We start from the raw sequence: 70486 nt of genomic DNA on the forward strand, positions 1-70486 counted from the left end.
AGGGCCAAGAGTGAGCTCGTTATGCCAACCAGACCTCCACAGATACGTCTACTGAAGGAAAAAGGACACAGCTGAGCCAAGCCCAGTCTTTCCAAAGGTGACCGATTCAAAAGCCACGCCGCCACGCCGCCTCTGGCCAAGGTGGGGGCCCGTGTGCCCACCCCCAGTCCCCTGCTCGAGGCGCGAGGGGCGCAGGGATGAGGGCTAGGCGTGGGAGTCAGAGTCGGCTGCTTCTGACCTTGGTCTTCACCACCCGTGGCCGACTTGCAATTCTCCTGAAGCGATCAAAACAACCAAAGAACTTCATTTCTCTCTGCAGCACGCTAAAGTGCTGGTGACGGTGGTCAAGGAAAGCCGAAATGAAGAGATCTACAACAGCAATCATTCTGGGGCGAAAAACAGAGGTTTGGTATAACGAACTCATGGGGGGGGATGTTTTATTCAGCAGTGACTCAGACCTTTGTGGGGGTGGCCCTACTGTGTGCTCCATGTGGAAGCAAGGCATCATGGGAGCACTGGAACTGGGTGCTCCGGTCAGGGCAACGATTTCTCACCAATCGAGAGATCAGGCTTCAGAAGACGTTAAAAGGGGGGTTAATGTATACGAGGAGAAACACAGGGTCACGTGCTTCTTGGTAGAAATGTGCCGAGGAGTCTGTGCAGACTCCGGGGGGGTGTGGGGCGGCTCTGGCAGACCCGGCTCAGGCTCCCCACACGTGGCCTGAGTCTTCCTCCTCAGCTGTTTTTGGTGTCGGAGGCCCGTGTGTCTTTCAGGTTGGGCCCCCCTTTCTCTCTCCACTGGATTCATTAAACTAATGGGTCCACCCAGTGTACCCGAGGTCTCAGGATCCGGGCGTCAGCATGGAAGCTGGCAAGGAATTCCACGCCAGCATCCTCCACGGAAGGACTGTTGCGTGTCACCCAGTGTGCCGTTTCTGGAGTCAGACGTGCTGCCGTTGAGCCACAAGGCTGAGTCTGCTGTCTCTAACCAGGGGCGTCTCAGGGGACCTCCCAGCTTCCTACGTCACGATTCCCTCCCACACGGTGCGGGAAACACTGGTGGAGACCCAGAGGACACTCGGTCTCTGAGCAACCCTGCAGCAGAGAACCGACTTATACTTCGCCAACCCAGAACTTTCCAAACCTATGCTTAAGGTTGAGAAAAGTTCTTTTTCAAATGACACCTGCTGACGTTCGTCAGGACTAGGAATCCTCAGGAGGACTCAGAAATGCCGGCCTGACGCTGGGCCAGCATGACAGAGCTGCCAAGGCTTCCTGGCCCACTCTCTCCTGCTGGCGGGGGCTCCACAGCGGCCCTGTGAGGTGGGCGAGGTGCTCTTGTCACCCCATGTTGGAGAGGAAATGGGATTCAGCAAAGGCTTCATGAGAGCCACGGAGAGAGGGATGGCCAGAGCCGGCCCCGCCCCAGGGCTGGGCGGGTCCACGGGGCACTCTCTCTTTCCCGCACCACGCTGCCATCACACGCACAGGTGCCTGCGGTCCTAACGCTGAAGGTGAGGATAGCATCGTGACCAACGTGAAGGCAGGGCCCAAAGTGGTTCACCCGAGGCCTACAGTGGCTCATTCTGTCCCGGCCCTTCCCAGGGTGGGCCAGAGATTGTCGGTGCTCCTTTGAGGCTATTCAAGGTACTCGGGCCCCAGGTACACAAGGTGGGTGCGTGGTACGGGACGACCGGGCTGAGAATGCTAGCACTCTCCCATCCTCCAGATTCTCAGCGTCAGATAACTAAAGCAGAAATGTTTCAGGGGGAAACAACCGAACAACAGAGTATAAACAGCAAAACAAACAGGAGACAGGTTGGGTGCACAGGAGTACGTGACCGAAAACCCGACCAACCGAACAAGGACCTGAGAAGTGATGAAAGAGCCCGACGCTTCTCACAGGGGAGCTCGAATCAACAACAGCCCTGAGGGTGCGAAGGGAAGTAGCCGCCAGGGCGGCAGGCAGAAGTGCACAGCTTCCCTTAATCAGACCTGGCCTGTCCCCAGCTGCTGGGGCTGGGGGCGGGGGCGGGGGTGGGGGGGTGTTGGTCTTAGGACCCACCTGGGGCAGGAAGGCTGGGCGCAAAGCCAACACCTCCTTGCTTAACCTTTCCCAGGAAGTGAATGGGGAGATTTATGTCGCCAGCAGGGTCCTGGAGGAGGCGTCTGTCATCACTCCATCTTCTGCTACACAGTGTCCCGAGTGGTTGTACCGATTCACACCCCCGCCAGCAGCGGATGAGCGCCCTACTGGATCCACACGCTCATCGACACTTGACATTCTCCGCTGTTGGTTCAGTTTTGCGGTTTCTTTCCTCTTCCCTTCAGCCATCCTGGTGGTACGTGCTGCTACCTCACCGTGGTCTTAGTGTGCATCTCCCAGAGGATGAACCTGCGGAGGCTCCTGAATGAGCGTCTTTGCAAAGGCCTTGGCAGGGGCTCCGGGCCCCCTGGGCAGGGACAGCATGAAGCACACACGTAGAAAAGCTTCATAAACAGGAAAGGATGCCCGAAACGGGAATTGAAGATAAGAATAAGCACCGGGCTGTCAGAGGGGAGGGGCCTGGGGGGCTGGATGAAGGGAGGTGAAGGGATTAAGCAAAACAATGCATATATATATATATATATAATGCAAATGTAGATATGCACACCTATATATATATTATATATATAATAATGCATATAGATATATATAATCTCACACCGACACAGGCAACAGCAGTGTGGGGACAGCCAGAGGGAAGGGGGGTGGGGTGGGTGGAGCTGGGAAAAGGGGGGGGATAAATGGGGACGAAAAGAGACTTCCCTTGGGGCGATGGGCGCACAGCGCAGTGCGCAGATGGTGCTTAGTTGAGCTGTGCCCTCGAAATGTGTGTGCTTTTGTGGGTCAGTGTCGCCCCAATAAATACAATTAAAAAAAAGAAAAGAAGAAAGCACTGTCTGGGGAGCAGTGAGAGGGGACAAGTGGGGGAGGCCTGGAGTGTGAAGAGGGTGTGCTGGGGGGGAGGAGGAGGAGGACCAGAGCAGGGAAGGAGTGGGCTGTGGGGCGGAGGGGGGCATGGGGGAGGCTTGGAGCAGGGAGGGGGGCACACTGTGGGGGGCAGTGCTGGCAGAGGTCACTGAAGGACAGAGGAAGCCAGTTGCCCGCCAGAAGGCACGCTCCTTCGTGGACCCTCCCCTGCTGTGCCTCCAGGGACCTTGGGTAGGTCTGCTGTGCCAGGGCTGACAGGACAGCAGATTATCACCGGAAAAAATGTGAACACTCGGTCCAGTAACAAGAAAACTGCCAAGCGGGACTCGGGGGAGAGTCAACACCAAACATGAAGTCCCGAAAAAAGAACAAAATATCACTACCCCCTTCTCACTCCCTCCCCCAAACCCACAGGCAGCAGTGAGACCGAAAAGGGAAGTAGAAACTGCATACACCATGCCTCTCTCGAAGGTTCGAACTCTTGGGCGAACTTCTGTTTGTGTGACGTGAACCAGAGCCCGCCCGAGGGGGCGGTGGGGTAAAGCTGGCCTTGCTGCGTGGAGAACACTGGGCTGTGGCGGTCCTGTGGGGAGAGGGGGCTGGGGGGTGTCTCGAAGGTAAGGGGTGCCCCTGCTCTTAGGGAATCGGGCCCCAGCTAGCTGTGCCAAAGGCAGGCAGGCAGGCATTCAAGTAAAAGTGAGTTTCTGCCCAAACCAGAGATTTGTGCAAACTCAGGTGCAAAATTTGTTCTGTGATCAGATCTCTTTTCTCTTGAAAATTTCAGAGTAAAGAGATGTAGACGTTTCCTCTGTGCCTTCCTGGCCTGCAGGCGCCCTGCCGGCGCCCTGCCCTGGGTGCTGCTAGGTGTTGCCAGCTCTGCAGGAGGAGAGAGAAATCGGTACTGACCTGTAGCATTTACTGATTTCCAATTTCCCTGGTGTGAAGGCTCGGTGACCTAGTTCGAGCTGCCAAACTTCGGGTCCCTGGGAGCTGGGAAGCCTGAGTGTACTGCAGGGATTGGACAACCACAGTAACAGTCTTCACTGGGTACTTGCTATGTGCCGAATGCTTTATGTGCGTCATTTTATTAAGATTAAAGTGAGGGCCCTGGCCGGTGTGGCTCAGCTGGTTGGAGTGTCAGCCCGTAACTGAAGCGCTGCAGGTCGGAGTACCGGTCAGGGCGCATGCCTGGGTTGCAGGCTCCATCCCTGGTCGGGGCACATACGATTCATGGTCTTGCCATCACATGGTAAATGGCCAAGGTCTAGCGCTGAGTTTCAAACTCCAGCATAAATAGGAGGCATCTGGAGGACTTACTCAAACAAAGCCTCCTGGGTCTGATGCCCACTCCGGGGGTTCTAATTTGGCAGGTTTGGACCAGGGCCTGAGAATCTCGATTTCCAGCAAGCTCCCCAGTGATGCTGGAGATGCTGCTGGCCCACAGACCTCACCTGGAGTTAACACCAAGTTTCAGGCCTTGCCTGACTCATGTCTGAGGCTCCTACCTGCCCCAGCGCTCCACAGAGAGAGGGCACCCCACAGACGTGTGATGAGTCAGGTGGGAGGGCCCAAATACCAGCGTGGGCCAACCAGGCCATTTAGAGCCTTCCGACTAGGTAGAAGAGGTGACAGGGACTTACACGCCACTGTCTGCAGGTACAGGGGATCACTATCCACCTCTTCATTCCTGCCCGCCTCCCACCAGGCTCAGCCCGCAGTGAGTTCGCAGACCCCCCGTGGTCGGGTTAGCAACGCCTGGCTCCGGCTTTCTCGGGCTCCGTGGCTGTGCTCTGGGCTCTCTGCCGGCAGGAGTCGCCCCGTGGCATTTGGGCCAGGGTGGGGGTGAGGGGGTGGGGGGGTGCTGGGAGGGGATAGTGCTCTCCTCCACTCGTGGACCCTCAAATCCCACCCCCACCCCCGTCACGTCTGCTCCCTGTTAAGCATTTCCCTGTGGCAGAAGAATAGCAAAGAGGAGCTTTCCCCCACGTCACCGTCACTGTCACCCAGGCTGTGCCCAGGAGGGCCAGGTGGGGGTGGTGGGGGGCCAGGCGGAGGGCCTGTCTCTTGGTCTCTGCCCAGAAGCCGCCTCTCAAGTGGCTGTTTTCTCACAAGGCTCTTCAGAGCTTCCTGTTCTCACCAACGGGCAAAAAGACGAGGCAGCCCTTTTTTCTGCTAGATGTCATTGTGCCTGGATGTGACACCAGGTGGCCATCCGCAGAGCTGGTCTGAGCATGTCAGAGGGATGGGAGGGATGCAGGGTCCTGGGTGCAGCTGCAGAGCCTCTCGATGATCCGACTCTGCAGCCACCTCCACCCTCACCGCCCCCCCCACCCCGAACTTCTTGTGATTTATCGATCCAACGCTGCTTGTTCAGCTCCTACCATGTGGGAGCTCAGCAGTGAACAGGAGAGGAAGCACTTCAGCCCTCCGGAAGCTGGCATGGCTTTGGAGGAAAACAGGGCACAGCTAAGTAAATACATATTGTATGTCAGGTGGTGACATACAATAATCAGGGAATGGAGTCCTAGGTGTCTTTGGGGGGAGGGGGGAGGAGATTCAATTTTAAATAAGAAGAGCAGAGAACACCTCCCTGAGAAAGTAACATATGCAGGAGGTGAGGGAGCGGGTCACGCGGGTCAGGATTCTGAGGGAAGGGCATCCATGCAAAGGTCCTGAGGTAGAAATGCACCCACCTGGTGTGTGCAAGGACATCCTAGGTTCAGCTTGGCCGGAGCAAAGCGAGCAAAGCGGGGAGTGTTGGGAGGTAAGATCAGGGAGGGAACGAGGGCCAGGGGGTGTGCCAGCTGGCAGGCCAGCGTAAGGACTTGGAAGAGAAGGGCCCGATCTGAGATAACTCTCGAAGCACCGCTCTGGCCACTGTGTCCGAAAGCGACGGCGGTCTTCGGGTAGCTTGAACCACAGCAGGGGCAGTGGATGCGAGCAGGGGTTGGATTTGTGTATGTTTGGAAGACAGAGCCGACAGGCACTGGACACATTGCATGTCAGGCTCACGAGAGCCGGGTCCAGAACACCCACAGGAGTTGGCAGGGTCAACGGGAGGGCGGGGCTGCCATTTACCGCCGGAGGAGGACGACCGTGGCGGCAAAGGGTTTGGAAGGAAGATCAGGAGTTCGCCTTGCACTGTCTTTTAGGAGCCTGAGGGGAGACCTTGGGCAGAGCCTTGGCCGTGAGCCTGGATCTGCGGGAGGGGGCGGGGCTGGAGCTGTACGTTGGGCGTCTTCGGCATGAACATGACACTGGGAGCCATGAGAGAGAAGGGTGCCACTAAGTGTGAGTGCAGGTGGGAGAGAAAGGGGGCACAAGGACTTTGCCCGGGGCACGCCAAGTTCAAGAGGTGGGACTGCTGAGCAGGAAGCAGTGGCGGGGACTGAGCCGGAGCTGCTGGTGAGAGAAGAGGGAACGCAGGAGAGTGTGGGGTCCTACACACAGGAAGAGAGACTATCAAGGAGGGGGAGTGATGCTGGCGTCCGGTGTGCTGAGCGGTCAAGGCCAATGAGGCCTGAGAACCCACCATTGCATTTAGTCCCGTGGGGGTCCCTGGGGGCCTGGACAAGGGCAGTGGACAGATGGTTCCAGAAAGCCTGGGGAGAGTGGAGCCGGGCCCCAGTGAACACAACTCTGAGGAATGTTATTGTCAAAATCGAAGAATGGAGTCGGTCATTAGAGGTAGAAGCGGAATCAAGGAGGACTGTCTACTTATTTGTTTGCTGGCTTGCTCATTTGTTCGTTTTTTTTGTTTTTTAAAATAGGTTTTACTGATTGTGCTATTTCAGTTGTCCTGCTTTTTTCTCCCCTTCATTCCCCTTTGTCCTAACCTCCCCTGCCACCAGCACCCTCCCCCCTTTGTTCATGTCCACGGGTCATACACCTAATTTCTTTCACTTCTCCATTTCCTATGCTCGTCTTAACCTCCCCCCATCTATTTTGTAACTACTATTTATGCTTTTCATTCCCTGAACCTTTCCCCCCATTCTCTCCCCTCCCTGCTGATAACCCTCCATGTGATCTTCATTTCTGTGATTCTGTTCCTGTTCTAGTGGTTTGCTTAGTTTTTTTTGTTTGTTTGTTTGTTTTAGGTTCAGTTGTTGATCGTTGTGATTTTGTTGTCATTTTACTGTTCATATTTTTGATCATCTTCTTTTCCTTAGATAAGTCCCTTTAACATTTCATATAATAAGGGCTTGGTGATGATGAACTGCTTTAATTTGACCCTGTCTGGGAAGTACTTTATCTGCCCTTCCATTCTAAATGAGATCTTTGCTGGATAGAGTGTTCTTGGATGTAGGTCCTTGGCTTTCATGACTTAGAATACTTCTTTCTAGTCCCTTCTTGCCTGTAATTTTTTTTGTGTGAAATCAGCTGACAGCCTAATGGGAACTCCTTTGTAGGTAACTTTTCTCTTGCTGCTTTTAAGAGTCTCTCCTTCTCTTCAATTTTGGGTAATGTAATTATGATGTGCCTTGGTGTGTGCTTCCTTGGGTCCAACTTCTTTGGGACTCTCTGAGCTTCCTGGACATCCTAGAAGTCTATTTCCTTTGCCAGATTGGGGAAGTTCTTCATTATGTTTTCAAATAAATTTTCAATTTCTTCCTCTTCCTCTTTTCCTTCTAGCATGCTTATGATTCAGATGTTGGAATGTTTGAAGTTGTCCCAAAGGTTCCTAAGCCTGTCCTCATTTTTTTTTTTGAATTCTTGTTTCTTCATTCTGTTCTGGTTAAATGTTTATTTCTTCCTTCTGCTCCAAACTGCTGATTTGAATCCCAGTTTCCTTCCCTTTACTGTGGGTATTTTTCTTTATTTCACTTTGTATCACCTTTACTACTTCCTCTATTTTGTGACCATACTCAACCATTTCTGTGAGCATCCTGGTTACCAATATTTTGAAATCTGCCTCTGATAGGTTGGCTATCTCTTCATTTCTTCATTGTACTTTTGGAGCTTTGATCTGTTCTTTCATTTGGACAATAGTTTTTTGTCTCTGTGGGCCTGTTACCTAGTCAGGGCCGGAGCCTTAGGTATTTGCCAGGGCGGGGCAACCCACATCACTGCCTTGTGGCCCTGTATGTGGGGGAGGGGTCCAAGAAGGAACAATGCCCCTTGTTCAGCTCTCAGGTGGCTTTCAGTCACTTCCCCTCTACCCACAAGCAAATTGGGCCCTTCTGGTGCTGATTTCAAGGTGGGCGGATTTGTGTACATTTTAGGGCCCTGTGGATCTCTCCAGAGGACTCTCCTGTGAGGCTGGGAGTTTCTCCTGCCACCTCAACCCCCACAGGATTTTTCAGTCAGAGGTTTTGAGGCTTTACTTCCCCATACTGGAACCTCGGGTTGCACGGTCTGTCTTGCTCCTCAGTTGTCCCTCCCAGTTTATCCTCATGCAAATGTGGGACCACCTGGTCCACCAGTTGCCACCTTGCCCTCCCAGTCCTCAGCCACTGCCTTGCTACCCATTCTCTCTGCCCTGGCTTCCTGTCTCCACCCCTCCTACTGGTCTGAATGAATGTTTCTTCTTTAACAATGTGGTTGTTGGACTTCCATACAGTTTGATTTTCTGGCAGTTCTGGTTATTTTTTGTTTTTAAACTTGTTGTCCTTCTTTTGATTGTGGGAGGAGGCAAAGCGTATCTACCTATGCCTCCATGTTGGCCGGAAGTCTCTGCTTGCTTGTTTGTTTAGGACAGGAGAAGTAGGGGGGTGTGTGGGAGCTGGTGGGAGTAATCCAGCAGAGCAGAGAAAACCAATGATACCAGAGGACAGGACTAGACCCATGTCCTGGAGCAGGTGAGAGGGTGGGATCCCATGCGACGTGGAAAGGATGGACTTCGGTGGAAGCGTGGAGAATCTGCCCGCATACCAGGAGGGAAGGCAGAGTAGAAGGGCCCGGAAAGGGTGGATGGGATGAGAGGAAGTAGGATATGCGCAAGGTCTCTTCTTATGGCCTCTGTTTTCTCTGTGATGTGGGAACAAGGTCACCAGCTAAGAATGAGCATGACAGAGTGGTGTTGGAGGTTCAGGGAAAAGGCGGAAGGAGGGAAATAATGTCTAAGAGAGGGAAAGGCGGTTGGCTCTCCATCATCTGGAGTGGTCCCAGTGAGTACGGTGGCACAGCCTCATCCGATGTCATGGGTGCGGGTGGACAGTCAGACTGAACCAGGACTGGGCATTTAGCAGGTGAACATGACAAGATCAGGACAGAGGAAGGGAGTCAAGGCTGGGTTTACGTACAGGAGGGACAGCCACAAGGGCCCACGGACTTCAGCATGACGCCACGCAAGGGCATGAGGAGGCCAAGGGCCAGTGGAACAGTGGAAATACCAGTGATCCCTCTGGGGTAAAAAGAAATGTTGGAGCTGAAGTTCTAGAGGGGGTGGGGTCAGTGGCTGGGCTGCCGGGAACTGAGATGCGCAGGGCCACAGACATGGGTGATGGAAAAATCCAGAGGTCAGGATCGCGGGTGTGAGTGGCTGAGGGAGGGAGAAGACAAGACCGTTAGAGGAGAGGAATTCAAGGGGGAGAGCCACAGGAAACCTGTGCTTTCAGTAGAAGGTAAATGCGGCTTCCAAGTCCTTCCATCTGGGTACACACAGCCTTTTACCATGTGACTTTACTGCTCCTCTTAAAAAAGTAGGTATCACTGTCCGACTCTTTGACTGTGACTTGGCTCCGTGGCTTGCTTTGACTGACAGAATACGGCAGAAGCACCATTATGTGACTTCCGAGGCTATGTCTTAATATGCTTCGCAGTTCCTGTTTCTATCTGAGACAGCCAGGCGGCGGAGCCAGGCGGGCCACCCGCCCGGAGGGTGAGAGGCCGCAGGAGCACGGAGACACCCAGTGGCCACTGCCGGAGGCGGAAGTGAAGCCACTGTGGGCCACCCACCCGGTCCACAGAGTCACAAAATGTCATTGTGATTTTAAGCCCCTGAGGATGGAGGTTGTCTGTTAGGCAGCAAAGACAGACATAGGTGGATAGTGAAGTCATCAAGAATTATTATAAGAGAATGGTAGGGGGTAATACCACACCAGAGCTGACTTCCAGGTTTGTGAGAAAATGTTTCTGCTCTTTTTAATTTTTGGAGCTATTTGGAGTGAACTGCTTTGTTGTTTATTGTGAAAAGTGCCCAGTGTATGTAATTCGGTGCAGAAAAGGGATCTCCACTCTCCCCCACGAGAAGGAAAGACTGAACCCCTCAGAGAGCATGTGTCCCTCGTGGATGTCTTCCTACTGCAGAGGGCGGGCAGGCTTCCGGGAGGAGGTGGCCCCTTGGGTAATTCAGGGGGCAGGATCTGACGTGCATGTGCCCAATGCCCCCTTGCATTTGGGGATATGACCCAGCACGACAGCGCAGCTGAGCAGAACCAAGAATGCAACCAAGGACCATTGGTTGCGTTTCCTTTGGTGTGTTAGGTTGGGGTGTGTAGCATGCTGGGGTGGGGTGGGGTGGGGTGGGGTGGGGGGACGGTGAGACATGCCCGGGAGAGGCCAGGCAGGCAAGGGGAAGCAGAGAGTGAGGAGGAAAAATGACCACCTGGCTAGATGGAGCACAGGTCGGGAGTGGTGGCGGAGGGAGAGATGGGGGAAGGAAGTGAAACAGGGTGGGAGGTCAGGGGGGAGACAGTGAGGTGGTATGGAGGGGGCAGGGCTGGGTTGGCAACTAGGGGTCACTTGTGTCACCCAAGCCCCTCTGGTCTGTCTGTGGGACACCTGGCAGTCAGGCTTCCGTGTCCAGCAAGTGGCCTGGGCTCAGAAACACCGCCTTCTGCCACGCAGCCCGGCAGCGTGTCCCAGGATGAGGCGGCAGAGAGGTCTCCGTGGTCACGGTGCCTCTGTCTGCTCTCTCGGAAATGAACTTCCTGCTGTCGAAGTTGAAACTGAAAGGTGACAATGACATCCAGGCCGCCTGCCCTGTCCTGGTTACACAAAACCTAAGGTTTCTGGGATGTTGTGTTTGAGATCGTAAAGGAGAAGCTGAAACGTGGCTGAGTCAGGATCGGATGCCATGGATGAGACGCAAAAAGGAAGTCGGAAAGATGGGAGAGGAGGGGCCCTCGGGCCGGGCCGGGGTTGACACTGGACAGGGTGTCGGATTCAGGAATCAGAGTCCTAGACAGAGTCAGGGACAGAATCTTGGGTGCGCCTTCCTGACACTTCGCTCTGTTCCCACCACGCGGGGAGTGGCTGCAGCCCCTGCCTAAAGCCGGTCCCGTGTGCTGGTAAGACGTCTCCTGGGCTCATGAGACAAAAGCCAGATGGAAAACCATGTGTATCATATGTTCCACCTGTGTTAAAAAAATTAAACAGCCGTGTGTGTGTGTGCATGCCTCCCACCTTTGAAAGGCCCCAGGGACCCTGGGTGTGGGCATCGGACGGGGGAGACGGCCCATGCAGCTGCCTCCTGTTTAGGCCTTAAGCTATAACAGCCAGAGAAGGCTTCCCAGCTCCCCTCTGGCCCAGCCCAGTGCTCCTGGAGAGAGGTTCCCCAGGACTTCCACGGGAGCAGGGCAGACGGGAAGCCAGAATCCCCCCAGGAGCAGCCCTCAACCTGGGGTGGGCAGGTGGAGATGTCGTGGACACTGCCCGGTTTGCTCACCCCTCCCGCCTGAAGTTGGGGTGACCCTAGGGGCCTCTGAGTTCCACAGCAGGACCGAGTTCAGCTTGCCCAGGGGGGCGGTGGCTCTCGGACCCCCTTCATCGGCTCCGTTTGTTTCTGGGCCCACTTTCCCCTCCCCTGCGGTGTTTCCCGGGGTCCCCGCAGGCACACTTCCTGTGCTTGCATCGAGGGAGGGAGGCCGCAGATTAACACAGGCAACTCAAAGCTCTCGAGAACTGCACTCAGTCATTCCTTTATAGGTACGTGTCCATGTATCTTCACTCAGTCCTCCCCATAAAGTTGGCGTTCTTAACCTTGTACAGTAGAGGAAAGGGACGCTTGGAAGCTTAAATAACATGCCCAATGTCAGGGAAAGGCGGGCCTAGGGTTCGAGCTCGGGACTGCCTGATTGCAGAGGCTTGGCCCTGGGTGAACCCCGTCCCCCACCCCCACCCCCTTCCCCGCTCTCTGCACAAAGGCCACACGGTCCCAGGCCCAAGGCTGTCGTGAATCTGGTTGCCCTTTGGCCTCTCTCTCCCACCATCTCTCTGTGGCTGGGCGGCCTCACAGGGGAGACCCAAACCAGGAGACTCACGGGATGTTCCAAGGAAGGGGATACTGAGGCACCTCGTCTAAAGTCTTCGTTTTTACAGACGAGGAAACTGAGCCTTGAAGGGACAAGTGACAATTTCAGAGCACGTCCATGTTTATGATTTCTGAGTGGCACTTGGCAGCAGGGCCTGCGGGAAAGATTGGCAGAATCCCCATTTCACAGAGAAGTGCGTGGAATAATCTGAGAGGCACGGGCAGCCAGCAGGCGCCGGTATTCGTGGGGAGGACGGTCGTGAGCATCACTCGTCGGACATGTTTCCTCGTGCCAGATGCCCATGACACTTTTCGCCTACAAGCCGACCTCTCGCATCCACCTACGGGCCTAAGCGTTCAGCATACTCATCGGATGGAGGGGGAACCAAGACTGGGAAAGGCTAGTGATCTGCCTGTGACTCAAGTGAAGAGCTGGGATTGGAACGTGGCCCCGTGGCGGCCCATTGCCAGGCTCCGTGCACCAGCCCTGGATTCCCTGCAGGCTGGAGGTCCCTCTCAATAAAACCTCTCTGTGGGTTTTGGGAGGGAGCCTGGGGGGCACGGACAGGGGAGGAGAGGGGGGGTTCGGAGCAGTCAGAGCCCAGGGCATAGAGGGCGCCAGAGAGAAGCTGCCGCTGCTCTCTGGCTTTTATCAGCTGGATCATTTTGAGGAACACAGGACCCAGGGTACTTGCAATCTTTAAAGGAAAGAAAAAAAAAGCCTGCTTACTGACCACAAGAGCTCCACGCCCTGCATTCGTCCCTCCCACCTCAAGTCCCAGCCTGCAATTGCTCCACAAGTTCTGAGAATTGTGCTGGCACCCACCTTGCTCCACTGAGCTCCACCCTACGCCACCTTCCCCATCCCTTAAGACAGAACTCCCCAGGGTGAAGTGCAGTCCAGTGACCAGAAAAAGTCCTTAGAGTGACCTCAGCCTCCAGCCACTGGCCGCTGGTGGGTGTTGTGGCCGTGCATGGACACCAAACCACACTAAAGGAAGACTTCTGTCCCCTCCTTGTCATTCTGAACGACCGAGAACCCCAGAGTCCTGTCTCCATCACTACACAGGAAGCTGAGGACTTCCTCCTATTCTATTGAGACCTTGAACCTTGAAAACAAAGCCTCTAGACGCTCTAGAAACAAAGACTCTGTGGACAAAGCTCCTTGACACCAGAGTAAGTGGCCCTTGTCTTGTCTGTCTTGTCATCCTCCCTGGAGGGGATCGGGTGAGAGTACGTGCATGCAGTGTGTCAGAGCAGCCCGCAGATGCTTCTGGAAGGCAATGAGCTGTGTAGCAATACTGAGAATGGGTGCATTTATGAGACTGGGCACTCGCATGTAAACCAGGTTTTTATTTTTGCTTAAAAAGGGAAGCTTTCTTGAATGATGGGTTGTTAGTCACTGACTTAGAAAGTCAGCCCAGCCCTGGCCAGTGTAGCTCGCTCGGTTGGTTGGAGTTTCGTCCCATTACAGGAAGGTTGTGGGTTCGATTCCTGGTCAGGGTACATTCCTGGGTTGCAGGTTTCATTCTTGATTTCCGGTCGGGGCACGTATAGGCCCTGGTCCAGGCTCATGTGGGAGGCAACCAATTGATGATTCTCTCTCGCAATGATGTTTTTTTCTCTCTCTAAAAGCCATGAATAAAATGGCCTTGCATGAGGATAATTATTTTTTAAAGTAAGTTGGCCCAGTATTAAGGGACAAGAGGCACTTTCTGTAGAAGGCTATTCGAGAGGAAATTACTTGCCCAGTTTTCTCCGTGTAAGTGAAAACCGCAGCTGGAATATGAAGTCAGTGCAGCAAGAGGGAGACATGAACGAGGAAGGCCTTGGCGGATGTAAGGATGATCGGATACTGAACCCACTTCTGAAGAAGACTAGAACCGAGGATCCTCAAATCAGACTGCGGGCTGGGTTTGGAGGAGGTAGAATTCCACCCAGACACAGGCAGGGGGCTAGCCGGAGGACCTCTTGGGATGCATGTATTCTGTTCGAGCAGAGACTCAGCAGAACTGTGTTCCGAAGACAGAGGGGCACGGGGGCCCCTTCAACTCGGGAGGGCGTCAGGTTTCCAGAGTTAGCAACTCCCAGGAGTTTGCACAGCCTGCCACCGGGCTGCGTGCCACTCACCAGCCCTGCAGTCCCGACTCTGACCGGCCGGACAGCTCTTGGGCTACTCAGACTGGGAGCGGGGGTGGGGGGAAGCATTGATGTGCTGCTAAGAGCCCTAAAAAGAGTCCTGATTTCTAGTCTTGCCGATTTCCATGTGTAGATACTCCCACGATGGTGGCTTTCAGCTCCATGCCGAATGTGGAGCCGAGAAAACATGCACACGGCTGGGTTCTCATGAGCCCGGCTAGGCCAGCTCCCAAACACCAGCGGGACTGGTGTCGTTACCCTCACAGACCCTCTGCTCAGAGACTCCCAGGCTGGAGGATGTTGGCACAGGGAGGTTCCGGGCTCCAGGGCCAGAGCTGGCCCCTGGGCAATGAATGGATGGCCTCGGGGCAGACTTTTGCAGCAGACTACAGCATGGTTGGCAGGTTGGATAGCAGCATGGACCTCAGATTCTCCTCCTGGGCCCCAGCCCGGCCCCCCTGCCTCTGGCGCAGCGTGTCCTGAGGTTACTGCATGGTGCCCAACAAGCTGGAAACACAGTGGATGTAGTTGAAGGTCAGGGGTATGGAGGTGACTCTCGGTTCAGAATGGCTTCTTATAACGCTGACACATCGTGCCTTTACTGTTGTCCAAATTCCCCCCCAAAACTGGGCTTAGGGGGTCAGTCTTGCACTAGCAGCTCTTTGTGCTTCCAAGCTCCTTGTTGCATGCACTGTGAACCCCCTGGGCCCCGAATTGCTGGCTGCCCGGCCGATCTGCCAGCACCGGCAGTGACAGTGGAGATCAGACATTGTCAACATGGCTCCTTAGCCACTGCCAGTCCGGGTTTCTCCAGAAAGGGGGCTGATTACTCAACCGAGGGGCAAATCCAGAGAAGGAGGAGAGAGCCGGAGGAGTGGACCCGGCAGGAAATAACGCTGCCCCGGCTGAGGTGCCCAACACCCGGCGTGCGCTTCATTTCCAGTGGCCACAGTGCACAGTGTAAATCCCTGGGCAGGAAACAGGCATTGAGCAGAGTGTAGAGGGAAGAGCCCCAGAGCCTGCGGACTGAAGCTGGGAAGTATGATATAGGGTCCACCTACGCTACTGATTGGTGTTTAAGTCAAAGCACCTCAGACTGGTGGCAACATACTGAAAGTTGCAAAGCCCAGTTCACACAGGGAGGGACTGTCGTGTCCATGACTGTACAGCAGAATTCGCTCTGGATGAGCTACAGAGAGACCTGGTTGGGGCGCCCCAAGGGCGGGGTTTATCAGCCAGAGGAGGATGGGTGCCTGGGACACTCCTGGTGTCAATGGACCTCCAGGAAGGGTCCCAGCAGGGAAGGCGTGACCCAATAGTCCACTAATATTTCCTAAGGTCCGGGTAAGTCTCCTGGGTGGCTTGTCTCGTATTTCACCCTACAGTAGCCCTTTAGGTAACTGTTCCTTCCCTGTGTTACAGAGGGGGAACCGAGGCTCAGGGGGAGATGAACGTCCTGGAGTCCGCACAGCCGTAGGTTACCCGCGTCTCAGTGAGCGCTCAGAAGGGGTCGGGAGGAGGGCTAGGGAGCAGGGCTTGGGGCGCGTCCTGCAGGCGGGCTCTCCCGTGGCTCTTTTTTGTGTGTGTTTGTTTCAACATAATCTTGGGTAAAGACAGCTATTTAAGAGCGTATTTCAGCTTCCACCTCGATGTTGAGCAATGCCTCGTGGCTTGAAGGTGTTCTGAGCTCTTCCTCCTCAGAACCTCCTCCCTTCTCCCCAGGTCTCCCCTCTTCCCCCAGCCTGTGCTTTCCTGCGAATCCTCACGGCTCTCACAAGAGGCCTCCAGAGTTACTGTCAACCTGCCTGTGCCCCATCAGGGCCCTGCTGGAGTCCTCGGTGTCCTCAAATAAGGGACGGGGTTGGCTTCCTAGAATTTCACTATGGCCACACTATCGGGGTGTGGGTGGGATGACTTGTGCCCTGTAGGACATCCTTGGCCCTGCCCACCCAACAACAGGGGCGTATCCTGGGCTTTGTGACAACCAAAAAACCCACATATTTTACACCCATTTCAAATACCCACATATTTTATACCTACACCAAATACCCACATATTTTCACATGCCCCCAGCTCTCTGTGACACCCTCGCTGAGAATCGTTTTAGCCTCCAAAGCCATGAAAATCCATCAGTTCATTTTCGATTCTCAGCCGGGACTATTTTCCATCCCGCGTCCTTCTGTGGACTCCAGAGGAAGGGCAAGGTTGGTGCTATGCGGCCGCAGGCAGGAAAGCTGAGTGGTCTCTGGAGTGGGCAGGAGAGTGATGCACGCCGGGCTCGGGCTGGGCTCTCATTCTCACCACGCGTGGGTCCTCACCACCTCAGACTTCCGTGTCACCCCTCTAAAATGGGTAGCAGTAACGGTGCCCCTCCGGGGTTGTTTAGCACCAGGTCCGATGCCAAGCCCGCAGGAAGCATGAGGGAAGCATGGGTGATGAAGAATGTGGGTGAGGTCTCCCTTTGTCTGGGTTCTCCATCCACCAGACTTTTCCTTCACGACACTCAGTGACAAGTGGTCGAATTCACAGTTTGCACACTCATTTGCTGGTTGGCCCCTCCACTGTTAAAGTATAGTTTCCAGGAGGGCAGAGGGAAGACCAGGTTCCCTTGGTCATCCTTAGGTCCCAGGGCATGGCACACAGTAGGCACTCAGCAAACAGTTGTCAAATAGTTGAAGATGTATAATCGCTGCCTTGTCTTTGTTGTCCAGAGCCCACTGCCCCTGACGGCAAAGGGAATACAGAAACCATCTTCCTGGACCCGTGGGAGAAGCCAGGATGGAAAACACCACACTCCCAGTGGGCTATGATGGGACGACCACAGAATATGACTATGGGGGGCGTGCAACCCCATGCAGTAAACAGGACTTGAGGGCTTTTGGGGCTCAGCTGCTGCCCCCATTGTACTCCCTGGTGTTTGTCGTTGGCCTGGTCGGCAACATCCTGGTGGTCCTGGTCCTCATGCAGTACAAGAGGCTCAAGAGCGTGACCAGCATTTACCTCCTGAACCTGGCCTTCTCTGACCTGCTCTTCCTCTTCACGCTGCCCTTCTGGATTGACTACAGCCTGAAGGATAACTGGGTGTTCGGCAACGGGATGTGCAAGTTGCTGTCGGGGTTTTATTATGTAGGCCTGTACAGCGAGATCTTTTTCATCATCCTGCTGACCATCGACAGGTACCTGGCCATCGTCCACGCCGTGTTTGCGCTGCGGATCCGGACCGTCACCTTTGGCGTCATCACCAGCAGCATCATCTGGGCCCTGGCCATCCTGGCTGCCATCCCGGGCTTTTACTTTTCTAAGACACAGGAGGAGCTGGGTCGCTGCACCTGCAGCCTTCACTTCCCTCAAGAACACCTGCAGCAGTGGAGGCAGTTCCAGGCCCTGAAGCTGAACATCGCGGGGCTGATTTTGCCCCTGGCAGTCATGATCGTGTGCTACACGAGGATTATCAGGACCCTGCTCAGGCGGCCCAACGAGAAGAAGGCCAAGGCCGTCCGTCTGATTTTTGTCGTCATGCTCATCTTCTTTCTCTTTTGGACGCCCTTCAATCTGACTGTGTTTGTGTCTGCCTTCCAAAACACCATCTTGTCCAGTCAGTGTGAGCAGAGCAAACAGCTGGACGTGGCCATACAGGTGACGGAGATGGTCGCCTACTCGCACTGCTGCATCAACCCCATCATCTACGTGTTCGTCGGCCAGCGGTTCCGCAAGTACCTGCGCCAGCTGTTCCACCGGCTCCTGTCCGTGCCCCCGATGAAGTGGCAGCCCTTCCTCCGCACCGACAGGCTGGAGAGGGCCAGCTCCATGCCCCCCTCCACGGGGGAGCAGGAGCTCTCTAACGGGTTCTGACTCAGCCCCTGGCAAGAGTGGCCTGCCAGGCCCACTGGCGGGAGAGGAGGCCGCTCAGATTCTGACCACTGGCACAGCGCAGACCGGGTGCCGCCCGGGGATCCGGTGGTCTAGACGGAACCACTCCTGGGGCTTCTCCGTACACTTCTCCCTGGAGATGAATGAGTGAACTGGGACATTCCAGAAGACGGGACAAAGATGATGGCGAAGGTCTTGGGCCCAAACAGGGTGGCAGGTTTGCGAACATCAACACTTGCAAACAAAGTCACTGAGCACCCCCTGCCGCCTCCTCCCCCACCCCACCTCCTCCCCCACCCCACCTCCTCCCCCACCCCACCTCCTCCCCCACCACCGATGAACTTGGAAATAGTGATTTCTGCAGTTGACTCAGCCCGCGGCCCTGCCCTCCCATGATCCCCAGTTGCAGGGTTTCGGCTCTTGGAAACCTTGAGGAACAAGGGACTCATGACCTTGACACCTAATGGGAAATAGGAATAGGAAACTGCTGTTGCCCTGGAACTTCCCTTAGAGAAAATTCTTGTATTCACCAAAACCAAACCACGCAGGCAGCGGGCTGGACAAAGACCGTGGTATAATGTGTGGTACTTCTGGCAACAGCCACAGAAGGAAGGGAATCGTCATTCCCATGACCGTGCCTTTTTTTCTGGACATTTTCACAGTCTCCCTTCCCTGTCAGTCAGGCGATGTGGCAGGCAACGGCTTTACTGCTGAAGTGACCCAGGGGCCAAAGGACACAGGGTTGATTTTCTTCCTTCAGGTCTCTGGTTCGATGGACCAGAGCTCTGCCCACCAACCACCTTGCATCCATCCTCAGAAAACTGACCGGTGCGCCCGCTGATGGCGTCTGAGGCTGGAACAGAGGAGCGGACCAGGCGGGTGGGCTGGGGACTCTGCCTTGATGTAGGGGGTGGAGAAGGCCCTTCCCCCAAAGAAACGTATTTCCCCTAAATGTCTCTAACACTTCACCTCCCAGCAAGGACCTCCTATTTCTCATGTCTCTGTTCCCTTGTTCCTCAGACTTAGCTTTCCTTAAAACTCAATTTCCCGGTAGCATAAACTATTTCTAAACCTGCTTAGAAACACAAAGGGAAAAAACCCAGACATCAAGATCACCCATAAGCCCCACTACCCAAAGTCGGCCATTGTATATGTTTGATGTGCTTTCTTTCGGCTTGTTTCTTCTCTTGGGGCATGTTTATGACTGTAACAAAGATGGACTTCTGTGTCCCCACCTCCCCTCTGGACTCCCTTCTGCCCTGGTTGGTTTTAAGTAGTAGGATGTTCGATCACTTTTCCGGGGCAATGCATCATTTCAAAGCATTGTTCTTGGTGTCTGGGCTGAATTCCATGGCAGGAATGTACTGGAATGGACTCATGACGCCATTATCACTTGCACAAATCAATTCAATCACATGTGAGACTGAAGACCAGCTCCTGTCAAAGCAAACCCTGGGAGACACAGGTATGGGATTGGGGGGAGGGGGTGCTGGGAATGTTCTGGAAGAGCCCTCTGCTTAGTGAGGTGGACACACACTAACAGAGCCCAGGTTGGGGCGGGGGGAGTTGCTGTGGAGCCTATAGTGCCAGGACAGCCAAGGGGAGAAAGGACCGCCCTGGTCAGAAAGCATGCTAAGGGGCTGGGTGTCCCACCTAACAACACCACGCCACCACTGGGCTGGCCTCTCTCCTTCTGGACACCAGTGTGCTCTTACCAAGCCACCCTCCCATTCAGGCGGGGACCTGCTATGTTGGTGTGAAGAAGCTGGCATCACGAAGGTTTAGAAAACTTTTGTCTGGTGAGGAGGAGGTCACTCTGCACTGGGCTTATGCTTCCACATAGAAGATGGGGACAAACAAGGGCTTTGGAAGCCAAGGTGCATGTCAGCTCCGCCCTGGAAGCCTGCCGGCCACCTCTGCAGAGTGGAGAGAAGGAGGGTTAATGGAACGAAAATACATCGGTCCATTGCTTTGGTGCAATAAAACTGCATCAGAAACCAAAATCTGGCCCGCAACTATATCATGATAATGAATGTTTCAGGACATCCTCCAGTTCCACTTTTGAAATAGTGCTTTTTTTTCTTGTTACAAAAACAATGCATGTGCTTTGTGGAAAACTAGAAATGGGTAAAAAGCCCAAAGAGGTAAAGAGATGTGCCTGCATTCCCACTCCTCAAGTCCAGCCTCTCTGAGAGGTTAGTATTTCAGTGCATCGTCTTCCAGCACTGATTATTTAAAAATAAAATATTTTTTTTCTAATTGATGTGTGTTTTCCAACAGCTATACACAAAAACACTTCGGTTGTTTGGATCTAGCCACTTCATAAGGGGAACAGTCCAGTATTTGCTTTGGCCTCAGGGCACTGAGGAAAAAGCCCTGAGACAAGAGGGAAAGTCTGGCCCTGGGTTTAGAAATGGCATTGTGTGCCTTGTGGGAGCCGGCGGGCGAGTGTGCACTGGCTGGTGCCTGGCCTCTGACCACGGGAGGAAAGTCTCCTCAGGTCAGCCACACGGGCAGTCCGGAAGAAAAGCCAGGTGTGGACAGCAGCAAGGACAAAGTGAAACCTGTCAGCACAGACAGCAACCCTGTGCACAATTAGACCTCATGAGGACGAAGTATGTGGACAGGGACCTGCTCCGAAGCTGCCCTTCCCCATGGTGACACACACAGGCACCTGGCCCAGGACTCAGGAGCAGCAGGGACCAGTCGCTGCAGGTCCAGGTGCTGCTCAGCTCCCACAAGAGGAGCCGGTAGGTGGACAGCAGTGTGTGGAAGCCACCACAGGGCCTGGCACAACAGTGTCTCTTCTTCTTTGCAAATGACACATGAATTATCTCTCCTGGTGGACACTCACCCGGCCCTCTACAGGCAAGAGATTCTGGGAAATGTCAGTCCAGATAAACTAAACTGACACTGGACAAAACCACCAGAAGGGCGATGCGCTTTTTCACCTGTGCGCTCTTTCAGGACTAGCCATTATTATTTTTTTTTAAGATTTTATTTATTTATTTTTAGAGAGAGAAGGGAGGGAGAAAGATAGAGAGAGAAATATCAATGTGCGGTTGATGGGGGCCGCGGCCTGCAACCCAAGCATGTGCCCTGACTGGGAATGGAACCTGCGACAGTTTGGTTCGCAGCCCGAGCTCAGTCCACTGAGCTACACCAGCCAGGAGGACTAGCCATTATTTTTGAACAAACATATTACATGAAAAACTGCTCTTTCTGGGAAGAAAGAAAAAAGGGAAAGAAGGAAAGAAGGAAGGAAGGAAGGAAGGGAGGGAGGGAGGGAGGGAGGGAGGAAAAGGAAGGGAGGGAGGGAGGGAGGGAGGAAAAGGGAGGGAGGGAGGGAAGGGAAAAGAGATCGGGAAAGTTGAGGAATGAGAGAGAGAGAGGAAAGAAGATGAGAAGCGGTTTCTGAGAAGAACCAGGTGGGGTGAGCACGCATCCAGAATGAGGGTGGGTGTGTGGCAGGAAAAGAAACTGCTCTCTGTAACACTTGCAAGTTTTGTTGGGACAAAAGCTGAGTAAAAGCTATTTAAGGTAAGGAGCTGGCTGACAGATGTTGCTAAGTAACGTTATCTCAAGGTCACTAACCTTGCTCCTGTTTCTGAATGCTTGCTTTCAGCAGCTGGTTCCCCCTCCCTTTCTGCCTGTGTAACTGGTATATAAAAGGACTCCAAACCCCCCTTAATTTGGGAATTAACCCCCCTTGAGCCCATGTGCGCATGTAATAAAGTTTGTGCTTTGTTATCTCCCCGAGTGTGGGCAGATTTTCCACAACATTTTGGTGCATTGGCCGGGAAATCCCTCACTCGAGCAGGGATATTGCCTCAGGTGAAGGCAACCGGGGGAGTTGGTGGGGGATCCCTGCCGCCGGGGAGGAGCACGTGCCCTGGTGATTCCAGGCTTCCCGGGGCAGAGACTCCCATGCCGGTCCCCGACCGCTCTAACACCCAGGCGGAGGGGAGAGATAAACCACGGACTGTTGGAGGTGCCAATCAGGTATCGGTAAGTGCCCTGGGGACCGGACCTGAGACCAGGGGGGGCTGATCACCCCCCCAACCAGAAAATTCAGGAGTCTGGGCCAAGACCCAGACCATCGGACTCCTTCTCGGGGGAGAACTGTGTGACTGACTGTGTGTGAATGTGTTTGTGACTCCACGGAGCCGGCCAGGCTTACGGAGTCTGATTGGGCCCTCACCTGCGGTGGGCATGTGAAAGATCCCCTTTTCCTTTGTTTGTCTGCGTCATTTGGGAGAATTCATCTTGAGTTGGGGGGTGGTTTCTGCCACAGTACTATATTGCATGTATGTGGGTGCACCGCCATTTTGAATAAAATGGAGGAGGAGCCACGTGAGTGCCCCCCTGCCCCAGGGCGGAGGTGCATGGTTGTCATCATCTTGGATGATGGGTCACGTGAGAGCCCCTCCATCTTGGAACTGGGCAAGGTGCCAGGCTAAGGGCTCTCTCTCCAGACTGCACCCGTCTGGTTCTCTGTGTAACTGGTTCTGATAAGAATGACTCTGAAGGACATGTACTGAGGTTTAAGGAAAACATCTGGCCTGTAGGGTGTTTGCAGGGTCCGAGCTTCAGAAAACTGCAGAATGTCCCTGCAAATCTAGGGAACTTTAGTGGAAGGTACCTGCAGTGCCAGGGACTTTCGGCTGTCCTTCCCAGAGTGGGAAAGGAACCAGGATTAAAAGAATAATGGTTAAATCTAAATGAGTAAAATTATGTATGAAGAATGTAAAGTTTTAAACCTGGAGTAAAGGAAACCTCAACGATTTGGTTTCTGGTTTTGTGGGAAAAGAGCAGTGTTGTTTCTGATCAAAAACCCTCTGTACTTAAAATCTGTTTAAGGTTGCCTGTAACTGGTTGGGGAGGATGCCTTTGCCACTCGGGACCTGGGAAGGGTCATTTGGGGCTGATGAGTGCTTCAGCCAGAGGCAAAGCAGCATGTCTCTGCCAAAAGACCGGGCCTGAAGGAGTATGTCTCTCTGCAAGAGAATGCCCCGACCTGTGTACTGTTCTGGAAACTCTGTGTTTTGGATTTTGCTCTGCATCTGCTCTGAAAAGGAAATTAAGGATTCCAGGGAAGGTTAAAACTTCACATTCTGTAGAAAAGTAAATAATTTATATATATATAATATACATAATATTTTATATATATTATATATAATATATTATATATATAATATAATATATTATATATATATAAAAGAAGAAGGTCTGTGGGAAACTGTAAAGATAAATGGAAAAGTAAAAGTTTTAGAAAGGAATTATGTGGTGTTAGTTAATAATAAAAGGTGTAAGGCATGGAAATACACTCTTGGTGGATATCAGAAAATGTATGAAAAAATAAAAGAGTTGTAAATGTTGCAAAAAGTCTGTAGAGGTGCAGGTTTTAAAAAGCCCGGTGGATATCAGAAGGGAAAAGATTTTTCTTCAGGCTTTGTATTTTTCTCCCTACCTGATCCCTCCAGAATTTGGCATTCTGAAGGAGTGAGTGAAGACATAAGGTTTCTTTGCATAAAACCAATAAAATCAGTCGCTAATAGTGGTTTTGTTAACCAAGACTTTGACTGGAACGTCACGTCTGATGGAGGCATGTATGGGTTCTGGTCATCACCAGAGAGCCCTGAGGAACTGGGATTGACTTGTGAAGCTAGTGTAAGCCCACAGAAAAAGCCTGGTACTTTGGTTGGTGTGCAGTTCATGGCAATCTTTCCAGGGAAGGAACGAAGGTTGCTTTCATGAAAGATGGCCAAAAGGAACCTGTGGGCACAATGAAAAACTCAAGGATGTGAGTGAAACAACTGGTACAGGCGGAGTCAGATGGTGGATGTGTGGCTCTGCTTCTGTGCCCCGAGGGGCGGACTGAGAAGTCAATCTGAAGGTTCCCTGTGTGAGTTCCAGCAAAGCAGAATTAAAGATCATAAGTGAACCAGGCTGCTTTTGGTGTGTTTATGCAAACAAACAGTCAAAATGAAAAGCAGAACTCAAAGTAGTCCCTTTAATAACAGTGAGGGTGATCTTAAGGAGAAAAATTATGGTTCAAGGGAAATCACAGTGCTCAGTATTAAACATCAAAATAATGCAGCTGTCTTAAAAGTCTGTTTTCATTTAAAAGTTAAAACTGGTTTTGTAATATCATCAAAAATGTACAATTTACAGGTATAAAGGACCTGTCAAATTGCCATTGCTGAATGTCATTAAAGGAAAAAACTCGCAACTGAATGCCTTCCCAAAAGACAGTCTCACAGGCACAGTGACTGGTTTGGGGACTATTGTGTAAATTAACCTGTGTGTTCTTCTGTTTTCATAGGACGTATGCCTATGACTTCATTACCTCACTTAAGGAGCCCATTTTTCATCATCGCCCCCTGGAGCTCAATGGTTTGGCTAAGCTAAGTGGTTGGGTTAGTAAGCAGTTTGGGCGATCTGTGGGCTTCACTTTAAAACTGATTTTCCCTTTTCTGTCTTAATGGCTTCAACAGGAAAAGTTTAAATATCTGAAAGGAGGGAAATCATAATATATTCCCTTCAGCCTAAGTAAAGTATAATGGGCCACAAGAGTTTTGGATAAGTGTAGCATGCCTTGTACACCTTCCTCCAGATAAGCCATACCTAGGCCCCTGCCTTTGTCATTTAATGGTTGTGATTTAATTGTGCCTTTCAACTCTTTCCAAATCTGTCACCTCCAGCATATAACCAGGATGCCAACGGTCCAGTAATGCCAGCCTTTGGACATCGAGCCTGTGACTTCCTGGTAACAGCCAACTGACCAGGATTCTGTAAGGTCCTTCCCCTTACAAGAAGGACTCCCTCTGTGCTGCACCCTCTTTCAGGGCACCCCAAACCCACGGGTAGGTAGAACAACATCCATTTCCAGCCGGAAGCAGTTACAAGAAGACAAGACCTTCATCCATTGTCCTTTAAAAGAATTTAAAGTGGGTATATATCTAAAATGAAAAATCGTTACAAAGTGCAGCCAAGGGGTGGGGGACCCCAAATGGGCATTTGGAATGGGGTCCATAACTCAAAGTGTCCAGGAAATTTTAAGATGTCTTCACCCCTTCCCCCACAGGTGCGAGTTAGGGAGGGACACACAGAGCAAAATATGCGGGGCTGTTTTGTACAGGAACAGCTCTGCGGCTGACCCATGGCGTGGTCATTTAGCATACCTGTAGCCTTCGGCTGGTCACTTGGATGTGCTGAATGGCTGTGGCCATGCTCTGGGCCAGGGAGATAAAGAAAGACTCCCCTGCCCAGGACGTGACTGGGAGGCAGGTCCCCCGAGTGGGAGCTTGAGAAGATTGGCTCCATAACATGGGACCACACCTGCCCAGACCCATGATAGCAGCCAGACGGGAGCGGGTACTGGCCTGTCCAGGATCTGTGGGCTGTCTACGAAGCAGCAGCAGACAGCCGCCGCCCAGGGGTCCCAAACCCGTACACCCTCCCGAGCCAGCTTCCTCCAACAGCAACATGGTTCACCTGCCTTGATCTGAAGGATGCCTTGTCCTGCATTCCTGTGGCACCTTCCAGCCAACCCATTTTTGCCTTTGAATGACAAAAATCCACACACAGTGGTCAAGACTCAGTTAACCTGGACTAGACTGCCCCAGGGGTTTAAGAACTCCCCAACCCTATTTGGGGAAGCCCTAGCAGGAGACCCCTCGCTGAGGGGGGACGGACCTGACGATTCTGCAGTACATGGACGACCTCCTCCTGATGGCCCCATCCCAGAAACGGTGCCAGGAGGGAACACACACGCTGCTGAAGTGTCCCCCCCACCACAGCCGTCTGCACAGTCCTCTGTCATGGCCCATCTCGTTGCTCCGTCGGGTTCGCCTGCCCCAGTGGCCTGCAAGCTCCCTTGGGGCTCTGGGAATGTCGCCAGGTGCAGAGCTCAGCAACCAGGCTTGCTGGAAGTACTCACGGTGTGATCAGGGGCGAGGACAGAAAATAGCAGAGTTGTCAACACCCTCCAGAACCTTGTCTGATTTCTGAGAAAAATGCTCGTTTCCTGCACCCTGCGGCTGTGGAACTCAGCCCTACTACCAGGCTTTGAAGGGTCCGGACACTAAGAGAAAGCCTTCCAAAACATCAAGAGGTGCCTCTGTAATGTTCCTGCCCTTGGACTGTCAAGCCGGGGTGGCCTTTTAATCTGTATACCCACAAGAGACAAGGTAGCCCTTGGGTCCTGACCCAGCCTGTCAGACCATGGCAACACCCGGTGGATCACCTGTCTAAGCAGTTGGACCATGACACCACCGGCTGGCCACCTCGTCTGAGGGCAGTCACTGCTGCCATAACCCTCTTGCAAGGGGCATAAGTGGCTGTTGAACCCCAAACTGACTCAATACCAGGGCATCCTCAAGGAAACCCGAGGGTGCGTGTTAAGACCATGAAACAAGTCAATCCAGCCACCTACTTACTGGCAGAACTTGGAGAGCTGGACCATGACTGTCTTAGAGTAACTAAAGAAGTCCACGCCAGCCGGCCAGACCTCCAGGACCAGCCCCTGGCCCAACCCGATGTTGATGTCACCCACTACATGGATGGAAGCAGCTATATGGTTGAGGGCAGGAAAGTTGCCGAGTATGCAGACCAGAAAACTGGACTGCCCTGGACAAACTTACTGCTGCAGGAGTCACCCCTTGGATCTACTACAGCCAGGCCAAGACAGCAGTAGATCCCAAAAACCCAAAGACTAGGCCTGTGCCAAAAAACCCACGGTAAGACACTGGAGGACGCCAACCATTAAAAAAGACACCAAGGAATAGACTGTTGTTCCGCAGGGTACCTGAGCTTAATTGGCACCTTTGCAGGAGCATTGACAATTGGACTAGTGACTGTGGCCCCTGAGGAATGGAATCCCTGCAAAGGGGGTCACCCTAGAAATAGTTTGTCTCTGTTTAATCTCTGTATTTGGATTTATTGTATGCTTTGCTTAACAAATGTGACCCCTGTCTCAGCCCCAGCCTACAGATGTAATACCACCGGAATGTGGCCCTTGTCTCAGCCCCAGCCTGCAGATGTAATACCACCGGGCATAGGATTATGCTCAGCGGTAGAGTGGTCTCTTACTATCTCCCAGGGTCAGCTTTCAGCTCCTCCACTGACATGCCATCGGTTTGCGTTCAGTCACAGCAACCCCTCTGCACTTGGGGAGGAAAGGTATACTGGACTGGAGTAATATCCAGGACCATGAAGTGCCAGACCCGGAGGTGTCAAGCATATAAGACCCTGCATCCTCTGGACCTTAGTCCAACACCTAGGGCCACATTGACTCGTAGGGCAGCCACCTCAGTGCTAGCCCTCCAGTGGTACCAACACCAGTATCAGCAGCTGTAACCCTCCCAAGGACCTCAGCCTTATAGCCAGGTATTAGAAATGCTAAAAGGGATAAAACACCTTATAGCATCAAAGGGGGGAATGTGGCAGGAAAAGAAACTGCTCTCTGTAATGCTTGAAAGTTTTGTCGGGACAAAAGCTGAGTAAAAGTTCTTTTCGGTAAGGCGCCGGCTAACAGACGTTGCTAAGTAACGTTATTTCAAGGTCACTAACCTTGCTCCTGCTTCTGAATGCTTGCTTTCAGCAGCTGGTTTCAGCACAGTTCCGCCTGTGTAACTGGTATATAAAAGGACTCCAAACCCAGCTTTTTCGGCTCAGGATTTGGGAATTAACTCCCCTTGAGCCCATGCGCGCGCGTAACAAAGTTTGTGCTTTGTTATCTCCCCGAGTGTGGGTGGATTTTCCACAACAGGTGGTCTTCTGAGAAGACACAGAAGCGTGACACCCTCTGGGAACCAGATGTTGGGCAGGATTTCTACCGTGCACGCAGGGAGCCATGTACCTGGGGGTCAGGGAATGAACCGGGAGACGGTCAACAGCAGGAGGTCACCAAAAAATACTGACTTGGAGCTTTCTGTTCAGGAGGTGACCCCAGCGCACCCGGTGAGCACAGGCTCTCTAAGGCAGGTGTTCAAGGGCCGGGAGCCCCTGGGTAACATCTGTCTGAGCTTCACTTTTCATATTAATAGAAAGGAGCAGTGAAAACCAGGGCAGGTGTAAAGACTGGAAACAAAGGCCTTGTTGGGAGGTGCTCATTGCTCAGGGTCCCCACTCCCCTGAACTTCCTGCTGCTCACACTTCCCGGGGTCTCCCAGGCCTCTGCCTCTTTCAGCCCGGCAACAGTGTGGGTCACACCGGGTGTACTGCGGCACAGCTGCCAACAGGAATTTACTAACTAGCTCTCTATACAGACCCTCTGCTTCCGAGGAGCCCCCTTATTTTATTTATTTACTTCTTACAAAGTTTTCCTGAAGAGGAAGTCCTGGAGCATTTTCTTTGAAACAGTGCCACATACTAGCGATTCTCTTGCGTTGCTTCGATGATGAAGACACCTTCGGGAAGCCTACAGGTTGTGGCTGTTTGCACTTGACATCATGGGGTAGCGGCAGGGCATCTGCCTGGACCACTGGGCCCTGCCGTGTTTGTGCCAGTCCGCACTGGGTTCCTAAGGACAATAACAAAAAGGAGAAGTCATCCCCATAACTTCACTTTGAGTGTGTCTTTGCAAAACTGCAGAAGTTCAAGCAGCTTTGTACTTTTGTTTTCTCGAAACTCAATTTTCTTTATTTTCGCCAGGAAGCAGGGCTGGGAGTTGCCCTGAAAGTAAATAGAAAGTCTTCAGTAGATGTGACCACAGGAAGGCTGCAACCGTGTTGTCCACAGTTGCTGCTCATTCTGAGAGAGAACTAGACACACGCTTCCTGGAGGTCCAGCACTTAGTTAAAGTAGTGAACAAAATAGACTGCTTCTTCCTGCTCTCTCGGACACCTTTTGTATGTTGAAGGTAAAAGGGGAAACAAACAAGAAGCAAACAAAAAAAAAATCCAGGGGATTGGGTAAAGAGATTCGGTAATGATGTGCTGCAGCCAGCGCATCACATTTTTACAGACGAGGAAACCGAGCCTTGAAGGGACAAGTGACAGTTTCAGAGCACGTCCACGTTCATGGTTTCTGAGTGGCACTTGGCAGTAGGCCTGCAAGAAAGGTTGGCAGAATCCCCATTTCACAGAGAAGCGTGTGGAATAATCTGAGGGGCACGGGCAGCCAGCAGGCGCCGGTATTCGTGGGGGGGACGGTCGTGAGCATCACTCGTCGGACGTGTTTCCTCGTGCCAGACGCCCATGACATTTTTCACCTACAAGACGACCTCTCGCATCCTCCTATGGGCCTAAGCGTTCAGCATACTCATCGGATGGAGGGGGAACCAAGACTGGGAAAGGCTAGTGATCTGCCTGTGACTCAAGTGAAGAGCTGGGATTGGAACGTGGCCCCGTGGCGGCCCATTGCCAGGCTCCGTGCACCAGCCCTGGATTCCCTGCAGGCTGGAGGTCCCTCTCAATAAAACCTCTCTGTGGGTTTTGGGATGGGGCCTGGAGGGCGCAGACAGGGGAGGAGATGGAGGGTTCAGAGCAGTCAGAGCCCAGGGCATAGAGGGCGCCAGAGAGAAGCTGCCGCTGCTCTCTGGCTTTTATCAGCTGGATCATTTTGAGGAACACAGGACCCAGGGTACTTGCAATCTTTAAAAGAAAGAAAAAAAAAAAAGCCTGCTTACTGACCACAAGAGCTCCACGCCCTGCATTTGTCCCTCCCACCTCAATTCCCAGCGTGCAATTGCTCCACAAGTCCTGAGAACTGCGCTGGCACCCACCTTGCTCCACTGAGCTCCACCCTACCCCACCCTCCCAATCCCTTAAGACAGAGCTCCCCAGGGCGAAGTGCAGTCCAGTGACCAGAAAAAGTCCTTAGAGTGACCTCAGCCTCCAGCCACTGGCCGCTGGTGGGCGTTGTGGCCGTGCATGGACACCCAACCACACGAAAGGAAGACTTCTGTCCCCTCCTTGTCATTCTGAACGACCGAGAACCCCAGAGTCCTGTCTCCATCACTACACAGGAAGCTGAGGACTTCCTCCTATTCTATTGAGACCTTGAACCTTGAAAACAAAGCCTCTAGACGCTCTAGAAACAAAGACTCTGTGGACAAAGCTCCTTGACATCAGAGTAAGTGGCCCTTGTCTTGTCTGTCTTGTCATCCTCCCTGGAGGGGATCGGGTGAGAGTACGTGCATGCAGTGTGTCAGAGCAGCCTGCAGATGCTTCTGGAAGGCAATGAGCTGTGTAGCAATACTGAGAATGGGTGCATTTATGAGACTGGGCACTCGCATGTAAACCAGGTTTTAATTTTTGCTTAAAAAGGGAAGCTTTCTTGAATGATGGGTTGTTAGTCACTGACTTAGAAAGTCAGCCCAGCCCTGGCCAGTGTAGCTCACTCGGTTGGTTGGAGTTTTGTCCCATTACAGGAAGGTTGTGGGTTCGATTCCTGGTCAGGGTACATTCCTGGGTTGCAGGTTTCATTCTTGATCCCCGGTCTGGGCATGTATAGTCCCTGGTCCAGGCTCATGTGGGAGGCAACCAGTTGATGATTCTCTCTCGCAATGATGTTTCTCTCTCTCTAAAAGCCATGAATAAAATGGCCTTGCATGAGGATAATTTTTTTTAAAGTAAGTTGGCCCAGTATTAAGGGACAAGAGGCACTTTCTGTAGAAGGCTATTCGAGAGGAAATTACTTGCCCAGTTTGCCCCGTGTAAGTGAAAACTGTAGCTGGAATATGAAGTCAGTGCAGCAAGAGGGAGATATGAACGAGGAAGGCCTTGGCAGATGTAAGGATGACCAGATACTGAACCCACTTCTTAAGAAGACTAGAACTGAGGATCCTTAAAATCAGACTGTGGGCTGGGTTTGGAGGAGGTAGAATTCCACCCAGCTGAAGGCAGGGGGCTGGCCGGAGGACCTCTTGGGATGCATCTATTCTGTTCTAGCAGAGACTCAGCAGAACTGTGTTCCAAAGACAGAGGGGCACGGGGGCCCCTTCAACTCGGGAGGGCGTCAGGTTTCCAGAGTTAGCAACTCCCAGGAGTTTGCACAGCCTGCCACCGGGCTGCGTGCCACTCCCCGGCCCTGCAGTCCCAACTCTGACCGGCAGGACAGCTCTTGGGCTACTCAGACTGGGAGCGGGGGTGGGGGGAAGCATTGATGTGCTGCTAAGAGCCCTAAAAAAGAGTCCTGATTTCTAGTCTTGCCGATTTCCATGTGTAGATACTCCCACGATGGTGGCTTTCAGCTCCATGCCGAATGTGGAGCGGAGAAAACATGCACATGGCTGGGTTCTCATGAGCCCGGCTAGGCCAGCTCCCAAACACCAGCGGGACTGGTGTCGTTACCCTCACAGACCCTCTGCTCAGAGACTCCCAGGCTGGAGGATGTTGGCACAGGGAGGTTCTGGGCTCCAGGGCCAGAGCTGGCCCCTGGGCAATGAATGGATGGCCTCGGGGCAGACTTTTGCAGCAGACTACAGCATGGTTGGCAGGTTGGATAGCAGCATGGACCTCAGATTCTCCTCCTGGGCCCCAGCCCGGCCCCCCTGCCTCTGGGGCAGCGTGTCCTGAGGTTACTGCATGGTGCCCAACAAGCTGGAAACACAGTGGATGTAGTTCAAGGTCAGGGATATGGAGGTGACTCTCGGTTCAGAATGGCTTCTTATAACGCTGACTCAACGTGCCTTTACCGTTGCCAAAATTCCCCCCCAAAACTGGGCTTAGGGGGTCAGTCTTGCACTAGCAGCTCTTTGTGCTTCCAAGCTCCTTGTTGCGTGCACTGTGAACCCCCGGACCCTGAACTGCTGGCTGCCCGGCCAATCTGCCAGCACCGGCAGTGACAGTGGAGATCAGACATTGTCAACATGGCTCCTTAGCGACTGCCAGTCCGGGTTTCTCCAGAAAGGGGGCTGATTACTCAACCGAGGGGCAAATCCAGAGAAGGAGGAGAGAGCTGGAGGAGTGGACCCGGCAGGAAATAACGCTGCCCCGGCTGAGGTGCCCAACACCCGGCGTGCGCTTCATTTCCAGTGGCCACAGTGCACAGTGTAAATCCCTGGGCAGGAAACAGGCATTGAGCAGAGTGTAGAGGGAAGAGCCCCAGAGACTGCGGACTGAAGCTGGGAAGTATGATATAGGGTCCACCTACGCTACCGATTGGTGTTTAAGTCAAAGCACCTCAGACTGGTGGCAACATACTGAAAGTGTCAAAGCCCAGTTCACACAGGGAGGGACTGTCGTGTCCATGACTGTACAGCAGAATTCGCTTTCTGGATGAGCTACAGAGAGACCTGGTGGGGGCGCCCGGGGGCGGGGTTCATCAGCCAGAGGAGGATGGGTGCCTGGGACACTCCTGGTGTCAATGGGCCTCTGGGAAGGGTCCCAGCAGGGAAGGCGTGACCCAATAGTCCACTAATATTTCCTAAGGTCCTGGTAAGTCTCCTGGGCGGCTTGTCTCGTATTTCACCCTACAGTAGCCCTTTAGGTAACTGTTCCTTCCCTGTGTTACAGAGGGGGAACCGAGGCTCAGGGGGAGATGAACGTCCTGGAGTCCGCACAGCCGTAGGTTACCCGTGTCTCAGTGAGCGTTCAGAAGGGGTCCGGAGGAGGGCTAGGGAGCAGGGCTTGGGGCGCTTCCTGCAGGCGGGCTCTCCCGTGGCTCTTTTTTGTGTGTGTTTGTTTCAACATAATCTTGGGTAAAGACAGCTATTTAAGAGCGTATTTCAGCTTCCACCTCGATGTTGAGCAATGCCTCGTGGCTTGAAGCTGTTCTGAGCTATTCTCCCCCTTTCTTCTCACCAGGTACCCCCACCCCCGCAGACTGTGCTTTCCTGTGAATCCTCACGGCTCTCACAAGAGGCCTCCAGAGTTACTGTCAACCTGCCTTTGCCCCATCAGGGCCACGCTGGTGTCCTCGGTGTCCTCAATTAAGGGATGGGGTTGGCTTCCTAGAATTTCACTATGGCCACACTATCGGGGTGTGGGTGGGATGACTTGTGCCCTGTAGAACATCCTTGGCCCTGCCCACCCAACAACAGGGGCATCTCCTGGACTTTGTGACAACCAAAAAACCCACATATTTTATACCCATTTCAAATACCCACATATTTTATACCCACACCAAATACCCACATATTTTCACATGCCCCCAGCTCTCTGTGTCACCCTCGCTGAGAATCGTTTTAGCCTCCAAAGCTGTGAAAATCTATCAGTTCGTTTTCGACTCTCAGCCGGGACTATTTTCCATCCCATGTCCTTTTGTGGACTGCAGCGGAAGGGCAAGGTCGGTGCTATGCGGCTGCAGGCAGGAAAGCTGAGTGGTCTCAGGAGTGGGCAGGAGAGTGATGCACGCCAGGCTCGGGCTGCGGCTCTGCTTCTCACCACGCGTGGGTCCTCACCACGTCAGACTTCCGTGTCACCCCTCTAAAATGGGTAGCAGTAACGGTGCCCTCCGGGGTTGTTAGGCACCAGGTCGGATGCCAAGCCCGTAGGAAGCATGAGGGAAGCATGGGTGATGAAGAATGTGGGTGAGGTCTCCTTTGTCTGAGTTCTCCATCCACCAGACTTTTCCTTCACGACACTCAGTGACAAGTAGTCGAATTCACAGTTTGCACACTCATTTGCTGGTTGGCCCCTCCACTCCCCTTAAAGTATAGTTTCCAGGAGAGCAGAGGGAAGACCAGGTTCCCTTGGTCATCCTTAGGTCCCAGGGCATGGCACACAGTAGGCACTCAGCAAACAGTTGTCAAATAGTTGAAGATGTATAATCGCTGCCTTGTCTTTGTTGTCCAGAGCCCACTGCCCCTGACGGCAAAGGGAATACAGAAACCATCTTCCTGGACCCGTGGGAGAAGCCAGGATGGAAAACACCACACTCCCAGTGGACTATGATGGGACGACCACAGAATATGACTATGGGGGTGCAACCCCATGCAGTAAACAGGACTTGAGGGCTTTTGGGGCTCAGCTGCTGCCCCCATTGTACTCCCTGGTGTTTGTCGTTGGCCTGGTCGGCAACATCCTGGTGGTCCTGGTCCTCATGCAGTACAAGAGGCTCAAGAGCATGACCAGCATCTACCTCCTGAACCTGGCCTTCTCTGACCTACTCTTCCTCTTCACGCTGCCCTTCTGGATTGACTACAGCCTGAAGGATAACTGGGTGTTCAGCAACGGGATGTGCAAGTTGCTGTCGGGGTTTTATTATGTAGGCCTGTACAGCGAGATCTTTTTCATCATCCTGCTGACCATCGACAGGTACCTGGCCATCGTCCACGCCGTGTTTGCGCTGCGGACCCGGACCGTCACCTTTGGCGTCATCACCAGCAGCATCGTCTGGGCCCTGGCCATCCTGGCTGCAATCCCGGGCTTTTACTTTTCTAAGACGCAGGAGGAGTTCGGTCGTTGCACCTGCAGCCTTCACTTCCCTCAAGAACACCTGCAGCAGTGGAGGCAGTTCCAGGCCCTGAAGCTGAACATCGCGGGGCTGATTTTGCCCCTGGCGGTCATGATCGTGTGCTACACGAGGATTATCAGGACCCTGCTCAGGCGGCCCAACGAGAAGAAGGCCAAGGCCGTCCGTCTGATTTTTGTCGTCATGCTCATCTTCTTTCTGTTTTGGACGCCCTTCAATCTGACTGTGTTTGTGTCTGCCTTCCAAAACACCATCTTGTCCAGTCAGTGTGAGCAGAGCAAACAGCTGGACGTGGCCATACAGGTGACGGAGATGGTCGCCTACTCGCACTGCTGCATCAACCCCATCATCTACGTGTTCGTCGGCCAGCGGTTCCGCAAGTACCTGCGCCAGCTGTTCCACCGGCTCCTGTCCGTGCCCCCGATGAAGTGGCAGCCCTTCCTCCGCACCGACAGGCTGGAGAGGGCCAGCTCGATGTCCCCCTCCACGGGGGAGCAGGAGCTCTCTAACGGGTTCTGACTCAGCCCCTGGCAAGAGTGGCCTGCCAGGCCCACTGGCGGGAGAGGAGGCCGCTCAGATTCTGACCACTGGCACAGCGCAGACCGGGTGCCACCCGGGGATCCGGTGGTCTAGACGGAACCACTCCTGGGGCTTCTCCATACACTTCTCCCTGGAGATGAATGAGTGAACTGGGAAATTCCAGAAGACGGGACAAAGGGTGATGGCGAAGGTCTTGTGCCCAAACAGGGTTGCAGGTTTGCGAACATCAACACTTGCAAACAAAGTCACTGAGCACCCCCACCGCCTCCTCCCCCACCCCGCCTCCTCCCCCACCACCAATGAACTTGGAAATAGTGATTTCTGCAGCTGACTCGGCCTGCGGCCCTGCCCCCGCATGATCCCCAGTTGCAGGGTTTCGGCTCTTGGAAACCTTGAGGAACAAGGGACTCATGACCTTGAGACCTAATGGGAAATAGGAATAGGAAACTGCTGTTGCTCTGGAACTTCCCTTAGAGAAAATTCTTGTATTCACCAAAACCAAACCACGCAGGCAGTGGGCTAGACAAAGGCCGTGTGTATAATGTGTGGTACTTCTGGCAACAGCCACAGAAGGAAGGGAATCGTCATTCCCATGACCGTGCCTTTCTTTCTGAACATTTTCACAGTCTCCCTTCCCTGTCAGTCAGGCGATGTGGCAGGAAACGGCTTTACTGCCGAAGTGACCCAGGGGCCAAAGGACACGGGGTTGATTTTCTTCCTTCGGGTCTCTGGTTCAATGGACCAGAGCTCTGCCCACCACCTCGCATCCATCCTCAGAAAACTGACCGGTGCGCCTGCTGACCGCGTCTGAGGCTGGAACAGAGGAGCGGACCAGCCGGGTGGGCTGGGGACTCTGCCTTGATGTAGGGGGTGGAGAAGGCCCTTCCCCCAAAGAAACGTATTTCCCCTAAATGTCTCTAACACTTCACCTCCCAGCAAGGACCTCCTATTTCTCATGTCTCTGTTTTCTTGTTCCTCAGACTTAGCTTTCCTTAAAACTCAATTTCCCAGTAGCATAAACTATTTCTAAACGTGCTTAGAAACACAAAGGGAAAAAGCCCAGACATCAAGATCACCCATAAGCCCCACTACCCAAAGGCGGCCACTGTATATGTTTGATGTGCTTTCTTTCGGCTTGTTTCTTCTCTTGGTGCATGTTTATGACTGTAACAAAGATGGACTTCTGTGTCCCCACCTCCCCTCTGGACTCCCTTCTGCCCTGGTTGGTTTTAAGTAGTAGGATGTTCGATCACTTTTCCGGGGCAATGCATCATTTCAAAGCGTTGTTCTTGGTGTCTGTGCTGAATTCCATGGCAGGAATGTACTGGAATGGACTCATGACGCCATTATCACTTGCACAAATCAATTCAATCATATGTGAGACTGAAGACCAGCTCCTGTCAAAGCAAACCCTGGGAGACACAGGTATGGGATTGGGGGGAGGGGGTGCTGGGAATGTTCTGGAAGAGCCCTCTGCTCAGTGAGGTGGACACACGCTAACAGAGCCCAGGTTGGTGGGGGGGAGTTGCTGTGGAGCCTATAGTGCCAGGACAGCCAAGGGGAGAAAGGACCGCCCTGGTCAGAAAGCATGCTAAGGGGCTGGGTGTCCCACCTAACAACACCGTGCCACCACTGGGCTGGCCTCTCTCCTTCTGGACACCAGTGTGCTCTTACCCAGCCACCCTCCCATTCAGGCGGGGACCTGCTATGTTGGTGTGAAGAAGCTGGCATCACGAAGGTTTAGAAAACTTATGTCTGGTGAGGAGGAGGTCACTCTGCACTGGGCTTATGCCTCCACATAGAAAATGGGGACAAACATAGGCTTTGGAAGCCAAGGTGCATGTCAGCTCCGCCCCGGCAGCCTGCCGGCCCCCTCTGCGGCGTGGAGAGGAGGCGGCTCAGTGGAACCAAAAAACACCGGTCTGTTACTTCTGCGCAGTACAACTGCATCAGAAACCAAAATCTGGCCCACAACCATATAATGATAATGAATGTTTCAGGACATCCTCTAGTTCCACTTTTGAAATAGTGCTTTTTTTTTTCTTGTTATGAAAGCAATGCATGTGGTTTGTAGGAAACTGGAAACAGATAAAAAGCCCAAAGCAGTAAAGAGATGCGCCTGCATTCCTACTCCTCAAATCCAGCCTCTCTGAGATGTTAGTATTTCGGTGCATCGTCTTGTGGCACTGAGTATTTAAAAATAAAATAAAGTAATTTTGTTTTCTAATTGATGTGCGTTTCCCAACAGCTATACACAAAAACACTTTGGTTGTTTGGATCTAACCACTTCATAAGGGGAACAGTCCAGTATTTGCTTTGGCCTCAGGGCACTGAGGAAAAAGCCCTGAGACAAGAGGGAAAGTCTGGCCCTGGGTTTAGAAATGGCATTGTGTGCCTTGTGGGAGCCGGCGGGGGAGTGTGCGCTGGCTGGCGCCTGGACTCTGACCACGGGAGGAAAGTCTCCACAGGTCAGCCACACGGCCAGTCCGGAAGAAAAGCCAGGTGTGGACAGCAGCAAGGACAAAGTGAAACCTGTCAGCACAAACAGCAACCGTGTGCACAATTAGACCTCACGAGGACAAAGTATGTGGACAGGGACCTGCTCCGAAGCTGCCCTTCCCCATGGTGACACACAAGCACCTGGCCCAGGACTCAGGAGCAGCAGGGACCAGTCGCTGCGGGTCCAGGTGCTGCCCATCTCCCACAAGAGGAGCCGGTGGGTGGACAGCAGTGTGTGGAAGCCACCACAGGGCCTGGTGCAACTGTGTCGCTTCTTCTTTGCAAATGACACATGAATTATCTCTCCTGGCGGACACTCACCTGGTCCTCTACAGGCAAGGGATTCTGGGAAATGTCAGTCCAGATGCACTAAACTGACACTGGACGAAGCTGGCAGGAAGGGTGATGGTCTTTTTCACCTGTGCGCTCTTTCAGGACTAGCCATTGTTTTTAACCAAAGGTATCACAAGAAAAAATGCTCTTTGTGGGAAGAAAGAAAGAAGGGAAGGAAGGAAGGAAGGAAGGAAGGAAGGAAGGAAGGAAGGAAGGAAGGAAGGAAGGGAGGAAAGGAAAAGGGAGGGAGGAAAGGGGAGGGAGGGAAGAAGGGAAGGGAAAAGAGATCAGGAAAGTTGAAGAAAGAGGGAGAGAGAGAAAAGAAGCTGAGAAGCGGTTTCTGAGAAGAACCAGGTGGGGTGAGCGCGCATCCAGAATGAGGGTGGGTGGTCTTCTGAGAAGACCCAGAAGCATGACACCCTCTGGGAACCAGATGTTGGGCAGGATTCCCACCGTGAGCACAGGGAGCCATGTGACCCGGGGGTCGGGGAATGAGCCGGGAGATGGTCAAGAGCAGGAGACCACCAAAAAATACTGACCTGGAGCTTTCTGTTCGGGAGGTGACCCCAGCGCACCCTGTGAGCACAGGCTCTCTAAGGCAGGTGTTCAAGGGCCGGGAGCCCCTGGGTAACATCTGTCTGAGCTTCACTTTTCATATTAATAGAAAGGAGCAGTGAAAACCAGGGCAGGTATAAAGACTAGAAAGAAAGGCCTTGTTGGGAGGTGCTAATTTCTCGGGGTCCCCACTCCCCTGAACTTCCTGCTGCTCACTCTTCCCGGGGTCTCCCAGGCCTCTGCCTCTTTCTGCCCGGCAACAGTGTGGGTCACACCGGGTGGACTGCTGCACAGCTGCCAATGGGGATTTGCCAACTAGTTCTCTATACAGACCCTCTACCTCCGAGGAGCCCCCTTATTTTATTTATTTACTTCTTACAAAGTTTTCCTGAAGAGGAAGTCCTGGTGCATTTTCTTTGAAACAGTGCCACAGACTAGTGATTCTCTTGTGTTGCTTCGATGATGAAGACACCTTCGGGAAGCCTACAGGTTGTGGCCGTTCGCACTTCACATCACGGGGTTGCGGCAGGGCGTCTGCCAGGACCACTGGGCCCTGCCGTGTTTGTGCCAGTCCGCACTGGGTTCCTAAGGACAATAACAAAAAGGAGAAGTCATCCCCATAACTTCGCTTTTGAATGTGTCTTTGCAAAATTGCAGAAGTTCAAGTGGCTTTGTAGTTCTGTTTTCTCGAAACTCAGTTTTCTTTATTTTCGCCAGGAAGCAGGGCTGGGAGTTGCCCTGAAAGTAAATAGAAAGTCTTTAGTAGATGTGACCACAGGAAGGCTGCAACCGTGTTGTCCACAGTTGCTGCTCATTCTGAGAGAGAACTAGACACACGCTTCCTGGAGGTCCAGCAATTAGTTAAAGCAGTGAACAAAATAGACTGCTTCTTCCTGCTCTCTCGGACACCTTTTGTATGTTGAAGGTAAAAGGGGAAACAAAGAAGAAGCAAACAAAATAGCAAAAAAAAAAATCCAGGGGGTTGGGTAAAGAGATTCGGTAATGATGTGCTGCAGCCTCACAGTTCATAAGAACCGCTGTCTTCCCAACTCCATAATAAGTCATATGATGTTGGTGTCTTGAAACTGGACATAGTTAAGGGTATTTACACCAGGGAAATGGGCAGTGCTACACATCAGGGATCCGGTGTTTGGTTGGTTGGTTGATTTTTGTTTTGTTTTGCTTGTTTTTGAGAGACAGTTGTTAAACACCGGGAACCTGCTGTTCATTGTACGTGAGGTCTGTCCAGAAAGTGGCCAGCCACATACTATGAAAAATAGAGACATTTATTGAAGAAGGTACAACCACCATTGTACATAGGACGATGACCCCTCAGCTCCCTTCGAAGTAGGCATCTTTGGACCTCACGCAATTCTCCCAGCCGTCCTATTCTATTTTCCTGAATCTCATCTATAGTCTGAAATCTCTTCCTTTTCCAAAGGTAATTTTAGTTTTGGGAAAAGCCAGAAGTCGCAGGGCACCAAATCTGTGCTGTAGGGGGGCTGAGTCACCTGGGGGATTTGGTGTTTTGCCAAAAAACTCTTGCATGAGATGTGATGCATGAGTGGGCATGTTGTCGTGAAGAAGCTGCCAATCACCAGCTGCCCATAGCTGGGGTCCTCTGAATCACATGAATAGTCTCCATGGAGGAACGTTCAAGCTTAATGCAAGATTGTATGTAGATTCATTGCTCTATTGGCTCAGTCATTTTGAATGCAATGGCCACACGGCACACATGCTCACTCAACGGCATCTACTCCCATACTGACTAGTACAGTGAAGTGGTCATTGTTCACGCATGTGCATTCCAGTCCACTCTCCTTGGCTGCCAGGTTACATTGACATTGAGCAAACCATTCTTGTTATATTAACAATGGCTGGGCTTTTTCCGGACATACCTCATATTCACGAAATGGGATATTAAGCTCTTACCCATATTAACATCGGAGAAGAGTGTTTCGTGATGAAATAGAATGTGTGTGCAAAAGACCAACTCAGACCCTCCCCTCACACTGCGCACAAAGATTAATTCAACATGAATCAGACTTCTACAGACGTAAAAGCTGAAACAGACTCTTAGAAGGAGACACAGAAGAAAGCCTTCAGGCTTGAGCTAAGCAAGGGTTTGCCAGGTGTAATACCAAAGCACGGTTCCTATATGAAAAAAAAAAACCCCTAAAATGGACCTGATCAACATTCAAACGTTTTGTACTTCCAAAGATGCCATAGAGAAAATGAAAAGCCAGGAAATAAAAAGACCGGAAGAAAATATTTGCAAAACACACATCTGATAAAAGACACGTATCCAGATTGCAAAGAGCTCGTACAACCTAAATGTAGCCACACATATGTAAGAGGAAGGACGGGGGAGATTTGGCTGCAAAAAAAGGACAGGCGGTGCAACAACAAAAGCAGAAATTGAGTGATAGATTACAAGTCGAGGATGACATCAGCCGAGAGATACCCAAAGGGGCCAAGGACAGATTGCTTCCTGGGGCCACCAGGAGGAACAGGCCGGCCAACACCCACCCCCTTCAGCCTCATAAGATTCATCTCAGACTTCTGGCCTCCTTAACGGCAAGAAAATACATTCGTATTGTTTTCGGCCACTAAATGCGTGTCATTTGTTACAGCAACAACAGGAAACGAAGATAGACACCGCAGCCGGCCACGATTCCCAACCTCCCTGGAGTCGGTCTTCCGGTCACCCTTCGTCACTTTGCTCTTTTCCTGTCCGGGTGCCTGATACCAAAATGTCCTCGTGGCATCCATTATGTTTAATAGTCGAAACTTTATTTCAAGAATGTCTTGATAACTGTTGAAGTAACTGTGGCAAGACGAGGTTCAAAACCCGTGACTTTCACTTCCACATGTAGCCCTTTTGGAGGCTGAAAAACTCTGGGAGGTCATCTTGGTGCGGGGGGATACCCCCTGCGATAGGCCAGCAGGAGGTCATCCAGCAGCATTTGCATTCTTCTAGCAACCGGGAACTTTCTTTCTTCTATGAATTTACAGAGGGATTGTGCCCTGGTTCCGGGTCAGCCGATCTCTAAGGAGCTCCAGACCCAAGAACTAGACAGACAACAGATGTTGAGACCAGAGGAGCATCTGGGAAAAAAAAAGACCAGGATCAGAACTGAGACCTTATTTCTAAGCACCCTCATCTGGAGGCGCTTAGCAGCTAGTTAGAGAGGGTGCCGAGTTACATGTGTGGGCATCATTGTATAGGTTCCCAAGCTGGTTGTTAGTTTAACCCAGAGGTAACTCATCCATCGTATTCCTTTGATCCTTCCCAAGTGTGGGGGGAGTGGGGAAGAGGGAGCTGAGTTCCTTTGTTTTCTAAGCCCAGGGATAATCAGATCTTTGCGATTCATTTTCCTAAAGGTGTCACACGATTAGTTCTTACCCACTGAGCCTCAAGGTAAGCCTTTGCACTTAGGACTTGGTCGCAAAATAGTTGTTTCCCTGAAGTGCCTTCCATCACAGAACTTACCATCCAGTTCTTGTTCGTGACGGATGTTTTAGGGATCCGAGCTTGAACGTACGTTCCTCCCTCTTAAATCTCATTTTGTTAGTTTCAGCTCAGTGACCGTTTATCAAGAGCCGGTTGGAATCTTGGTCTTGGCCGCTCACCTTCGCGTGGCAATCATCACCCACGTTCCCCCCCTCCAAGAGGACAAGCCACAAATGCTCCCTGGGATGTTATTTGGGAAACCGTGATAGCATCTGCACCATGAGAAAACGAAACATGTGAGCTGTGCTCACTTTTTCTCCCTTGAGGAAGTCAAAGATCAATGCAGCTGAGATCAAAGTAGCACAAAGTTCAATTGGCCACGTGGCTTAGAAGCTGTGGTTTCAGAGCGGAGGATCCTGCCGTGTGCTCACACGTGTGCCTGGGGGTGTACAAAGGGCAAAAAGAGGAGGGCTTCTGGGGAGCTCGTTAAGAAGCAGAACTAGGAGGGCAGAACTCGGACATTGGCACGAAGACCAGGATAGGCTGGGAACAGCAAACACTAGGTCTCTTTGAGGGGCCTTGTAACTCCTTCTGCAAGGTTAGTGTTTTCTGCCCTGTTCATTCACGTCCTCTGGCGTGAAGGAGAGGGGGCGCCTTGGCAGCTCGGCGGCCTTTTGCAGAGATCAGCTCTTGGAGAAGGGGAAGTAGAGGCATGAAAGTCAATGTGGGCAAGATGCAAAGCAGTCGAGGGAGGAGGTGGTTGCTTGGATGCCCAGCTCAGACTCTTTGGCAGGGCCATCCCTGCCCCACTCGGGGGAGGGGTTTCCTCCTCCGAAGGGGAGGCAGCAGGATAGAGTAGGAAGCAAAGGTCTTTACGTGTATTTAATTTTCATCTTAGTTTTTTGATTTCACAGAGAGGGGAAGGGAGTGAGAAAGACAGGGAGAGAAACATCGATGTGAGAGAGAAACATCGATTGGCTGTTTTCTGTACACACCCTGACTGGGGATCGAACCCACGACCCAGGCATGGGTCCTGGCCAGGAATTCAACCGGTAACTTTTTGGCTTGCAGGATGACGCCCAACCCACTGTGCCACACCGGCCGGGCGGTCTCCGACCTCTTGATGGCGGGCTGCTGTCAGTAACAGTGCTGAGCAAGTGCCTCCGACACAGCAACAGTCACGTATTTATTACGCCACGTGTCCCAGCTACACTTTTCTTAGCTGGACCACCGTGGGGGACACTCCACCTTCTCTCAGCCTTGGTCTCCTCATCCGGCAGGTGGGCAGGGGCCGCAGTGTTGACGATAGGGGGTGGGGAGCCTCCGGGAGGGTGCAGGGGTGCTTCCTGCACACGGAGCGTGTGCCACACTAAAAGCTCGAGTCTCTCATTCTGAACTCGGAGAAAAGAGAAGGGGATTTGGGAAGCCCTGGTCCTCAGTCTAGCTGAGTCTTCTGTGACCAGAGCAGGCCATGTTCCCTCCCTGGGCCTCAGTTTCTCCATTTACAACAGGAAGCCATGGGCCCCAGCACTGACGTCTCTGAGGAAGCTGTGGGCCGTGGAACAGTGGGCAGGGGTGTCCTGAGAACCTGTGGGGTGAAGAACCGGGTTCGGGCTCCGTTGGTCAAACCTGAAGCCTTGATTGTGCGACCCAATCCCCAGACTTTGCACAGGGTCCGGCGGAAGGAGCGCCTGCCGGAGCGTGGTTGGGGGGGTAATAACACGGGTGTAATGATTTATAGTCTGAATTTGAACATTGCACCTAACATGTCACGTGGTGTGCTTGAGTGAGACAGTGTTATATTACAGAATTGCATGCTTATGATTTTGCAAGAAAAGATTTTGTAAAAAAAAAAAAAGAAAAGAAAAAGAAAGTGGGGGTGGGGAGGTGGGCGTTATTTGTGAGGGACCCTCTATTTCCTGTCTCCCTCGCCCAACTGGCTGACAATAGGTATTGTCATTTGCTGCCTTAAAAAAAGAAAGGAAAGAAAAGCTAGAACTTGCTGGCTTAAAATAACAAAACTATGTGTAATCTGTCATGATCTTGCCATGGTTTGTGTGGCCTTGGCTAGGGTGCCAGGATGGCCGGGAGGCCCCCGGACGCCCTCCTCACAGAGCCGGCCAGTTGCTGTCGGCTGCCTACCAGGAGTTCAGGTCTCCACGTGACCGCTCCGAGTGGGCTTGTCACCGCAGGCCACCGGACTTCAAGAGGCAGCAGCCAACAAAAAGTGAATGTTCCCTGAGGAAGAAAGCAGAAGTTGCTAAAGCATTGAGACCTGGGTTCGGAAATTGCCCCACGTCTGGTGGAAGCAGTCACAGGGCTGAATGGGAGGGGAGGGAGGCCACTTTCATCCCGTGACGTGGACAGGGACCGAAATTGCTGATGGCGGCTGTTTCGGAGATGACCTGCCACCTCATGGTGAATACATCTTCTTCGCCGATTAATAGTTCAAGAAGCTTAGTCCTTCTTCCAAACACAGGCTGGCAGAGAAATGAAGGAGCCACAACTCTGTTCTAGAGATGGCCACACAGGTCCCCATCGAAGCCTGAGCTGGTGATGCCCTCGCACTGGCCTCCCAGACCAGCTCCTTCAGCCCACTCGTGGTTCCCGGGGGGTGATGCCATGCCACAGCTGGCCCAGGTCTGAACTGCACACTCTTTCCAAATCACCACCCCTATAGACACACACACATACACACACACACACACACCCACACACCCAAAGGCTTAGGATCTGGCATTGTGCTCAGTCCTCCCGGGGACATTTGCTCTGGGAGCCCTTATCCTTAGCTGTCACCCCGGGCCACTCTGCCAGGTCTTCTCAACCTTTAACATGTTCAGTTCCTCCCCTCTCAAGGGCGTTCGGCTTCCCGTGTGACATGGTTTCCCCTCCCTAAAGCTTCCTGTACCAGCGGGGCCAGGGGAGGCGGCTTTCATGAGATCACACGAAACACACGTATGTTGTCCTCTCCCCAAAAGCAAGCCTCCTCGCTGCCGTGAGTTTGCAGAGCTAAACAGGGACTCTCAGGGGAAGTTGCTCCCAAGTGGCCTTCATTCTAGAAGCCCCTGGTCAGAAAATAATAGAGAGAGTAAAGTCTGTTCAAATGATAGCATAAGCAAAACAACGTGGTAGTCAGTGATCATAATATTTGCAGAATATATTTAAGTTCATCTTCCACAGAGGGTGATATTTTTTAAAAAATAAAACACCCAGTATTGGTTCGGTGGCTCCCATTCAAAGTTTAGTTGGTTCTCACCCCGAGTTTAAGTTCCAACCCCGAGCCTTGCCTTTGTGTCTTTGGAAGTTTTAAATTTGATGTCGTTTCAAATTTACACCAAGATTTCAAGAACAGTTTCAGAGAACTCATGTTCGAAGACCATCTCATCCAGACTCGCCCATTGTTAATAGTGGGCCCCCTCCTGCCGGTCATTTTCCTCTCTCTCCTTGTCTAATACAGGCACTGTTTTCCTGGACAAGGGTGGGCAAGTTGGAAACCTCATGTTCCTAAATAATTTCTGAATACTTCAGTGAATATTTTCTTTTTTTTAAAGCTTTTTATTTATCTATTTTTAGACAGAGGGGAAGGGAAGTAGAAAGAGAAGGAGAGAAACATCAGTGTGTGGTTATATTCCTGTGCTACCTCCTGAAGACCTGGCCTGCAACCCAGGCATGTACCGTGACTGGGAATCGAACCAGCAACCCTTTGGTTCACAGGCCGGTGCTCAATCCACTGAGCCACACCAGCCAGGGCTGCAGTGTGTATTTTCTAGGAACAAGGACATTCTCTTGCGTAGCCACTGAACAATGATGGAAATCAGGAAACTTAGCATCCATCCAATGCTGTTTTCAGGTCCTGGCCCACAGTCACATTTTGCCAGTTGCCCTGAAAAGGACCTCGGTGAGCTGTTTCCCCACAGCCCAGACCCAGCCTGAGATCCTACTTTGCATCAAGTGGCCAGGTCTCGCTTAAACATATATTTTTTAAAGATTTTATTTCTTTATTTTTTAGAGAGGGAAGGGAGGGAGAAAGAGAGAGAGAGAGAGAGAAACATCAATGTGTGGTTGCTGGGGGTCATGGCCTGCAACCCAGGCATGTACCCTGACTGGGAGTCGAACCTGCGACACTTTGGTTCTCAGCCCGCACTCAATCCACTGAGCTACGCCAGCCAGGGCCCAGGTCTCTCTTTTCAGCCAATTTTCCCCTGGAAGAACCCTCAGCCTGTCTTAGCCCACACCTGCTCTAGGCAGGAGGATTTCTGTGTGAGGGCTGGGGGTGCCCAGAGCCCGTCACCTGCCCGCCACACCTGCTGCCTGCCCCCGTTACAGTCCACTGGAGTCTGCTTGCCCGATCCTTCCTTCCTGGAGCCCGGTGGTCTTCTGTAGACCAGGAAGCCCCCCTGGGCAGCCTGGCCTCGGGGCCGAGGGAGGAGACAGAGAACGTGAAGCAGTCGTTCCGTCCTGCTTTCTTGTGACTTCTTTCCAGCCAGGGAAGTGTGACTCTGGAAACCCGCGCTTGTTCCCTTTCCATTGGAATCACATTGTTGTTTTGAAAACAGCACGCTGGTCGCGATACAGGGAAGTTCCCGGCAAGGAAAGAGAACGTAATCCTCCCCTATGAACGTGTTTACTTTGACACACGCCAGGCCGGCAAGATGTTTTATGCACTGGAAGCCGTGGTGTTCTTTGCTGTCCTCTGCTTTCCCACGTCTTCTAAAAGGCCAGCTGTTCACTGTCACTGCCCTCCACATAGGACGCTCGGGCGAAGGCGTGGATGTGACCTGGCGTGCCTTGAGAGACCCCTGCCTGTCCTCACTCCTGACACGTGGCCCCTGTGCTCCCCACGCCGGGCCACCAGGCTCCTTGTCAGCTGTGCCCCCTTCCCTCCCAGGGATCCAGAGTGCGCACCTGTTAAATGTCCCCTCCAGGTGGCCTAAGCACCACCTGCAGATCTCACCAGCCCCAGCCCCTCCCCCAGACCAGGCCACCAGGCCGGCCACTCAAACAGCTGTTATCACTCGGTTTTGTGTTTTGTAAGCGGGCCCACGTGCCTGCTTCCCACACTGGGCTGTGACTTCCTCAGCACCAGGCACAGCACATGGAGGCGCCCCCCAAAAGTCAGGGAGTGACTAAGGCAGAGGTGAGGTTCAGCACCAGAACCCCTTTACCCCAACGTCTTCACTAAGCCATGCTCACAACACCCCTCTCTTCTGAGAGTGGTGACATCTACCTGCGGCCCTCCCCGCTGTCCCCACCACGCTTCGCCCCGGGTTGACAGCTCCTGTTTTGGATTCTACGTCTGGTTTAACGTGAGCAAAGATTCTTTGCTGGACCAGACTTTAATCAGGCTCCTGAACCTTCTCCTAGGCCCATAGGTGCGCTTTTCTTTGTAAAATTCCGTCTTGTGAAGAACCCTGCTGACTGATTTTAGTCAGAACCTCTACCCTTGATATCTGATCGCCATCAGCACCCCCCCCATTGGGTTCCTCGGCTTCCACCCTCATCCTGTTATGTTGCATTCGCCAGAACTCACCCCCACCCCGCACCCCTGGCATTTCCTATTTGTCATTCTCCACCCTCTGCCCCGAGCCCTGCTCCTGGCCCGTGAGTTCCCACTCGCCCACCCGTGCTGCACGCGGAGCGGAGCCCGTCTCTCCGCCCCACCGCACAATCCTGCGCCAAGTCTGACAGCTGGAGCAAAGAGCTGTCACAAGTGTCGGTGCATTTCTTTTTCCCTTGAACAAATCCCGTCTCTCCTGGCGACTGGCTGTGTCAACAATGGCTTCACCCTCCTGCCCTTGAGGCTCTTGACCTCAAATCCTCTGTCCTCACCACGGCTTCAGCCACCCACACTGTAAACCTTGTCACCTCCCGAATCTGCCTTACCAAGAAATCTTCAACGCAACATCTCCCTCTCCAACCACAACTTTCTACCGGCCCCACTCTCGCCTGTCCACACCCCCCCCCCCCCCCCCGGTCCCCTCCCCGCCGTGATCTCCGGCAGTTCGGACCTGCTATTGTTTTTCGTGATTGTGATCAGCCCCATGCTGTCTTGACCTGATTCTTTATCCAACCAGACCCCTGGTCGCTACCTCAGTCCATCTCTTTCTGATACACTCGACACACTGCCCTCCTCCTGTCTCCTCCTCCAGGAACCCCAACCCCGGCTATGCCACGCAAGTCCGTTTCTGTATTCATGCCCGGCCTTCCAGACAAAGTAGCCCAGGTGTGCAGACACCACGGATTCATGGTCTGCAAGTCCGGCCGGGCCCTCAGCAGCCAGGAGAGCTGGGCCCATCCTTAGAAACCTGTGGGGTCAAGTCCTGGCTCTGCCATTTCAGGCCATAACATGTTCGTGACTTTGTCTCTGTAAGGCTTGGTTTCCTCACCACGAGGTGGGAATCCCGAAAGCACGCACCTCCGTGGAGGTTTGCAGAGCGCTGCTGTTGGCCGCCCCCGCCCCCACCACCACATGCACGAGTGGAGGTTTCTGGGAAATGACGCACAGCTGTCCCAAAGCCTTCTCCTTGCTTCCCCAACCTCTCGTCGACCATTCCCCACTCCGCTCCTCCTTCATGGTCGAGGCAGAAGCCGCCGCTAGAGCAGGTCTCGGCAACCTGGCTCATTCTCGTTTGTCTACACACTCTTCTCCTTCTTGCCTCCATTTTTCGGAGGGGCCCCTCCCCTGCCCAAGGCTAACCGCCCCCCGCCATCGCTGGCCTTCAGATCCCAGGCTGCCCAGGGCTCTCCACGTGAGCTTCCGTCTGCAGGTCCCTCACCGTCTCGCGCCTTTGCCTTCTCCGGCAACAAGCAAGCAACCTCCTAAAGACATCTCCACTTCCGAGAAGGTGGAGTCATACACGTTCTCCTGCTTCCTTCCCTGAGTACCGCTAGAACCTGGGACATGATGGCTGAGGCAAGTGTGAGGAGACTGTGAGAGTGGAGAGAAGACAGGCGGACTGGGGATCCCAGGCCTGGGGGAGCGACCTGGTGGTGAGTGACCTCGGTTTTCTTTTTGCCTCATGTATTATCCCCAACACTGGAGCTGAAGAAGCCAGCACTAGAAGGAAACACTAACGGGCAGGGAGGGGGAGAGCCCGGGCCACAGCCTGCTCTCCCTCCCCTCCCCCGCTGCGGTGTCAGTGGGGGCCAAGCAGGGAGCTGGACTTGCACCCCTGCTGGGCTGTACTGTGGGGAGCTGGGACTTCGCCCCATTGGACGATAACTGGGTGCCCCTCCCCCTTTCACCACCCTGACAAAGGAGGTCTCCTTGGAGAGTCAGGACTTTCCCCATTGCCCAGCGGGGAGGACGCCACCCCCCCTCCCCCATGTAGTCAGCAGAGGCCTCCCACCCACCCCAGAACAGTAACAACGCCTTCCAAGCCCTCTCCGTGGCCAGGGCCATCCGTGAGAGGCCCAGCGGGGAGTGGGAGCTGCCCCCCCTGCTGGGCGGTAAGGAGCAGTCCGTCCCTGCTCTGGTGGCACCCGGGCCTGGTGAGGAACCTGGGCATCCGTACTCCCTCCCCCTGCCAGAGCTGGTTCAAACAGAAGGTTCTGAAGTCTCATAACATAATGTCTCAAATTCCAGGGTTTTACAACTTGTGATGAAGTATTCGTGAAATTTACCATGTAACCATTTTCGAGGGTGTTAAGTGCATGCACACGGCTGTGCGACCTTCCCCCCGCAACCCCGTCCACCTCCAGAGCTTGCTCGTCTTCCCAAACTGAGACTCTCGGCCCATCAGACACCCCAGGCACAAAGCATGGAGAAGTTCCCATCGCCAGCCCCCAGTGACCCCTGACGACTCCGACGAGTCCTGGGCCCCCGCACAACTGGTGTCGTGCAGGGTTACCCTTTTGCATCTTGCTTACTTCCCTTAGTATAATGTTCTCAAGATTCATCTATGTGTAGCGTGTGCCAGAATTTGCTTTACTTTTATTATCAAATACTATTCCATGGTATCTGTAGACCACACCTCGTTTGTCCTCGCGTCCCACGACAGACCTTTGGGCTGTCGCTACCTCCTGGATGCTGGGAGTGCACCGCTACGGCCCCGGCTGCACGAACCGCTGCTTGGGTTCCTGCTTTCGGTTCTTTTGGATACAGTCCCAGAAGCAGAATTCTATTTTTATCTGTTTTTGAGGAACCTCCCTAGTGTTTTTCCACGGCAGCTGCACCATACTACATTTCCACGAGCGATGTGTCAGGGTGCCGATCTCTCCACACGCTATAAAACACTCCTTATTTTCTGGTCTGTGGGTAATAGCCAGAGTCATGGGTGTGAGGTGGCGTTCACCATGGGTTTAATCTGCATTTCTCTACTAATTAGCGAAGCTGGGCACCTTTCACGCGTTTATTGGTGTTTTGTAAATCTTCTTTGGAGAAATGTGTCATCAAGCCCTTTGGCCATTTTTAGTCAGTTGGCTGCTGAGTTTTAGAAATTCCCTATTCTGGATATTAACTCCTTATCCTTGTGATTTGTGAACACGTATCCTCATTACGTGGGTTGCCTTTCTACTCAGTGGGTAATGTCCTTTCATGAATAAAAGCTCTAATTTGGATGAAATCCAATCTGTCATATTTAAGAAATCATTACCAGATCCAATGTTATGAAGCTTTACCCGTTTCTTGTAAGAGTTGTATAGTTTTAGTTCTTATGTTCAGGCATTCGGTCCATTTTGAGTTAATGTTTGTGTATGATGGAAGGTAAGGGTACAGTTTCATGTTGGGTTTTTGCTTGTGGATATTAGGTTTTCCAAATGCAAATGACTGGAAAGACTGTTTCTACCCTCTGTTGAATGTGTGCTCGGGCTGCTGTAACAAAGCGCCTCAGACTGGGTGGCTCGAACAACAGAAATGGATTGTCTCCCAGCTGTGGGGGCTGCAAATTCAAGAACTGAGCTTCCTCTGAGGTCTTTCTTTCTGATTTGCAGATAGCCACCCTCCTGCTATCTCTCCACACAGTCATCCCTCCGTGCTCATGGTCCCCACCCCGACACCTTCCTCTTCTCGTAAGGACACCAGTGACATTGGACTAAGGCCCCACTCTAAATACCTCATTTTTAAATTAACTACCTCTTTAAAGACCTCTCCAAATACGGTTATATGCTGATACTGGGAGTTGGGACTTCAGCGTTTGAATTTGGAGGGGACACAATCCAATCCATAACAAATGGTCTTGGCACTGTTGTTGCAAATCATTCATGAGAGTCGAATTCTAGGTTCTCTATTCTGTTTGATTGATCTATATTCCTGTCTTTGCTGTTACATACTGTTTTGATTATTATAGCTTTGTAGTAAGTTTTGAAATCAGGTGGTGTAAGATTTCCAACTTCATTCATCCTATGGGGGTTTTTTTGTTTGTTTGTGTTGGTCTATTCAGGGTCCCTTAAGATTCCATATGAATTTTAGGGTGAATTTTCCTATTTCTGCAAAAAAAAAAGTCCTTGGATTTTTTATAGGGATTGTTGAATCTGTAGATCACTTTGGGTAATACCGACATCTTAACAACATTAATTCTTCTAATCCCTGAACACAAGATATGCTTCTATTTATTTGCTTTTTGAATGTATTCCTATAATATTTGTGGTTTTCAGTGTACAAGTCTTTAACCTACTTGGTCAAGTTTATTCCCAAGTACTTTATTCTTTTCGATCTTATTGTAAATGCAATTGTGTTTTTAATTTTCAGGTTGCTCATTGCTAATGAATAGAAGTACAACTCATTTGGGGGTGTTGATGCTGTATCCTGACACTTTGCTGAATTCATTGATTTGTTCTATTAGGCTTTTTGTATGTATGTGGGGGCGAGTATCTTTAGAGTTTTTCATGTTTCATATCATATCATCTGTGAACAGAGATAATTTTACCTCTTCCTTTCTAATTTGGATGCATGTTCTTTCTTTCTTTCTTTCTTTCTCTCTTTCTTTCTTTCTTTCTTTCTTTCTTTCTTTCTTTCTTTCTTTCTTTCTTTCTTTCTTTCTTCTAATGCTCTGGCTAGGACTTTCAGCACTCTATTAAATGCAAGTGGCAGAAGTGGGAATCCTTGTGTTGTTCTTGATCTTAGAGGAAAAGCTTTAACCTTTTTTACCACTGAGTATGGTTTTTACATATTGCCTTTATTACCTTGAGGAACTTTCATTCTGTCCCTAGCCGGTTGAGTGTCTTTATCATGAAAGGGTATAGAATTTTCTCAAGTGCTTTTTCTGCATCAAGAGGATCATGTGTGGGTTTCCTTCATTCTATTAATGTGGTGTATTAATTACGCTAAATGAGTTTTGTATTTTGAACCATTATTGCATTCCAGGAATAAATCCCACTTGGTCATGGTGTATAGTCCTTTTAATATGCTGCTGAATTGGATTTACTAGTGTTTTGTTAAGGATTTTTGAATCAATATTCATAAGAGATATCGGTCTGTAGTTTTCTTGTCTTGTCATCTGGCTTTGGTGTTGAGATAATGCTTGTTTCATAGATATGAGGTAGGAACTCTTCGTTCCTCTTAAATTTGGGGGAAGAGTTTAAGAAGGATTGGTGTTAATTCTTCTTTAAGTATTTGGTAGAACTCACCAGTTAAGCCATCTGATACAGGGTTTTTTCTTGGTTGAGAGATGTTTTGATTACTGACTCAATCTCTTTATTAGCAATAGGTCTATTCTGATTGTTTCTTTCTTCATGATTCAGTCTTAGTAGGTTGTGTGTTTTTAGGAATTTTTCCATTTCTTCTAGGTTATCCACTTTGTTGGTGTACAGCTGTGTATAGTACTCTCTTATAATCCTTTTATTTCTGCAAAATCAATAATAATGTCCCCACTCGCATTTCTAATTTTTTTGTTATTTGAGTCTTCTCTCTTCTTTTTGTACCAGTTTAGCTGGTTTGTTGATTTTGTTGATCTTTTTAAGAACTCTTGGTTTTGCTGATTTTTCACTATTGTTTTTCTGTTCTCTCTCTTATTTTTATTTATTTATTGCTACTGTAATCTTTAATATTTCCTGCCTTCTGAGAGTTTTGGGCTTAGTTTGCCCTTGTTTTGTTTGGTTCTTTAAGGTGTAAACTTAAGTTGTTGATTTGAGATTTTTCATTGTTTAATGGCGGCATGTTCAGCCAAGTTTTAATCAGAAGTCACTCATCCTACCAAGGACCAGGAAGATCTCAACCTGAATTTTAAAAAATAGAATCAATAAAGGCTACACCAGGAGATGTTAGAATTATCTGACAATGAGTTTAGGCAGCTGTCATAAAAACACTTCAACAGAGCAACTACAAGCACCCTGGAAAAGAAGAAAAATAGAAAGTCTCAGAGAAACAAAATCTACAAGTGAAAAATATAATAACCAATTTTTAAAAAGATTTTATTTATTTATCTTTAGAGAAGGAAGGGAGAGAGAGAGAGAAACATCAATGTGCGGTTGCTGGGGGTTATGGCCTGCAACCCAGGCATGTACCCTGGCTGGGAATCGAACCTGTGACTTTGGTTCGCAACCTGCGCTCAATCCACTGAGCTACGCCAGTCAGGGCCTTAATAACCAAGTTTTAAAAAATTAAAAGGATGAGCTAAACAGCAGACTGGAGGAGGTCAAAGAAAAAGTGCACCAAGCCAACAGAAAGAGGCGAGGAAGATCTTGTGCAGGACAGTTGTGCCAGGGATTGAGACTATTGCAATAGGGAGATTGAAATAAAAGGCGGGCAGATTTTAAAGTGCCGGGGGTGGGGTGCTGGGGGTACGCTAGTGAAAAGCACCAGAGGACGTGAGTGGGGAAGTTGTTCAGTGACAAGTAGGCCATCCGTGTTTGCTCATTTCTGCTTATCAAACTTAGGTTTCTCCCCTCCCACACAGACTGAAAGGTAAGAGTCTTATCTTTCTTGATTAAATTTCAAAGGGATGACTCCCAGGTCATTGGAAAAGACCTTCATTGATTGTAAAACCTGCAGGCTAGATTTATCTACATTTCAGAACAGCAGAGAAAAAGTTTTTTTTTTTAAATCCAGGAATAAGTGGATCTGAGCAGTGCAAACCCACATTTTTCAAGAGTCAACTGTATTTTCCATTTATGGTTGGAATTTATGTCCGCAGGAGGCCAACTTAAACATCACACTCAGGTTTTCCACCGCGCAGCGGGTCGGCACCCCTGTCTCCTGCCTTGTTCAGGGGTCAACTGCACAAGCTTTCTAAAGCTTTCTAATGTTCTAAGGAAAGGTGATCAGAGGGGCTGACGTCAGGAAGAAATCTGTCTCAAGTCTGGTAGAGCTGAGGCCAACACTAAAAGCCACATTGGTCAGCACACCCTTCTGTTCAAGGGAAACCAGGTTTCTCATCGAACGAATTTGGAAAAACTGGTCTAAGGAGCTTGTTTCACCAGCTCTCTGCAGCGGAAGCAGCACCTGTGGAGACTGGCCAGCGCGGCAGTGCGCAGAGGCGGGCATCCACGAGGGGCGTTTCTATGGAGAGGAAGAAGGACAGGGCTTCCCGACTCATAGGAAGGCACTGTGGACACACACCACAGCTGGAATGGCTCTCCAGGGCATTATGCTGAGTGGAAAAGAAAAGCTCAAAGCATTCTAGACTCTGTGATTCCGTTTCTCAAAACGAAAAGAAATGATAGCGATGGAAAATAAATTCGTGGCCGCCGGGAGTGAGAGATAATGAGACGGGGCGGGGCTGGGGGTGAAGACGCAGCAGTCGCCAACCGGAGGTGTTTGTGGTCACGGGCCGGTTCTGTGCCTTGATGGCGAGGGTGATTACCTGAACCGATACGCAGATAGCAGTGGCACGCACACCTTGTGTGAACATCAAGTTCCTGTTGCCAACATGACGCTCTGATTGTGTGAGATGTAACCATTGGAGAACCCGGGTGAAGGGTCCCTGGGTCCAGCCCTGGGACTTCTCTGTATTTATCATTCGCTTCCTGTGGATCTATGCTTACCTCGAAAGTAAAACTTTAAGAAAACTTTTAAAGAGGATAACAGCGTTGGAATCAGATAGATCTAATTTTTTAAAAAATGAAAATCCCCTTCTCTTCCGCCCAAGTTGCCGCCCGGCTTCTGCCTTTCTGCTCACACTTCACGTTGTCGCTGAGAGAGTTGTCCATGTTCTGCCCCCACCTCAGGACCCACCCCGCCGACTTACCGCCCCCTGCCCCCTGCTCGGTACCTCGCTGGCGACTGCCCAGCTGTAAACCACGATGGAAGCTTCTCAGGACTTACTTCACCCAGCCCGTATTGTCACCTTCCTGACACTCTCTTCCCTCCTGTCTTCCCTGCTACAGCTGCGGCTGCTCCTTGTCGCTCTGCCGTGATGGGAAGCTGTCCCCAACACCCCACGCTACATGGGACACTCATCCCTGTGCTTTTACAGTGCCCTGCAGCTGGGTCCTGTGAGAGTCTTCCCACCTTTATGAACTGGAATTTTCTCTCCAGGCTGGTCATTTCGTGTTCCCAGCCCCTGGGGCAGTGAGTGGCTAGTAACAGACACCAGTAAGATTGAATGAGTGGCCCTCTGGCCCCTCCTGGGCAGAGGGGCAGGTGCCCGGGCGTGGTCCTCTTCCGTTCTGAGCATCAGCTTCCCACGTTCAGGCTGTGGACAGCAGGGGACCACGCAGGGCAGAAAGGGCCTCTGTAAACTGAGACAATTTTTGTTGTTGTTGTTTTGGTTAAATACATTCAAGAGGAAGAACCGAAACTATTATGTCAGTAAAATCATTACAGACTTTTCTACTTACTGTGTGCTTCCACCACATTTTGTGTCCTCCAGGCGTGTGACCTTGTCACGACTCAAGGAATCAGCTGAGATTAATTTTTTCATTTACTTCAGCAAAGGCATGAGGATGGAGGGTGCAGATGGATGGACCTGGAGTTCACAGCTGTGGGAGGTGGGTGGACGCTCGCACCCTCTCTGGTGGGGGGAAGTATTTTTCTCTAAGTGTATTTTAGATCTTGCAACTGTTCACACCTTTGCCCTGGGAACTTCGTTTCTAGATGTGATCCTAAAGAACTAGTCAGGGACGTGTGTGCGAGAACGTTCAGTGTTCTACCAGCATTCACACTGAGAATGAGCGACAGCCTCACTGCCTAAGGGCAGGCTCCTGGTGGAATAAATGACGGCATACCCATGTGACCAACTGCAGGAGACTATTAAATACTGTCTTAGACAATTAAAGTGATACAAGGAAAGCCTCACCGTGCCATGCTAAGTGAGAAAAGTGGAAAAGAGTTTGATCTCAATTTCACCCAAAAAACCCCAGAAGGAAATAAATACTTCATGTTCTAAGTGGTTATTGCTGAGTTCTCTTGTTATTCGGTGAAGTTCTGTCATGACTTTTGTTGGATTTCTCTAAAATTTTGTGACTATGTGTTTCTTTCTTAATGGCTTCAGTTTATTATGAAATATTTGAAACATTCCAAAAATATAGAGCCCTGACTGGTGTAGCGGAGTTGATCGGGTGCCATCCCGCAAAGCGAGGTTCCCCGGTTCAATTCCCGGTCCCGGCATGTGCCTGGGTCGTGGGTCGAATCCCCAGTCAGGGCGTGTGGGAGAGGCCTGATGTCTGACGTCTGACGCCTGACGTCTCTCTCACATTGGTGTCTCTCTCCCTCTCGCTCTCCCTCCCTTCCCTTCTCTCCAAAAGAAAACAAAATCTTTAAGCAAAATAAAAATAGAGAAAAAACTAGCAGATACGTGTTAGGTTGCTACCTCACACAATAAAAAATGGAAATTCCAGCTTCATGAATTAATTCCAAATTAATTCCAGACTGTGATACAAAAGTAGGAAAAGCGAAATGGAGAAACTCTGAAAAGAGAATATAGAAGATCCCGTCTGACCTCAAGGTGAGGAAGATTCTGCTTAAAGGGACGTGTGCTGTTTCAATATTCCTGTCTACCAAGCCAGCCCCAAATTCAGTGGCTTAAAGTATCAGCCATCTTTCCCTGCTGGTGATGCTGCAGGCCTTAGCGGCCAGTCCTTACGATCTTCGCCGGGCTCACTGATGTAACTATGGCTGGTGGCCAGGTCACTTGAGGACTTAGCTGTTGACTAGGGGCTGCAGGGGTGTCTGGGCCACACACCCATCATCCAGGAGGCTGGCTTGAGCTCACGTACCTGATGGCCATGCTCAGAGCTGCCACGGCCTCTCTTCCACCGCATTCCCTTTGCCGAAGTGGGTACTGGGATTGCGGTAGGGTAGCGGGGGATGCCACCTCCTGACGGCAGGAGCTGCATTGCTGGAGCAGAAAGGAGCACCTGGAGCAAAAACTCACAGCCGTTTGTGCACTCGGCCACGGGAAATAGAGCACGCACTCCGTAAAGGAGCAGACCAATATGTCTGAACACATTCAAGTTTAAAACTTCCGTATGAAAAGGGACACCTGAAATACGTGTGCCTTTTACAGTCATAGAGCAAAGCTAAGATAAAGATGTCGGGATACTGCACCCAGCCAACTTCTTAAAAAAGGGCTGAAGAAAAATATCTATGTAAACATCTGAACTTTCAAATTCGGGCAATTTTTGGCTTAGCGATTTCATTGCAGCTGGATGCTCTCTCCTCGAATAAGAGTATTACAAGACTGTTAAATAGTCAAGCCCGCCTTCTGCATTTGAAAAAGAATTGCTTCCATAAAAGTTCTTCTTCCACATGTGTTATACATCATCAGCTGTGCCCATTTGAAATTGTAAGTGTTTCTTCATTTTAATTCTTCTCATTCCAGGAAGATTATCGAATCAGCCACCAGAATCTTGGGAAGAAATTCCCCTTTTAAAGGAGCAGGAACATGGAGGGAGCTGAGCTATTCCGTCTTCAGGAGAGAGTGGGGGTGGGCAGGAAGGGGCTGGTCATAAGCTCAGACTGAGGGACCTACAATGTTTTTTTCTGAATCAGTACCCAAGAGTCCAACCTTCACCTTGTATTTGACTCTGGTTGTGCCCAAACACCAGCCCCTGTGGCCCAATCCAAGGCCAAGTGTGAAGAGCTGGGGGTCAGACCATGACCCTGCCCCTGCCCTAGTGGCCCACGGCCCCTCCCAGTGTGAACAGAGAGTGTTGGGGTTTCCTGGGGACAGGACACAGTCGCACCTCTGAGCAGCCACAAGCCCACTGAGTGTGACAAAATGATTAGAAAGCAAACTTCCAGCTGAGAGGGGCGGCCCCCGTTCCTTTCTGGCTTGTACCCACAGAGGGAAAAGGAGAAAAGGGGGGAACAGAGAACAAACGAGTGGAGGGGCGCAGAACCTTCCAGACCCCTCTTTCATCAGCCTGCCCTTCGTATCCACCCACTGCCCTGGCCAGCATCCTGGAAGGGGCCAGGTGTAGGCTCAGAGACCTTTATGCAAAGAACAGACCCAGTGATGAGTCACCTCTGCCTTTGCAGGGCCCGCAAAGGTGGCACCGGAGAGCTGATGTGATCTCTTCACCCAGCTTCCTGCCCAAGTGGCCGTAACACCAGTCACACCCTCCCGTTATCTGCTGGTCCAGCTCTCTTTGGTGGAGTGGGGGGGGGGGGGGGTGGGGGGGGGCGGGTAGCATTGTGCCTCATCTGTATGTGTCAGGATCCTGCTTACAGGGACCCTGCAGCACTGTTTGACAATAAATATGCCAGTTTCGCCTTTACAAATATTTACCTACACGTCGAAGGGCCAGAGGAAGGATTCACCCACTCTTGGTTTCTTGTAGAATTGCTTTGGAAAGGGGCCGGGGAGGATCTCTTTCCCTTGCAGCCATCGGGCAAGTTCAGCGTTTTAATTTACCCTTAATGTGGACGACGTCGAGGCACCAAGGCCTGGGCGCGCGTGGGCCTCCCTCCCCCGGTTCTGCCAGAGAGTCCCCAGCCCGCTGCCCTGGAGACCTCCGCAAGGGAATGACCGGGGAGCTGTGAGGGGCAATGGCTGACGCGAGGGCAAGGTCCTCACGACCTGGGAGGCAGAGGACGGGTGCCCCGTGTTGGCTGAAAGGCGATGTTCTATCAAGGAACGTGGCGGAAACGCTTCGGCGTCATTTCTGCGAACAATGCCCGAGGTTCTCCACGGTGTCCACAGTCACTGGGACGCTCTGGTGAGAACTCAGTGCACGGGAAGCACTTGTCCACCTGTGAAACCGACTCTTGTCACAGGTTGAGCTCAGAAACGCCACTGCCTGGGCCCCCGGGGGGTCTCCTTCTGTGGGCTCAGACTCCCCTTGATGTGGCCCCTTCTGACACCTAAGCCATTTCCAGCGATAAAAAGGTGCCGCTGTTCCCACAGTTGCTTCCGTAAACCACGAATGTCACCCACAGGCCCCCATCCTCCCCCCCCCACCTCAAAGCAGGGGTGTCACGGAGACAGCTGTACCCTGAGTGGGAGGCAACGTTCTCTCTGGGAGACCAGGGGGGCCCCCGAGGTAGTCAGCGAAAATCGGTCAGCTGCACCCAGAAGCCTCTTCCCCGGAGAACTCAGCAGACACAGCAGCACAGAGACTCAAAGGGAGGTCTCAGGAGGACTAGAGCGGCCGCCGCACGAAAAGAGGATGTGCTCAGAAAAGACAGAAACCATCTGTCATCATGACCTTGGTTTTTTCCCTTGTTCAGCTTGCACCATTTCAAGGCCAGGTTCAATCACCTCGTGCGTGAAGTCTTCCTGTGCTTCCTCCACCCCCAGCTGCTTCTGATCTTGCCCCCCTCCCCCCAAGCCCCCCAGCCCCGAGTCTGGGCTTGCTTTTTTTGTGGCACCTTCATATCAGCTGAATAACTACATGATGAGGATACTTTAAAATTTTTTCTGGCTATAGAAGCAAAAAGTGGTCATTATAGAAGAACATCCAACTCCCCCCATTAGAAAATTAAAATCCTAAATAATTTCCCCATCTTGATGGACATTTTTCCATTCTTTGTCCTGTGCATGTTGTATATACTTTAAAAATAATGAATCAGACTGAATGAATTGCTTTGAAGTCACTTTGTCCCTTTCATCTTATTATGTACATTTCCCTGCCTTCTAGAACATCCTTTTGGTGCTTTTGGACCATGGCTCATCTCAGGCAAGTAGAACAGAGTGATTTAAAAGTGTATGTTCTCCTGGCTGGTGTGGCTCAGTGGATTGAGTGCCGGCCTGTGAACCAAAGGGTCTCTGGTTTGATTCCCAGTCAGGGCACATGCCTGGGTTGTAGGTCAGGTCCGTGGTGGGAGTCATGCAAGAGACAACCACACACTGATGTTTCTCTCCCTCCCTTTCTCTTTCCCTTCCCCTCCCTCTAAAAATAAATAAATAAAATCTTTTTAAAAATCTTTTTTAAAAAATGTGGGTTCAGGTGGATCTAAACCCAGTTAAGATCCTGGCTTGGTGACCTGCAGCAAATCAACTACCTTCCCCAAGCCTGGGTTTCCTCACCACTGGTTTACTGCGAGTGTAAATCCATCAGAAGCTCTTCAGACAACACGTGTCTGGCACATGTAAGCACTATGTGAGTATCTGCCGTGTTGTTCATTTGGTCACAGTCCCCTGCAGCTGAGCCTTGAAAGGTCAAGGTTACTACTCCAAGTATCACTACAGTAACCATCCATGATTTTTTTTAAAGATAAATGGAATTTCTGGGTTACAGTATTTGCACATTTTAAGGTTTTTATGTGTGTGCCGAGTGGCTTTCTATTGATACGGAAGCAGTTTAACGATCACCAGTGTGTGTGACAGTTGCCGTTGATGTGGACTGATGGAGCGTTCTGAGGCCGACCTATCAGGTCACACGATGGGTGGAAGAAGGCTCGTTAGGGTCCCACTCATTGGCCCATTACTGCTCGAGGCAGCAGTGGACTCCAGGTCAAAGCTTGGCCCCACTGGGCTAACACGAGTGTGTCCAGGGCTACTAGAAACAAACAGAACCAAACAAAATATGACCAAGACAAACGGTGCTTTTTTTATTCAAAGTGGGAAATGTATGGACTTTGTCTGTGCTCTTCAATATTAATTATACGAGGTGGAAGTCGAAGCAGATGTCATATTCTCCACCATAACTCCAACAAACACCAAAGTTTGCTTGTGGGTTTTATTTTTTCTTTAATGCATACACGCAAAAATATCCCAGTGGCTCTCAAACCAACACAAGAGCCAATGTCACAAAATACACTGCTTTGCATAGCGCTGTCAAAAGCAGAACTAGAAAATCCTGACCACTGAGTGGCTAGCCCGCTGAAGCTGCATGATGGAAATGGGGCAGCGGGCAGGAGGAAGTGGACTGGAAGCCAAGTGGACAGATTGTGAGAAGCATGACTTAAATCCCCACTTTTAAGGAAGTAGATGGGGAAGGGCAGTTTCCAGATTAGAAACCCTCCCTACCAACCTGTCGAGGATAAAAACAAACTCACAGAAAATTCAAATAAGGAAATAAGCGTTGCTCACTCTCTCGTGCCTCACTGGTAACGCCTTTGGACATGAATGTGGATGTTTTACTCCATCGAAATCTGTGATACATACAATTTTATATCCTTCTTTTCCCCAGTGAGTGTTCCATCATAAAATTTTTCCCACACCTTTAAAAGGTGTCCACAAACATCACTTGAAAGAACTACATAGTATTTGAAGATGACACCATAGAAATAATTTTGTACCTAGAATTTGATACCTTGCCAAACTACCCAGGCAGGACCTCGGACTCCCATACTCTTTCTGGAAATGAAATTAATTGATGACGTACCACTCAAGCAAGAAAAAGCTTTGAAAACTAAAACCAATTCCACCAGCCTCAAAATGCAACTAAAAAAATCACTGCCGTATGGATGTACATTTGGCCTAGCCTGTAGATTCTGGAGCCCTCAGTAAATGATGTAAGAGCTGGAAGGTGTTTGTAACCTTCCAAAGGTTACAAAGAAACCTTTGTAACCTTACAAATGTTATAAAGAAAGCACATGCTTCTTTGCCAATCCATTAAAAATGGCAAAAAAAAATAGTAAGTTATGAAATACACATATTGTGGCCCAAATACAGAACCAACCAAGAAGCAGGATGCTGGATAGTCGATGGAATCTAAGAAGAGAGGGCCCACTTGGCCTTGACATTGGAACATTTTTCTCTACAGATCTCCACATAACACTTTTTTCTGTAGAGGCCAATGTTGACGCCATCTTTGTACTTTAAATACAGCTTGTTCATTGGCTTTCAATGATCAGACTTGACTTACTGACGGGACATGGAGAACACATTTACCAAACGGAACGCGTGAGCTGTAACCCGTGGCCACACCACAGAGGCGGTACAGCCCAGAGAGGGTGAAGGGTGGAGGGGAGAGAAGCAGTGGAGGGAAGCAACGGTACAGACAGGCGAACCAATTGATTGATGGGTCAATAAACAGACTGAATGTTACGTAAAATCATAACCACCAGAAGAAATAAAATGCACAACTGCCCGTGATATGGAGGTGGAAGAAGGGGGTCAATAAGTGAATAAGTTTCTCCTGGTCTATATCGATGGTGCTTAGAGCTGATCATCGAAGGTGTAAGTATAAGATGCTATTTAGCAATATTACGGTAAATACCAGAAGAAATAGAAACAGAAACAATCACGTGAAGACACCTATTAGGAGAAAAACTGGGAAAGGAGTAGGGAAGAAGATGTACTTTTTATGGCTTTCTGCAGGGTTTCCATTTTTATTTCCAGCCAGTGATTTTTTTTTTAAGAATCCCTGTGGGAGTTCACCATGATTCCCAGTTCTTTTTTATTTTATTATTATTTTTTTTTATTTTTAGAGAGGGAAGGGAGGGGGAGAGAGAGAGAGAGAGAGAGAGAGAGAGAGAGAGAGAGAGAGAGAGGGAAAAGAAACATCAGTGTGCAGTTGCTGGGGCTGTGGCCTGCAACCCAGGCATGTGCCCTGACTGGGAATTGAACCTGCGATGCTTTGGTTCACAGCCCGTGCTCAATCCATTGAGCTATGCCAGCCAGGGCTGCCAGTGATATTTTAATAATTAAAAAGAAAAATAAGGAAAACACCAAAGGATTTCAAAGTCATAGATAGGCAGCAGGTCAAAAAGATAAAGGTTTTCCCCTCTATTTTCTAATTATACCGAATGTAATATGGTAACTGTTATTTCCTTAATGGGAAGATGCATGAGGAAGAGAGAGAATGAATGCGTCCTGTTTGCCACACTGTGGTTAGAAGTTGTGGGAAGTGGGGATGACGAGGCCAAGACATCCATCTAAAATGTGCCCATCGGCAATGGGCACAGAGGCCAGGCTAGCTGTGTGACCTTGGGCGAGTCACTCAGCTCCCCTGGACTCTGCTTCCACCTCCAAAACACAGAGGCGCTGTCCAGAGAGGTTCTCAGGCCCGGTGCAGCTCCCAGAGCTTATGACTCTCTCCAAGTCCAGCGACCATGAGCTTTGCCCTTGAGCTCACATGACCCAGGCCATCTCAACTAGAGAATGGCTGGGTTCTCTTTTCTGTGGTTGAGAGCTTATTTCCACTTGAATCCCGAGGCTGGGAGGGGCTGCAGACCTCATGTTCTTCTAACAGAATGGCAGTCGTTGGATCCAACAGAAAGTATGAAGTCCACATAGATTGTTAGCCCTGGTGTGAGCTTAGAAAAACACCACAGGCCTCACAGCGAGGACCAAGGATGTAACCCAGGCCCAGATCCAGCCCTCGAAGAAACCTGTAATCATTCGGGCTTGCAGCCTCCAAAAAAGCACTCTGTTTTGCAAGCCATGCAGGAAGCTTGTTAAGAGACACAACCACAACAGAACTGCCACATCAAACCGAGAGGTATCCTCCAAACGCCGGGAAACCACGCACCTCCAGGACCCAGCCAGAACCAACTCCCGCCGCCTTCAGGGTTCAGCACCTCTCCCCGTCCTGGCCAGGATATGGGCATTTTATCCAAAATGAAATTCTGCCCCTGGTCGGTTCTTAACAAGCGCAAGAAAACAAAACAGAAGAGAGAGAAAAAGCTTGTGGTGAAATTGTGTAACAAATGGCAGTTCATTTCCTTTTTGTAAAACAGTGTCTGAATTTCTCAGATCCAGTTTTGATCACTGAGGGTCAGGGACTAAGGAAAACCCACAGGCGGTTAGTAGAGGGTCTACAGTCTTGCCCTAGGAAGCGTGGTCCCCAGAGCAGCGGCAGCCTCCCGGAGAGCTTTCACACAAGCAGACGCTTAGACCCCAAACGGACCTGTGGAGTCAGACACTGCCCTTTACCCAGATCTCCGGTGACACACCCGGACACCAAAGTTCGAGAGAGGCTGGTATGCAAGACCTAGGAAGTCCACACACCCACCCGCGTCAAAACCTGAGGATTTCACCATGCACAAGGTCAAGTAGCTAAGGCCACAAAAACTCTCCAAGAAAAATGTTGTCATTATCGGTGTTTTTATCATCACGACTCCTATGCACAGATGAGGAAACCCAGGTCGACTTCAGCAGAGCTGTGCCACCAGGAGCTCGGGGAGAAGGCTCAGAGAAGTTAGACACTTGCTCAGAGACAAGGGTGGTAAAAGGCAGAATTAGGATTTGAAACAGGATCTCCTTGCACCCCAGCCTCATGTTCCTAAGCATTGCTTTCAGTTGCTTCACTAGAGTTGGATGCTTTCAAGTGATTCCTTCGGACCATTGAATCCGGTTGGTAGCATGTCCAGAACCATCTTCCAGAATACCACCCTTAGGAGCTTCTGTCTCACCCCTCACCTGACCATCTGGGTAGATATGTGTGTTCTGGGAGGGGTCCTTCCCAGAAGTGTGCGGCAGAGAGTGTGACCCCACTTCTGGACATGCAAGGGTGAGTCACGGAGGATCTGCATGTCTCCGCCGGCCCCAGAAACAGCGCCTGTGTTTCAAAACGGAAGGTCAGGGCTTCCAAGAAGATGATCTATTTTATGCCTTCAGGTTTCAAAATGACTGTGGGGCCCTTTCACCTACCTCCTCTGAGCTACACACCGTCATCCACCCTCTGACACCCTTGGCTCTGCAGACGGAGGAGGGTGGGGTGAGCCAGTTGCCGCTGACAGGAGCCTCGATTTCCAGGAGCTGAGGCTAGAGAACGACCCCGGTTGAGGCTCCCCGGGCCCTTCATGGCATGACCTGGGGACCTGACGGTTTCCTAGAAAGTCATGCTTGCTTTTCTGGGATGCAGGGAATGGAGAAGCCGGAGGTCCCACCAGGGAGCTTCTCAGCAACCCATTTGTCAGGCCCGCTTTCCCCTCGACCCGCATGGGATTAATTTTCTCTGTCTGCAAGAGTTAGATTCAGCTGCAAACAGCAGGGATGATGATGATGATGGTGATGGTGATGGTGATGATGGTGGCATACGTAAATCAAAGCTCCTCAAACTGTCATGGGCACATGAATCTCATTGAAGTACAGATTCTGATTCAGGAAGTCTGGGGTGGGCCCCAAGGTACAGCATTTCTGACAAGCCCCTGGGGGTGCCCGTGTTGCTGGACCACCCAGCACACTGAGAAGGGAGGGCTGCATCCCGGGGCTGGACTCTTCCCATCTTCCCTTGCTCCTCAGAGCCACGGTGCTGCCTGTACATGTTGCAGCTGGGGCTGGGCCTTGCGTTGGGCTCACATGCTGGCACCGGTCTCACCCGCTACTGGGTCCCTTCTCTTGCTTCGGGTAGAACCCTCAGTGCTGCCACCTGCCAGAGTCTCCAGAAGTGGCTGCAGTCAGTTCTTTTACGCTTTAGGTATTTTTCTTCTATGCCAACACCCTCTTTGGCTGAGACTGCCTGGCACACAGCCCCCAACCCACCTACCCAGCCACCTAGGGAGAGCAGCTCTGGGATGACTTTTGGGCAGGGGCGACCATGGAGGGGACCAGGAGTGGACACCCTACTATAAACTGCTGGTGGCTTATAACATGATCCGATGCAAGGGAACTGACAAAACCAAGCGATGGCATTAACTAAGGCCATCAGAGTCCCTCACCCGGGAGCTTGACACGAAGCTATGGGACAGAAAGAGGCAGATGTGTGGCTGCTGCTGAGTCTGATTCAGGATGCCACCAACTCCCGTTGTTGACGTCCCCGGCTCTCAAAACCAGTGGGCTGGGAGTATCCGGCCTGGTGGCTGTCCCCCTGCTTGTTATCTGGGGACTCTGTAGGCTTTCAGGCAAGCACAGCTGACATCCGCCTCTGGCCATCGAGTGAAAATGATTTGTGACGTCTCATGACGTGTGTAGCTCACGCCAGGCAAGTTTCCGGTTCTGACACCTGTCCTGCCGTCCCGTATGTCCCTTGCTGGCTGAAACTGCCCTTCCCACCGCCCTCTGCCCGGGGAGGCAGGGATGGACTGCTCTCTGTGCAAGGGTGGTCACTGGTTGGGCCGGGAGGGTCCAGCCATGGAAATTCCAGTTGAGGGGCTGTTTTGTATCCCCCAAAATGCTTCCAGTGGCATATGACCAAACCCCAGTGACGTGGTACAAACAGCTCTATGCCTCCTGCTCTCTCCTGCGGAAGTGCAGGCTAGAGCGGCGGCTCTGTTCTGCAAAGGGCCAGGCTCTTCCCACCTCATCGCTCCACCAGCTCTACGGTGTTGTCCTCCTCTCGGGTGGGTGTCCACCACCCAACATGGCGGCTCACGGCACATCCGCCCTCCAGTGAGTGGGGAAGGGAAAAGGAGCCCGGAGGGCACGCCCCTTCCCTGGAAAGGCACAATCTGGAAGTCGGGCTAACTTACACTCATATCCTATTAGCTAAAACATGAGCCCATGGCCTCACCTGGGTGCAAGGAAGGCTGGGAAATGTTAGTCCTATTCTAGGCAACTCTATGGCTAGCTAAAAATCCAGGCTTATAGTATGCACCTCGCTAAAAGTCTGGGGTTACACAGGGTGGGGCGAAAGTAGATTTATAGTTGTGAGTACATGAAACACAGAGTTTATTAATTGTTATATCATTTTGCATAGGAATAACTGTAAACCTACTTTTGCCCCACCCTGTATTGTGTGCGGAGCTAAACATTCGAAGTGCTATGATTTTGAGAGAAGGAACAGTAGGGGGCGTCTCCAGTGTTGGCTGATCAGACCAGCTCCCTCTGGAATCTGGGGCTGGAGAAGCCAGAGATGACGGTTTCTTCAGGGTAGGAGGAGATGGCCCTGGCCATGGGGCTCGGTTGGTTAGAGCGTCAGTCCATGCACTGAAAGGTCGCTGGTTTGATTCCCGGTCAGGGCACGTACCTAGGTTGCAGGTCTGATCGCTGGTCAGGGCGCCTACAGGAAACCAGTCAATATTTCTCCTCATATTCATGTGTTTTTTTTTCTTTCTCTCTCAAAACCAGTGGAACCATGTCCTTGGGTGAGATTTTACAGAGAGAAAGAGAGGAGGTGGAGGGTGACATGCAGGAAGAGTCACAGCCGCAAGGCGCAGGAGAGGATTTGGGAGTGTGGCCGGGCCCCAAACCACCGGTGACAGCCCCCACTCCTGCTGTCCCAGGGGCCGTCCTCTCAGAAAACCCCCTTCTCTTAGGGACCGGGAGGCACCCAGAGGTGTCGCTGCAGGTTCTGGGCCGCAGCCCTGAGGGAAGGGAAGTTCGAGCAGTGTTCGCAGGTGGTCCGCTGTTCTCCAGATGAGACCAGGGAACCCTAAGTGCGCCGTCATCTGTCCTCAGACAAAGGAGAAGAAACGCTTGGGGAGCTGCTGCTTTCAGCCTCTGGATCAGAGATGGAGACGAGGCATCGATACACGGTGCTCTCTGGCTTCCTCCGTGGGGAAAGCGCGGAGACAGATCGAGAGTGTCCTGTTTGCCGAGACCACAAGCTCGGGGCCAGTCCGCTGTATAAACACAACCACGGATGAGAGCGGGCCCGGGGTGTATAAATGGGCACTGAGCCCCCAACACGCGGGCCTCGCCGAGGTGCCACAGGCATGACGCCTCCCTTGTGACCACTGTCCAGTGAGCCACAGCGCACTCAGCGGGGCCTGAGGACAGGTGGGAAAAAAGGGTGGGGGGCAGGACCCGGGACCCGGCTAGCACCAAGAGGGACAAGGATCAGTCTCAGGTCCTGGAGGAGGGAGTCCCTCCCCGAAGGCAGAAATGGTTCCTGGTTCCTGAAGAGGGTGGCCAGTGGGACACCTTGCCCGGCAATATACCTTTCAAAAACCAGAAACCCACATTATCATGTGTCAGGCCTTCACTGACTCACAATATGCATGATCCAGCCGTGGGCCAGGGCCCGAGGTGTGGACGGCCTGCAACCCCAAGAGTGGGTGTGTGTCTGCCACACACGCTGGCCACAAGCCAGCGGCACTGGGATGCTGAGGTCTCCACTGGGGCCTGTGTGGTCCTCAGGTTAGGATTCAGACGTGCTGGGCAGCATCGGGAGGATGCAGTGGGTGACTGTGGCCCTGAGTGGTAAGCCCCAGCGGCCCACAGCACAGGGCTCCAGCAAGGAGGGAAAGGTCGCTCCTGCACAGCGACTGTGGATGGTGGAGAAGTTAATGAGAAACTTAACTCTAACCAGCTTGAGCAAAAAAGGGAATCTGTGGGCCGTGTAACCAAACCGCACGCCGTGCAGCGGCCCGGCTGGACCCAGGGACGACCAGATTGGGAGGTTCAGCTGTTGTTGGGTCCGGGCTTCCTCCCCAGTGTGGGCTGCTGTGCAACACGCCACAGGCTGGGCGGGCAGACAGCAGTGATCTCTCACGGCTCTGGAGGCTGGGACGGCTGAGGTCAAGCAACGGCCCGGTCAGTGCCGAGTGAGGGCCGGCGCCCTGGCCTGCGGGAGGCCGCTTTCCTCGCCGCGTCCTCCTCCCGTCCTCCTCCCACGGCATCTTCGTGGAGTGCGTGCAAGTGGGAAGAGAGAGTGAGCACCTTCATCTGGCGCCTCTTCCTCTTCCTCTAAGTGTGCTAATCCCACCCCAGGGACCTCCCCCTCTTGACCTCATCCAATCTGACCACCTCCCAAAGGTCCCACCTCTTAATGCAGTCACATGGGGGTTAGGACTTCTTTTTTTTTTTAATTGAATTTATTGAGGGGACCTCGGTTCATACAATTATATAGGTTTCAGAGGCAGGAGTTTGGACTTCAAAATACGAGGTGGGTGGTGAGTTCATCACACCCGATGTCTCTGATTCTCTTTGCACATTGGATTTGTTCTCACAGTTGAGCTTTTCCACCACCAAGGCCAAAGCTGTGACTGCAGGCAGCTTTGGACCCAAACACTAGCGAAGAGAGAGAGTGTCCTCACCAACTCTGGGTTGACAAAAGTCTCCACGAAGGCTCACGATTGGCTTTGCCAGCCACCTGCCCATTCCTAGACAATCACTTCGGCCAAAAGGATGAGGCTACTCTGATTGACCCAGGCAGGTCACGTGCTCATCTCTGTGGCCTCACTGATGGTTGGGGTGGAGAAGGGGCAGCTTGCTCCCCCTCAGATAGGGAGTGCTGTTGTGAGCCTGCCCAACAGCAAATGCCCATTGCAAAGGGAGCTGGGGGTGGAAAGACCCAAGGGGAGGGGGGTGCTGTGCTGAGCTCTAGCGAGTGGAACTCCCTGGGGTGCCCGAAATAATTCAGGAAATTTACCGAGCAAGGGGCTGGGAACCACGGAATCACCCCGTGTAAGCCAAAGAAGTCTGTGTGTGGCTGTTAATACAGAGATTGGGGGGCTCCGGCAAAATGGTACCTGCACCCAGTTTTGAATGGGATGCTGCTCCCGGGGTCTCATCACACCCACCACACGCGAAACTTCCTTTCATGCGCAGTCCTGCCAGAGAGCGCTTCAGAGCAGAGGGTCTGGACTTGGTCACGCTCGCAGGCGGTGGCGCGGCTGCTTTGTGCCTGCTGGCTGACAAGCGTCTCTCTGGGGGGACAGTTCAGCCTTGAGACCTGCTTGTGTGGGAGCCTGGAGCGAGGCTGCGGGGAGGAGCTGGCCCCGGCTCCTGGAACTCGTCGTGGCTGCTCCCAGCAGCGGAAGGGGACCTCGTGGTTCTGTGCGACCAAACGGGGGCGGGGGGGGGCGGGGCGCAGGTAGGAGGTGCCCTTGCAAACTCAGCGGCTCATCAGTTTTCCTCAGAAATACGTGCCACCCATCAGGTCTCGGGTTCCACCAGGAGCACGAATCCACCCCCCAGAGATGGAGGGAAGGGTGTTGGGTACAAGGCCAGACCATTCTGAGTGAGACCAATGAAGGAGCCAAGTGTCCATGAGGGAGGGAGAGAAGACCCAAGCAACGAGGCAAAGGCCCAGTAGCCAGGCTGGTGTGTGACCTTGGAACCAGGGCACGCCAAGGGCCACCATGCATGGGAGCCTCAAGGTCTGGGCTGCAGCCCCCTCGGAGACAGGGCAGGAGGGAGCCCAAGGGTGCTGTCGGCTGCAGAGACTGAAACCAGGCTGAGGCCGGCTGCCACCCCCCACCCCACCGACCCCCGGAACCGCTCCCAGGAAGTGTGCAGGGATCGGAACTCAAGGTGCCTTATGCTAGCGACGACCGTGAACCAGCACCCTTCCCTTCCACTGCCCAGCATGCTGCAGGTCATTGCAAAGACCATGGGGAGACCTCTTCGCAGCTGCCGGCATGAAAGCGTCTTTGAGAAGCCTGCTTTTCGAAGGACAGAAAGGGAGTTTCCAGCCTGGATGTTGAGGTCCTCCCACATTTTCTGCAGAAAGCAGCGGCTTTCTCTGGAACCCA

At 51.8% G+C, this 70486-nt stretch overlaps 2 protein-coding genes across 2 annotated transcripts; both read left to right on the top strand.

The window, feature by feature from the left end:
• The first annotated feature begins 13085 nt into the window (after positions 1–13085).
• LOC114501910 (C-C chemokine receptor type 1-like) lies at positions 13086–18364 on the top strand. The gene is made up of 2 exons (XM_028518681.2): positions 13086–13343; positions 17018–18364. The coding sequence occupies exon 2, from the start codon at positions 17085–17087 to the stop codon at positions 18156–18158; it is 1074 nt and encodes a 357-aa protein (XP_028374482.1). The 5' UTR covers positions 13086–13343; positions 17018–17084; the 3' UTR covers positions 18159–18364.
• Positions 18365–29874: 11510 nt separating this feature from the next.
• On the top strand, positions 29875–35352 carry LOC114501929 (C-C chemokine receptor type 1-like). The gene is made up of 2 exons (XM_028518705.2): positions 29875–30254; positions 33920–35352. The coding sequence occupies exon 2, from the start codon at positions 33987–33989 to the stop codon at positions 35055–35057; it is 1071 nt and encodes a 356-aa protein (XP_028374506.1). The 5' UTR covers positions 29875–30254; positions 33920–33986; the 3' UTR covers positions 35058–35352.
• The last annotated feature ends 35134 nt before the right edge of the window (positions 35353–70486 follow it).

Source organism: Phyllostomus discolor, chromosome 7 (assembly GCF_004126475.2).
Source record: "Phyllostomus discolor isolate MPI-MPIP mPhyDis1 chromosome 7, mPhyDis1.pri.v3, whole genome shotgun sequence".
NCBI lineage: Eukaryota > Metazoa > Chordata > Mammalia > Chiroptera > Phyllostomidae > Phyllostomus > Phyllostomus discolor.

What these genes read in the sequence shown, in the direction of transcription:
- LOC114501910 (XM_028518681.2), top strand. Translation starts at nt 17,085, where the DNA reads ATGGAAAACACCACACTCCCAGTGGGCTATGATGGGACGACCACAGAA.
- LOC114501929 (XM_028518705.2), top strand. Translation starts at nt 33,987, where the DNA reads ATGGAAAACACCACACTCCCAGTGGACTATGATGGGACGACCACAGAA.